Raw genomic sequence first — 72089 nt, 5'->3', positions numbered from 1 at the left:
GTGAATAGGTGCGAACCTTTTGAATCCTACCCCTGCATATCTTACATTCTGGACTGGGAGGTACTGTAATTTTCAGACTATAAGACTTTCCGGACTATAAGACTCTCCAGACTATAAGATGCACCTAGCTTTTGGGGAGGAAAACAAGAAAAATTGCCTCCCAGCAATTTGCCTTCTTGCAGCAAACAGCAAACAGTCTGGTCAGATTCAGCACAGCCTGATTTAACACAAGCAGCTGATTGGTGGTTGGATTGGCCTCCCAGAATACCACCGATCAGCTATTCCAGGCTGCAGGAATCACCACTGCCCATCGGTGCCGTTGCCATCGCTGCTGCCATCTATCGCTGCCTCCACGTGCCCCATTTTTGGCCTCCATGTATCCAGTTTTCAGCTTCCGCATGCCTGATTTTCGGCCTTCTCACATCCCATTTTCTGCCTGTTTCAGGTGGCAGGAGTCACTCCCTCTGCCACCCATCCCCACTGCCTGGGACAAGCAGAGGCCAAAAATGGGGCGCATGCGTTTTATAGTCTGAAAAATGCGGCAATTGTGTGACATCTTTTCAGATATCTGAAGAGTGCTATCATATTACCCTTCAGATGTCTTTTCTCCACAGTTCCCTCAAATGTTTAGCTCCTTGAATTGCTATTCATAGGATTTACTTGTAGATCCCAATCATCCTTGGCACCAATACAGGCTGCATTGAGTTTCTTTTTTGAAATCAAACTTTTAAAAAATCCATATCAGGAAACCATGTTGAATGTGTCATTTGCCACTGAGGTACAGATTCTAAGTTCCTTCCTTTTTTTCCTCATAGGAACCATTGATCATCACTGTTTCTCCTTCTGCCATAGTGCTTATGTTCTTCTTGCAATAGGCAGTGGCAGGAAACTAAAGCCAAAAACATGCATTCTTAGTTTATTCTAATTCCAAAAAAACCTTTGCCATAGATTTGGCAGGAGGAAGCCTGCTACCTTATAAGCAAGGGCAGATTTATAAAAATATTTTTCATTAATTAAAAGAGATGTTTTATTTAATGTATTATATAAACATTGCAATCTATTAGCAAAGACCTAACATTTAACAACAAATATTATTTCAAACATTTCCATTTCTTTCTTGAAACTTTCATTGAATTTATAAAAGCGTTTAATTCAACTACCCTAGGTCTGTTTACTCAAAAGACATATACAATGCACATGCTATTTCTTCAATTTTAGAGCTCATTTATTTTTTCAATATTTAATGTACACAACTTTAGAGGTAAGAGTCATAAAGAAAAACTATTATATTTTTACCCTTAGGATCCATTTTTTTTATTTTGTAAATAAAATGTTTATTTTATTCATAATATTTTATTTCTCAAAAGAATAGCTTCAGATGACAGTATAAAAACTGTAAGGAATAAAAACAACAATAATAATGGCACAGAGGACTCTAATTTTTATTCTTGTAATCTGAATTATTGGTTTCAAGATCAGTTTCCAATATTTCTTTACTTTTACACAGCCCTATCTTGAATTAACTCTGTTTGCATTGGCACATTTCTAATGGTGTTTCATTTTGAGCAAATTTAATTAGCATTGTATAACACTGACCCACAATTTGATTATAATTCTGTTTTAAAGATGAAACAGATTGTGTTTGTCTATATTATTCCATAAGCATGGTATAAGTAAATGAGGATATTCATATGTAAAGTTAAATTTGATATAAAGCTGTATGCTATATAGGAAATCCTTTTTATATACTAAAATCCTTTTTATATACTATACTATATCGTTATCAATCCATTCCAGCCAATTCAACCATTTTAATTATCTGTAGCAATGTTTTTTTTTACTTTACTTTACTTTGCTTGCTCAGTCAAAGGCAAGTGGCTTTGCACACACTTTAGAAACTCAACAATTTATGAAAGTGAAGGTAGATTTCTAGAATTGTAGCCTGAGTGAATACAAATCCAAAGCTTGCAATTTATAATCTAAAAATCCACTGAAATCCTTGTAAAATAGATCACTTTTTTTTTTTTTTTTGCTAAAAGGTGATCTGCTTCAGAGGTGGTATTCAGCAGGTTCTGACCAGTTCTGGAGAACCAGTAGTGGAAATTTTGAGTACTCCAGAGAACCAGCAAATAGCACTTCTGACTGGAGATTTTACAGTATCCTTCCCCTGCCATGCCCACCAAACCACGCCCACAGAACCAGTAGTAAAAAAAATTGAATCCCACCACTGGTCTGCTTTCAAATCAAAGTACAATGTAAGACTTTTGTTTTCCCAGGATTGAGTGTGCAATGGGATATTATTTGGAGAAAACCAATACTTGTGCAAATCATGTTTTATAATATACTATTATAATACAAGTAGTCCTCACTTACTGGTAATTGGAACCAGCCACTCAATCATTAAGTGGTGGGTTTGTAAAAGGCAATGCCACATGCATGCTGGATTACAATGGCTTTTACAGCAGTTCTGGTTGTCATAGTGACATAGTCATTAAGCACAATGTCCCATGATTGCAATTTGCTACCTCCTGCCAGTTTCCCCCATTGATTGTGCTTGTCAGAAGCCAGCAGTGAATGTCACAAATCCCATGAGTAGGAAATACAGCAATGGCCACCACCATCAAGACATAAGTTGCCTTATTCAGTGCCATTGTAATTTCAAATGGTCACTGAATAAGTGATTGTATAATGCCCCCATCGGAGTCTAAATCCGAGGAAGAAGATGAACAACTGCCAAGAAGCAGAAAAGTGGCTCCATTGGCTGTGGAGGAAACTGGGGAAGGGCAAAGTCAGACTGGGCAGAGCAGGGAAGAGGTAGAACAAGGGAGAGGAGGTTCTGAGAAAGACTAAGGCCCACCCCCTTTTCATCTTAGGGCATGCAGGGAAGAACGAAGAAGAGAGCAACGTGGGTTGCATGGCATATGAGGGAGGAAAGGGCCCTGATTCCCTTCACAAGGGACACCTGTGGAGGGAGAACCAGTTGGGAGGGGCGTTTGTCGGGAACGAACATTGAGTTTATCTAATATTGGCTGCTATTATCTTACTTCTCGGCATCCTCCCAACTGGTTGGATTTACTGCTGTGTTACTCCACTACTGGAACTTCCTATTTTGCCCTTCCAGATTTATGACCTTATCTTGCTTTGTTGGATTTATAGTTAAAAGTGTTCTGTTTACACCATTTTGGATTGGAATATCTGCAGCCAAAGGCAGTTGCAAGTTCCTGGAAGAGTTTTTCTCCAGACCGAAAGATAACAGGGACATTGGGGGCAAAGAACCTCTACTTATTATCTGGCTGGGTTGTCTTTGTGCTGCGCCCCGGGTCATCATAGGTTGATAAGTGAGGACTATCTTTACCACTTTCTTTCCTAACCACTATTATAAAAAAAAAACCCAAAACACTTCACTCTCTTGGTGACATCTGTATAGATTCCAAGAGATTATTTATTCTCCTTGTCTTCAATGTGCCTCTTAATGACCTCTTAGGACTATAAGGTGTTCAATCACTCTTTGCAAGGCACATCTAAAGGGAGGGTCTCCTTTCACATTCACTGTACCTCTGGCAATTGACATTATTGTACACTTTTGATGGCAGAGAGCTCAGCCAGTCTATGGTATTTCAGATGTCCTAAGAGGGTTGAAAGCAGGGTTGGGATTCTACTGATTCGGCTTGTTTCGGGCGAATTGGTAGCTCTGAGGATCAGCTGTGAGCAAATCGGTTCACTCTGACGATCAGCTGTGAGCAAATCTGTTCACTCTGACGATCAGCTGTTCAGCCCACCCGTCCACCAAGGCTCTATTCTGTGCTTTATATCCTGGTTTTCAAGCTCAGCTGATTTACGTGGCACAGCGGATTGTCATGCACATGCGGTTTAACACAGAGAGTTTGCTGGAGAAGGTCAGTAGCAAATGCTCTGCGTGCACACGAAGCATGCACTCACTGAACCGGTTGTTACATTGGTTGAATCACACCCCTGGTTGAAAATTTCTTTTGAATCCTCCATAGGAATCTCTCTCTACCTTGTTTGGGAAACACTTTTATGCTGATTTTCAGAGATAACTATTTTTTATTTTAACGCCTAAGAATTTTAGAAAAATAAAACAAGTGCTATTGCTGATCCCATCAGTGAGGAAATTTCAGCTGGTGGGATCCAGGAGAAGAGTATTTTCTGCCATGCTTTCTGCCCTTTGGAATATCTTCGGAGGTAAGTCTGCCCTTCTCTTTTAGCCTTCAGGAAATTTCTTATAACTGGGCTATGCTGGCTGCAATAGGGTTCTGAAAGAGAAGCAGCTGGCTGGAACTGGTTGGTAAGCTAACACCTCTCTCCTTTAAAGTCTTGTATTTTAGCTATTTTAATTTCTCTAATCCATTTTATATTTATAATTGTTGTAATATGCTGCTTTATCTTGATGTAAGCTATTCAGAATTGCCTGAACCGCATGATGAGGGGCAAATAAATTTGACAAATAAATAAATAACAATAGCAATAGCCCGTAGACTTATATACCACTTCACAATGCTTTACAGCCCACTCTAAGTGGTTTACAGAGTCAGGATATTGACCCCTACAATCTGGGTCCTCATTTTACCCACCTCAGAAGGATGAAAGGCTGAGTCAACCTTGAGCCAATCAGAATTGAATTCCTGGCTGTGGGCAGAGTTAGCCTGCAATACTTCATTCTAACCACTGTGCCACCTCAGCAATAAATAAATAGTTTTAAATTGGTATATTCAGACTACAATCCTATGTACTGAAAACTGTGGCCTTGGCTTCTGATAGACATGCCTACAATTGCACTGTTAGACTCATGTAAACCTGTTAACCTGTAAGTAGCACATGCACTCAAGCCTAATCTGATAGCTCTGAACCAAATGAAATTGATTTGAGATCATGAGTGATTGTTCCTCTTCCCAGATAGAGTGGAACTAAAAGGAGGGAGGGAGGGGAAACCCTCCACTTCCTAATGGATTCGAACCAACATACCAGATGAGCCATGTAACTAGGTATCTGAATTGTTTAGACACATTGGTTTGCTTCTTCATGACATGAAAGTAAACAATCTACAAACAGAGAAAAGAAACAGATCCACATTCTGCATTATATGTTAGTTGAAATGCAAAAAAAAGTGATGGGACATATGCAGTATGGCTTATTTTTAAATAAATACGTGTGCATATGTTTCGGGAGCAGGCAAGGTAGCATTGTGCCAGGAGTTTTCGCTTTCATCCTACAAATCTCTTGATGTAAGTGGAACAAGTACAAACTAATTGAGGTGTTTCTTGGGAGCCTTCAAAAATGGCAGAATTAAAAAAAAGATCTCAGAGTTGAAATGAATTTGGACTGGTGGGAATTGCCCTATCTTGTTATTTGTAAATAATCAAAACCCATTAACATTTTTAGGCTTGGTTGGTGGAAGAATTCTTAAAATGCTATTATGGAATTTGATTGGTTTCTGGTTTATAAGTGTAATGTTTAATTTCAAAGTTGACTTTAGGATTAATTTTGAGAAAGAGGGATGAGACATTTTTTAAATTATAATTTAGGCTCTATTAAATATATAGGAGAAACTGGTAAACATATACAGTAGGGAAAACCATAATGCCAAGACATTCATTGTCAGTTCTCATTTGCAACTAAAACAGTATTCCAAAATAATATGCACTCTTTAACAAACAACCGTACACCCTAACAAATCAGCATACCAAAAAAAAAATATCCCTCAGAAGCAAGAATAAAAATGCATGCAACTGGTTGTGCAATGTTTTCTGTGTTTTTCCTGAACAATATGACCAAACAGAATTTGCAGTTAATGAGATGAGATGAGCAAAAATAAAATTAACAACTGTATTGTTTTTTCAGACACAGAAGAATTTACTGATATTTCAACAGAAACATATGAATCATTTGTCATGAAATACATGGATTTTTTAAAATGAACTTCAAAAAGTTCCACAATAGATTTGAACCATTCGTATATTTCTCTCACTCTTTTTCTGTCTTTCTTTGCCAAAATATAAGCTGAGCAGATATAAAAGCTCACTTTGTGTTTGTTTAAGAAAGTTTTTCTTTAACTTTCATACTACTGCCATTAACAAGAGAAAATCCTGGCAAGCTTAAGTACATTTTTCCCATCAAATATAGATATTTTCTGTCTTTTGGTGGAATACACTAACTGATTCAATACTGAGGAAAATATTGTAACGTGTATAGAACAGGGCTTCTTAATTTCAAGGCCATGACATGGTAACAAACTTGAGCCAGTCAGGATCGAACTCCTGGCAGAAGGAATGCAGAATTAGCCTGCAATACTGCATTCTAACCACTGCACCACCATTGTTTCAAATTATATGTGAACATTCAGTGAAGGAAATGGATTCTGTTCCGATTTAATTCCAACTTTAAATCTCTTAAATAGTTATTGCAGTAAAGCAGCACCTATTTTCCTTACGAGGAAAGGTTTTGGAGATTATTAAATAGACAGGGTCAAGGAAAGGGCAAAATAGAGCTATACAAAATTTCAAGTTTCAAATGCTTTGAAATCCAAAATGTCAAAACAGCTGTTCTAGTCATACCAGGAATATTCTCACCATTCTGCAAGTGCTCCAAGCTCAAAACCATATTGGTTATCAGGAATGTTATTTCCAGTTTTTTTGCAACTGCATCAGAATTCTTGTGGGGAAGTTGGAACAAACTTAAAACAGTGCATATTTATACAAAGACTATGTGATGTGGACAGATAAATATTTTGTCCTCTCTTACAGCACTAGAACTCAAGCACATTGAAATGTGTTAGTAATAGAGTGGAAAACAGCAATGAACAGACTTTGCATTGCGTTTGTGTGTCTCTGTGTGTGATACTACCCTCATATGTGTGTATTAGAACGATTAAACCCTAGCCCTTGGAAAAGATTGCAGTAAAAGAATTTACATTAAAATCAAAGATGAAATTTAAATATGTCTGTGCACGTATGCATATATGCAGGCAAGCTGCACACAGGAATTAAAGGTATTAAGGAAAGTTATGAGCAACACATTTTTGTGGCTTTTTAGTCTAACTGTCCCCAAAAAGCAGCAATAAGCCTGCACTTCCTCAGGTTTTCTAACTTTATTAGGGAAAAGATCAATTTTATGAAGGAGGATTCAGTCATACCAAATCAATAGAACCTAGCGATTTAGAGATTAAATGTCTTTGTATACTCATTGCTAGGAAGCAGATGACCAAATTTACTTTTTATAAGCAGCACGAGACTTTCAAAAGCCATTTGTTTGTCCATGATGAAAACAGGGTACTTGACAAGGTGGATCTAGACTAGAAAAGAAACATTCTTGTGTGTCAAATAGGTGTTAGTTCTGAGTATTTCTCTTCTAGAATGAAAAGCTGGGAGCACTTAATCTTTAATTTCATCTACTTTTTATTTCAACATTTAAAACTTGTTTCTGGTGGAGTGGAAACCAGGTTCTCTTGGGTGAAAATATCATGTTTTCATTTCTCTACTGATTGTACTCCCTGCTTTACAAACCTTCGTGTATCGCTTTGCTGGTTGACAAAGTTTACCTGGAATAATAGTACCACTTGCATTCACACAATACAGCTGGATGCTTGGCAAAAGGCAAAAGGTTAAATTCTTGTACCTCAGTGAAATCTAGATAAATCTATGACCATTAATATCAGACATACCCATTTTGAAAACATTTGGTTTGAACAATGCTGAGGAAAAAAAGATATGTATTTCTCAGGTGTTGCATAGACATGAATAAGATTTGTCTGATTTTAAGAAGGAAGGAAATGGAATAATTGGTTCTGCATGTTTTACAATTCCAATTATCTTCTTTCTCTCTCTTTTTTAACTTGCTTCTACATAAACTAGATTTATGTTGTAATGTGTGGTGGATGTCCTCTACTGGAAACTATTGTTCATTGCAACAAACTGCTTTTAAGAAAAAAACTAAAAGCAATGTTTATTCCATCTGTTCCTCTATGCCATTTTTTTTAATTCAGTGAAACATGTCTATCATTTAGTGTTGACATAAACCTTTGGCCTTGGCCAGAACTGTATAAAACCTGGACACTAATATTTTTTCCATCTTTACTTTTTCCTTCTTTTCTTTCTACAAAATTTTCTATACAAATGACAAACAGAATGTTAAATTTTGTAGCTAACTATATAGAGTCATTCTCAAAAGCTAAATGTAACATTTATAAGTGGGCAGAGTAAGGGAGAGTTTATAGTATATTCTCCTTAACTGGTATCGTTCAACTGTGTCTGATTTCGTTTCGAACTTGTTTTGGAGAATCCCTGTTTTGAATTACAGAAGGTGAAACTCAACAGAGCTGGAGGAGACCATGATGGAGAATTAAGCAATGGCGTAGGCAAAAGCATTCTAATGGGTTACAAAATCTGCTTAGGAACCAAAAATTGCAAATCGCATCTCTTCTTTAGAATAGCATCTGTGTCCTGAGCTTGCCAAATAGAGCAAAAGAGCATTGGGGAGTGGATAAGAGAGCAAAATAGGCCTAGAGGCAATTTGGCACAACTGCAATATCCCAAATGATGTTGGTTTTAAATTACAGTTTTTGGAACATTGAAAAGAATATGAAAAGCTGTGCCACATTTTAAAGAGATATTAATTTTCTAAAGAAGTTACATTAATATATACTGTTTTTTACATACCTACGCAAACACATGAAGACACAGAGAAAGAATATTTGTTACCATTGCTAGAGAAAGGATAGGAAATCCTCAATTAATAGGTAAGATCCGTGACAGTACTTTAGAATCCCTACAGAAATGGATAATTGGGGCCAAAATTGCAGGTGTGCCTTCCTGGCTTTAATTCCTTATTAATCCAGAATTAATGATTCTTTAGTACATGCCTTTAGCTATAATAAAACTCTTCCATAAGTTGTTAATTAACAAGAGCACACTGAAGCTACACTGAGTATCTAATTTCTTGCACAATCTCATTATAGATTTTCAAAGAATCAAAATGTTCATTGTTATTTTCTATTGCATGAGAATTATTTGGAGAGCGACTTCTCCATTTTCCTATTATAATATCATATATTATATTAGCTCCTTACATAACCATTGTAAGGCAAAGATCTCATTGGAGTGGGAGAAAATGAACCACATATTATCTTGATCTGGTCCAGTAAGTTTCTGAAAACTAGCAATGTGAAACTAATATCTGTAACGTGGTCATAGAAGCTGCACATGTTTTGAACCAACTAATATAAACAGATTAATTTGAGGAACAATGTCTTTGCCATTAGCAATATCTAGCATTTGTAGCAACAGATTTTATGTATAACAGAATTGTGCAAATTGTCAAGAAAAAGTATACTTTGATGAATTCAGACAAAGCAATGTTCCTCAAGTCTTTCATCAAGCAGAAAAAGCTTTGCTGCTTTTAAATTCTTACTGAGACCGAGATACTTGCTCTGCATTGCTTGTTCACCTTCATAATTGCATAATCTTTGCAGTGCCAGCACTTCACTGGGTCTATTCCAAATTGACTTATGCAGGCCTAAAATATAACATGCAGCACGATTGCTAAATCTGTCCATATTGTGCCTTATCCCAGAATCTAAGCTCTTCAAAGACAGAAGTTTACACACATAAGAACAATGAGACTGTAATCCCAGATTATTTGGAAGCAGAGGTGGTATTCAGCAGGTTCTGACCAGTTCTGGAGAACCGTTAACGAAAATTTTGAGTAGTTCAGAGAACCAGCAAATGCACCTCTGACTGGAGATTTTACAATATCCTTCCCCTGCCACGCCATCAAGCCATGCCCACAGAACCGGTAGTAAAAAAAAATTGAATACTACCACTGTTTGGAAGTAATCACAAACCTGTAAAACAGATAGATAGATAGATAGATAGATAGATAGATAGATAGATAGATAGATAGATAGATAGATAGATAGATAGATAGATGATAGATAGATAGAGATAGAGATAGAGATAGAGATAGAGATAGAGATAGAGATAGAGATAGATATACATACATACATACATACATACATACATACATACATACATACATAATAACTTCATTTACAGACCCCTCACATCCCGGACATAAACTGTTTCAACTCCTTCCATCAAAATGACGCTATAGAGGACTGCATACCAGAACAAGTAGACACAAGAACAGCTTTTTCCCGAAAGCCATCACTCTGCTAAACAAATAATTCCCTCAACACTGTCCAACTATTACAAAGTCTGCACTACTATTGCTGTTAATCTTCTCAAAATTCCTTATCACTCATCCCCTCCCACTTGTGACTGTATGACTGTAACTTTGTCACTTGTATCCTTACGATTTATATTGACTGTTTCCTAGTATTATTTGATTGTTTATTGTACCCTATGGCTATCATTAAGTGTTGTATTTTATTATTCTTGACAGCTGACAAATGTAAATGTGAAACTAATTTACAGTTTCTGAAAACTAGCAATGTGAAACTAATATCTGTAACGTGGTCATAGAAGCTGCACATGTTTTGAACCAACTAATATAAACAGATTAATTTGAGGAACAATGTCTTTGCCATTAGCAATATCTAGCATTTGTAGCAACAGATTTTATGTATAACAGAATTGTGCAAATTGTCAAGAAAAAGTATACTTTGATGAATTCAGACAAAGCAATGTTCCTCAAGTCTTTCATCAAGCAGAAAAAGCTTTGCTGCTTTTAAATTCTTACTGAGACCAAGATACTTGCTCTGCATTGCTTGTTCACCTTCATAATTGCATAATCTTTGCAGTGCCAGCACTTCACTGGGTCTATTCCAAATTGACTTATGCAGGCCTAAAATATAACATGCAGCACGATTGCTAAATTGTGCCTTATCCCAGAATCTAAGCTCTTCAAAGACAGAAGTTTACACACATAAGAACAATGAGACTGTAATCCCAGATTATTTGGAAGCAGAGGTGGTATTCAGCAGGTTCTGACCAGTTCTGGAGAACCGTTAACGAAAATTTTGAGTAGTTCAGAGAACCAGCAAATGCACCTCTGACTGGAGATTTTACAATATCCTTCCCCTGCCACGCCATCAAGCCATGCCCACAGAACCGGTAGTAAAAAAATTGAATACTACCACTGTTTGGAAGTAATCACAAACCTGTAAAACAGATAGATAGATAGATAGATAGATAGATAGATAGATAGATAGATAGATAGATAGATAGATAGATAGATAGATAGATAGATAGATAGATAGATAGAGATAGATAGATAGAGATAGAGATAGAGATAGAGATAGAGATAGAGATAGATATACATACATACATACATACATACATACATACATACATACATACATACATAATAACTTCATTTACAGACCCCTCACATCCCGGACATAAACTGTTTCAACTCCTTCCATCAAAATGACGCTATAGAGGACTGCATACCAGAACAAGTAGACACAAGAACAGCTTTTTCCCGAAAGCCATCACTCTGCTAAACAAATAATTCCCTCAACACTGTCCAACTATTACAAAGTCTGCACTACTATTGCTGTTAATCTTCTCAAAATTCCTTATCACTCATCCCCTCCCACTTGTGACTGTATGACTGTAACTTTGTCACTTGTATCCTTACGATTTATATTGACTGTTTCCTAGTATTATTTGATTATTTTTATATTATTATTTATTTGATTATTATTATGATTTATTGTACCCTATGGCTATCATTAAGTGTTGTATTTTATTATTCTTGACCGCTGACAAATGTATCTTTTCTTTTATGTATACTGAGAGTATTTGCAACAAAACAAATTCCTTGTGTGTCCAATCACACTTGGCCAACAAAGAATTCTATTCTATTCTATTCTATTCTATTCTATTCTATTTCTAGTAAAATTTAGTATCATTAAAAGAACATACAATTTACACATGTAAAGGGAAGGAATTATATGAGCCTTGGGTAGAAGAGAGGGCACTTAGAGATTTTGTTAGCCTGCTGTGACAGAAAGAGAGACTCTTTGCCGAGGTTGCTGGTGCATTGAATAAAGGGAATGTTTAGTTAAAAACAGAGTGCTGGTCATATTTGGGGGCACTGTCTTAAATTAAATGATATGTTTTCCTAGTCCAATATTTGCTCTCAGTAGTCCCAGCTGATATGGAAGGTAAGAATTAATAGACTTTCTAAATATGCCTCATTTCTCTTATTTTGGTTAATGCCCTTTACCAGTTCTGAATGATTCAAAGTTTTACATTCAAAATTTATCCACATATAACTTGGCAATTCATTTCATTAGTGTATTTACATTAACTAAGTGTGTGTGTGTGTGTGTGTGTGTGTGTGTGTGATGTGTCTGTCTATCTATCTATCTATCTATCTATCTATCATCTATCTATATTATACATCAACAGATTTGGAATTAAATGAGCATTTGAATCCACTCTAATTGCAGCATGCATGAAATTTGGCAGGAAAGATGTTTTCAAAAATACACTAGCAGTATTACAAATAATTAGATATGAGGAATATTTGTATGTTAGAATAATGATATGGATAGCTGTTTTCAAATTGCTTTTGAGCTTGCATTATTGCTAACAAGATCTGAAAAATGTGTGAAAAAAATCACTGTTAAAACCTTACACACATGAATTCGGCTGGGTAAACAGCAAAATCAGTGGACCGAAGGCACTTGCTATCTGTCTAGATCAGGGGTGGCCTGTGATGTATCAGGACTTTTTCCCCTTCACTAAACTGGGCATGGCCAACATGTGACACATCTGGCCCATGGGCCAAGAACTTGACAGCCCTGATTTAGATCTTTATGTTGTGGTTTGCCGACAGCCGGTGCAGACAGCAGCGGAATTGGACAGTGAGGGAGAAAGAGGATCAGTCCAGAAGTCTGGAGAAGACTCGGATGAGGGTCCTGCATCTGATGCAGAGATGAGGCCAGAACCATCTGGGAGTGAGGTACTGCCTCTGGAGCCTTCAGAGTCTGGCAGTAGCGAGGCAGAGGATCCAGGTGAGCCTGTTTCCAGTGTGCATGTGCACATAGCTGCTAGAAGGCGAGAGCAGCTGAAATAAAAGGGGTGACTCAGGAATAAGGCTGGGAGGTGATTGCTCCTCCCATAAGGTATAAAGGACAGGCAAAGATGATGAAACCTTTGCAGGAAGCAAAGTGGTTCGTTCAGTTCAGATTCATTCTTGAAGCTCTTTGTACTTCGATTGAGTTTTTTTCTAGTTCATTTGACACTTCTGTTATTGGCAGCACTTCACAGAAAAGAAAGGTGGGTGCTTATCTCGAGGGACTGTTTGAGATTCATTACTGGCTGGGAATGAAAAAGATTCCCAGCGTTGCAATAAAGCCTTGGTCAATACACTTTAGCAATTGGATACTTGTGAATGAATGAAATTTTAGTGGCTGTTCTTAGGAATAACTTGAAGGAATGTAGTTGATCAAGAATTGGAAGCTGTACTGACACCATTCACCATGGTAAACTTTTGGACAATCTGGGAGAATTGGAGTGGGAGGGTCATGTGTATCAATGGTTCAACTACTTCCTATGGAAGACATATCCAGGGTGGCGGATCAACATCACAGTGCTCATACCTCTCTCTTATCTTTTTAAAATTATATTAATTTGCTGGATGAGGTAGCATTAAGCTGGTGATGATTTCCAGCTATACATCTACACTCCAACTAAGAGGAAATTCAATGGAAGTCACAACTGAGTGACTGAGGCCTGTATAAGGAACCGTATGGGATGGGTTTGAATTAGATTTCAGCAAGGTGGAATAGCTGTTTATCCATAACCTATCCACATTCAGGACAGTTCCAAGACACTGAATGCAATCATATATATTCCCTATCCAAAAAGAGTAGATATACAGTCTAGAATTTCAACTAGAGTCATGACTCTAGCTACATAGTTACATGTGGACACTATGTCCAGGAAAACTTTGTTACCTAACTGATGTCCTTAACATCATCATTCCTGAAGGAAGATGCACTGAAGCTGGATTAGATATCAGTAAATTTCTGGGTGCAGTTCAAAGAATTGATCATTGCTTATATAGTCCTTAATAGCTCAAGTTCTCATTAAGCAGGAGACCATCTTCTCTAATCAGCCCATCTGATGCATTCTGTTGCAGAATATATGCTTTTAGTGGCCTATTCCTAAGATGATAGGAAAATTGAATTTGTTGGTAGTTCAACCTATAGAATATTCTCCTCCCATAGCCCAGAGGTACCCTTCCCTGATACTCTTTTATGATAAGTCTATTCTAGATACTCTTTTTGGGTAAGTCTTTCCAGTCCCTGCACTTTTCCAATCCTAGTAAATTTTACTCTGGATCAATTAAAAACAACAACAAGAGGCTAAATACTTGTAAAATAAAATGGATTTGAGCTAATTTAACAGATAACAGATAATCAAAGTTGGAAGGGACTTTGTAGATCATCTAGTCCAACCCCCCCGCTGCCCAAGAGGGAGACCCTACACCATTTCTGACAAATGGCAGTCCAATCTCTTCTTGAAAGTCTCAAGTGATGGCGCTCCCACAACTTCTGAGGGCAAGCTGTTCCATTGGTTTATTGTTCTCACTATCAGAAATTTTCTCCTTATTTCCAGGTTAAATCTCTCCTTGTTCAGTTTCCATTCATTATTCCTTGTCTGGCCTACAGGCGCTTTAGAAAACAGCTTGACCCCTTCCTCCCTGTGGCAGCCCCTCAAATATTGAAGACTGCTATCATGTCTCCCTGGTCCTTCTCTTTACTAGACTAGCCAAGCCCAGTTCCTGCAACCGTTTGTTGTATGTTTTAGCCTCCAGTCCCCTAATCATACTAGTTGCTCTTCTCTGTACTTTTTATATTTATCTATATCTATAATTTATATATCCAGTAAAAGCCACCCTTAGGAAGAAAGCAAATTGGCCACTGATTTCCTGATAAAGAAAAATGGGCAGGCAGAGCAGAGAAAGTGTCCAATGGGAGGGCAAGGAACCTGCTGTCTTTTCAAAATGGAGCCAAAATCTCTTAATTCAGGCAGAATTTTCTTAAACTGGCTTAAAATCAAGTCAATATCCCTCTGGATTATTCCACCTTTTATTCTTTAGATACTATTAGATGGTTCCTGGCTATTTCAAAGCTTAAGATCATTTTCACACAATAGCTGACTTGAATTAAAATAACAAATTTGAAGCATCAGGCTAACTATACACAGATGGAGTGTTATATGGGTGACCATATAAAAATGATGGAATAAATAAATCCTGGGTGTGGCTTTGATGCCCTAAATCTCATTTCAACATTTTTTTTAAATAGAGCTTGTCCTCAGTGATAATGTTCAGTTAGTTTTATCTATGGCTCTTCCAACAGGACTGATGCCTACATGCATTCATGATGACACAGAAAGCCTAAAGGATACTTTTAACTGACAGATGGCAAGCACACAGTCCAAGGGACACTTTATATCAACATGATGCGATGAAATTCCTGTTTTTAGGTTAGCGATTGAAGTGGCATTCTGTGCAAAGCGATTTTAAGCGAGGAAAGGGAAAAGATTTTTATTCGTCTTTAATTGTTAACATGACCAATAAATTGTTGAGAGGGGAGTAATTTGTTTGTTCATTGGAAAGAATATGGATTCCTTGCTGGACCCTTCCCAAATTCAATTTTATTTAATTGACATTGTTTACCAATTTTTCTCTATTGCATTGAAATCAGGAGTGGGAAGAAAATTAATTTTCAGGCGCAAATCACAACCATGTATCATTAAGAGTAGGTTGGAGAGACAAGAATTTACAGTGAAATGAAAAAAATGAACTTGGCAAAACAAGAGCAGTATAGCGGGCGGGGTTGGAATACCATATCCTCAACCTGAAGTAAGCAAAGAAGATAGGCCAGATGTTTGAGAGAAAGTTGATTTTATGTTCTGTATCCTCTTCAGCATTAAATACTTGGACATTAAATGAAAATAGTCTTTCGGGGTTCAACTAGAAGAGATTTTCACTGTTTTAAGGTCAACCCTTTATTTGTGATTTTTTTAGAAACGACATTTTGTGTGATTGATTTTATTTCCCTGTTAGTATAAGAGGGGTGCACGGGTTTTTTTTCCTTTTTCTAGTTCTATTTTTTATAAAAATAAAACTAAACAATCAGCCCCAAAGCCAAAAGGAAGGAAAAGAACACACACACAGTCACATGAGTAAACATTACAACAGGGCAAAGAATTAAGTGAAAATACAACTATTATTAGTGAAAGTTTTAAAAGACAAAACAAAAAAGGAAAAACAAAGATACATATTTTTTTCAGTTAATAGGGTAGGTTGCACTACAACTGTTAAGTAAATGTATAAATGTAGACACACATGTGCATGAATGCAAACATGTAACATATGCACACAGACACACACTATTCCCTACATGATTATTGCAAGTGCCCACATATTAATCCTGTCTTATTCTGTTTCTCCTGCAGTGGATGACTGTTTCTTTACTCCATCTGCCTAACTTTGAATGTTCACCTGGGAAAAGTGAAAAGGATTACTAGGATGAAAAAGTCCTAAATTACAAACCTATGTAAAGAACGTGGAAACTGTAACATTTATAAGTATTTATTTGTTTTATTTCAAGTGGAAAATAATAGGAAAATTCTTGTGTTAAAGGAAACATATTAAACAAAGCAAATTCTAGCCTGTGAATGCTTACGTTATTGTAACTTTTAACTGTGCCCTACGAAACTTCCCAAGTTTTAATGCAACAGTACCAAAAAAACCAAATATCTGGGAAATGTCTTAAATAGGTAATCCTAGCTTAAGGACGATCACTTAGCAACTGTTCAAAGTTAAGACAGACCCCTGAAAAGGTAATCACCAACCAGTTCCAGAGTTTTGATGGCCATGCACACTAGTTCATGAGATTGCATTTTGGCAAGTGGCTCACGTTTACAGTTCTTTGCAGTATACCACAGACCACAATTTTCAGCATTTTATTTCTGGTGTCCAGCAAAAAGAATACCTATTGGATAAAATAGATTCATTTAATGACCACTATCTTCTCGTAACTTGCCACAAAGAAGGTTGTAAAATCAGACATGGTGACTTCCTCAACAACCACCAAAAATTATGATTGTAATTTTGGGCACAATCATGGTTAAGTCAAGGATTCTCTGTAATTAATAATATCAGTACATGTAATCTTGCACATTTACCTTCTATCTTTATTATATATAAGGTAAAGGTAAAGGTTCCCCTCGCACAAACGTGCTAGTCATTTCCGGCTCTAAGGGGTGGTGCTTATCTCCATTACAAAGCAAAGAGCCAGCATTGTCCAAAGACATCTCCGTGGTCATGTGGTTGGCATGACTAAATGCTGAAGGTGCATGGAACGCTGTTACCTTCCCACCAAAGTGGCCCCTATTTTTCTACTTGCATTTTTACATGCTTTTGAACTGCTAGGTTGGCAGAAGCTGGAACAAATAATGGGAGCTCACTCCTTTATGTGGTGCAGGGGTGGGATACGAAAGGGTTAAGTACTGGTTCGGGATTTATGAGCTTCCCTGCCCACTGTGAGCCATGCGCCTGTAAATTGTCATAAATTGTCATTAGCACATCATTAGCATGCTGCCTGTTGAGAAGCAGCCTTTGAAACAGCCCTCTTTTCTTGTTTTTTTTTTTAACTGCAGCTGTGCCTCATTTGGCAGGAAATAAAGATCAGATAAGAGCATGGGTGGGCAGGTGAGCAAAAACATCAGCAAACATAGAACTGGTTCTATGTCTGCTGCTCTTCAGAGCTACCAGTTCTACAGAGGTGGACAGAACCGGTAGAAACCCAACCCTGGTGCTAGGGATTCAAACCACCAAACTGCCGATCGTTCCAATCGACAAGCTCTTTCCCTTTTATTATATATAAAGTAGTGTGCTCATAGTAAAAAATGTCAATAAAGGTTATTTCCTCTCCTCTTCTTATCTTTTAGTACATTTTAAGTAGATTTACTCCAGGAAACAGGAAGGAAAGCTTATACTAAGACATAATCCAGCAGCCATGACTTTTTGTCATATTATGGTGGCTCTGCAAAATATTGCTCCCACAATAACTGTGGCACTTTGTAATTAATAAATAAGTTTAAGATATATGTCCAGGGGTGGGATTCAAATTTTTTAACAACTGGTTCTGTAGGCATGGCTTAGGTGATGGGCATGGCTTAGTGGTCATGTGACTGGGTGAACATGGCTTGGTGGTCATGTTATTGGCTGGGTGTGGCCAACTCAATATCACTCACATTGAGGCAAGTATCTCCTCGCCTGGCCTCTCATGACTGTGGGGATGCTGCAACAGTCATAAGTGTGAAAAATGGTCATAAGTCATTTTTTTCAGTGCCATTGTAACTTTGAATGGTCACTCCACACAAGCAAAGTACCAGCAAAGGGACGGGGGAACTCCAGAGAAGTTCCTGAGACAGGAAGTCTAGTCCTGCCAAGAATGTAATAAGGGTTAACGGAGAGGCAGTTTCTGTAAGCAACACCAGAATGTTTCCTTCCTGCCTTCCTTACAGGATTAGGCCAGTAATTTCTTTTTACAACCAGTTCTTTGAACTGCTTAAAATGTTAACAACTGGTTCTAGCGAATAGGTGCGAACTGGTAGAATCCCACCCCTGCATATGTCCACACACTGATCAATCTTGTTCCACTGAAGCAAAGGAAAGCTGGAAGCCCCAACAATAACCAAATCTAAGGGCTGCAAACCTCCAAACACATGCATATGTTACCTTCGTTTCACTTGCCTTTTCTCTCTGACCCTCATAAGGCCCAAAGCTGAATATTTTGACACAACTGCATCAAAAGTCTTTTTTAAATATGTATAATATAATCTCCATTCTTTTTTTTAGAAGTTGATGAAAAATAAATAGACAAGCAGAACACCAAGCAGAGCTACAATAGAAGAGATATCTATAGTTCAGAGGTGAACTGTGGCTTCTGAACTGCTTTCTGAGTTTGGTGGTTTTCTTGCAGATGTTTCATTACCCAACCAGGTAATATCACCACTAACCAGGTGGTACAACCAATCTCAGAATGCATCAAGAATGCTACTAAAAAAAGCCAGCAGAAAAGAACCATGGAATACTTGGAATGTTGTTCTTTAATGACGAACAACAACATTCAACCACCAACCAAATAATCAAAGGAGGAAAAAAGAAAAAGACTTCTTCCAAAAGCCTCTTAAATCTTTTGGCATAGTGGTTAAGGCACCAGGCTCAAAAGCAAAAGATTGTGAGTTCAAGTCCTGCCTTAGCCATGAAAGCTCACTGATGACCTTGGACCAGTCACTATCTCTTCATTCAACTCACCTCTTAGAGTCATTGTTGTGGGGAAAATAGGAGGAGGAAGGTGTGTTGGATATGTTTGCCACTTTGAGTTATTTTTAAAAAATAAAATAAAAGTGGGATACAAACAAGCATACAAAAATCTTTTAAAGACTCTAACAGAACTAAACAAATTGCAACATTAAACACCTAATAGATATGCTAAACTTATTAATTAAATCATTGGCTTACTAAAGTTGCCTCGTCTGCAATAGTGTTCCAAAACAAAATGCCACATAATATTCCGCAGCCACACTAAAATATTAATTGACGTAGGAGATCAATTTCTAACCAAGGGGAATGGAAGAGAAATAGAGATGGGGGTATATAAATATGCAAAATAAAAGTTTTATATCCTTGCAATATTGTAAATGAGGTCTCTGTTCCCATTGCTCATCAGTCACAATAGTAGTTCCTTCTTTGCATATGAAGCTGCATAAATTCATTGTGCTGTTTTGCAATGATTTTTAAAAGGAGAAGAAGCAACTGAAGTTAATTTCAATCGGTCATTTTATGTATTCATGTATGTACTTACTCCTTCCTTCATCTGGTATGCCATTGCAATCTATCAAGACTCTGAGGAAGTTCCATGTCCATGCATGTCCCATCTAAGAAATGGTTGTTATTTTTTTAAAAGCAAATTGAGTGGAAAATCAGGCTATGTACTTGATGATACAACAAAACCCATTCATGCTTTAATAAGATGAAATAATTGCTGAAGGATACGAGTACAGAAACCTTGTCTTTCTGCCAAGAGAATTTTCATGACCACTTACTAAAGCCCATTTTATATAGAAAGGGCAAAAGATTAAAATATCGATAATTGGGTAAAATCATTCCAGTTTTGTCATTGTAAAAAGAGATGATTTGCAGAAAAAGGATGAGTCTGCCCCACTGAGATAAGGTAGACCAGTTGCTTTTGTGGTGTGGAGACAATAACTTGATCCTCAACACCAATAAGACCAAGGAGCTTATAGTGGATTATAGAAGGAACAGATCAGACATCCAGCCCTTGCTTATCAATGGAGAGCGAGTGGAGCAAGTGGCCAGTTTTAAGTTTCTGGGTGTTACCCTAAAAGAGGACCTGACTTGGGGTGCTCACATTGCAGCACTGGTCAAAAGGGCCCAGCAGAGATTATACTATCTGAGACTTCTCAGAAAACAACAACTGAATGAGAAACTGCTGGTGACCTTCTACCGCTGCACCATAGAGAGCATTTTAACATACTGCACCTCTGTATGGTTTGCCAATTGCACAGTGGCAGATAGGAAAGCACTCCAGAGGGTTAATGTCATTGCCTAGAAGATCATTGGTTGCCCTCTCCCCTCTTTGGAAGAGCTTTATAGCTCCCGCTGCCTTAAGAAAGTTCAAAACATTCTCAAAGGTCCATCTCATCCTGGGAACCCTTTTTTTGAACTATTATCATCTGGCAGACAGTACAGAATAATAAAAACAAGGCAGAAAATAGGCAGAAAAACAGCTTCAGGTCAGTAGCTCTTTTGAATTCTGCTGTATAGTGCAGTGTTGGTGTGGTGTCGGGGGTTTCCGGTTAATGTGTGAAGGGTGAAGGATGTGTGTTCGTGTTTATTTTCATGATCATGGTCATGATGTGCACTGAAGATGGTGTTTGATTTCATTGTATGAGGTGCAATGACAATAAAGTAAACTAACTAACTAAAAAATATGTGATGCAAGAAAACTAACTGTTTTGCATTGGAAAATGTAATAGTTCTACATCTTTGTATTATTATATTTATTTATTTAGCATATGGCAAATACATGGACTTTTAGTGGTTCAAATGTTAATGTCCACTCCACCCAGCCATTCAAGGACAGGCGGTCTATGTTGAAAAAATCAGACATTGGGCCAGTGTAAGCTCTTGATGGACATTCGGACACAATGTGATAGATATTTTGTCAAGGAGCACCACAGGCACAATAAGGGATAGAGACAAGACCCCACTTAAACAGTGAGTTCTGGCAAATGCCATGTTGGGTACGGATCCTATTCAGAATTGACCAATGCTGGTGAGGAAGGTCAAACCTGCCACCTTTTGTGTAGGGTCATCTATGTAATTGGCTGTATCTGGGTGTTCAGCAGTCACATGCTTTAAAATTAAGTAGCAAGAGCACTTAGACTTATATACCGCTTCATTTTGCCCTCTAAGCAGTTTACATTGTCAACACATTACCCCCAATAATCTTGGTTCTTATTTTACCAACCTCAGGAGGATAGAAGGCTGAATCATCTTTGAGCCAGACAGGATCAAACTCCTGGCTATGGGAAGAATTAGCCTGCAATACGTACTCTATATAAATGATCTTTGCGATTACCTTATAAGTAATTGCATCCTCTTCACGGATGACGTAAAACTATTCAACACCACCGACAATGCTACTGTCCTTCAAAGCGACAATGTGTCTGAATGGTCAAACAATTGGCAACTCCAAATATCGACCAACAAACGCTCTGTCCTACACATTGGTAAAAAAAAATCAGTACACCAAATACAAACTAGGCAGATATAACCTCATTGACAATCCTCACTCTGTCAAGGACCTTGGAGTATTCATATAAAATGACCTAAGCACCAGAGCTCACTGTAACAGTATTGCCAAAAAGGCATTAAGAGTTGTAAATCTAATCTTATGAAGCTTCTCCTCTGGAAATATTGAATTGCTAACTAGAGCATACAAAACTTTTGCTAGACCAATACTCGAAAACAACACTTCAGTCTGGAATCTGCACTGTATATCAAACATTAATACAGATAACAGATAATCAGAGTTGGAAGGGACCTTGTAGGTCATCTAGTCCAACCCCCCACCCAAGTGGGAAACCCTACACCATTTCTGACAGATGGCAGTCCAATCTCTTCTTGAAAGTCTCAAATGATGGTGCTCCCACAACTTCTGAGGGCAATGAATGAATGAGTCCAGAAGTATTTAACTAGAAGAGTACTACACTCCTCTGCTTGCAACAGAATACCCTATATCACTAATTTTTGGTGTGGATAACCTTGAACTACGCCGCCTACAATTAGACTTAAGCGTAGCACACAAAATTATCTGCTACAATGTCCTGCCAGTCAATGACTACTTCAACTTCAAGCACAACAATGCAAGAGCACACAACAGATACAATCTCAATGTAAACTGCTCCAAACTTGATTGCAGAAAGTACAACTTCAGCAACGAAGTGGTCAATGCTTGGAATGCACTACCTGACTCTGTTGTTACACCCTCTAACCCAAACTCCTTTAACCTGAAACTATTCACTACTGACCTCACCCCATTCCTAAGAGGTCTGTAAAGGGCATGCATAAATGCACAATTGTGCCTCCCTATTGTCCCCATTTATTTGTACCTATTTCTTGTATTCTTACGCATGTTTATACTTATACCTATTATCTTGTAAGTGATTGACAAATCAAATCAAATAAAAATAAATAAATAAATACTGCATTCTAAGCACTGCACCAGTACAGCAATCTGTTAGGAATCGATCAATTTAGCAACTTTTACATAAAACAGCATATAAAGCAGAGATTCCTGCTATCAGAAGCTAATAAAAGCCAATCTCTTTACGTGACACCTCCACCAATGGCATTATCTCAGTGGGCAATATTAATAGGAAACTAGCATTTTTGTGCAAAACCCATAAAAAGTAATGAGGTTCCCATCACCTTCTTACCGTATTTCCCCATGTATAAGCACCCCCTTTGTATAAGCCACCCCCCCAATTTTTGGACTGTGAAGTTTTGAAAAAAATATTTTATTAGAGAAACAAGTTATGAAGAAAGAAAATTTACAAAGAAACAAAATTCAAGATTCATAATAATCACTCATACACTCATCATCACTATCTGCTCCATCACATTCCACGTCTTCTTCAATATTATTGGCATCTAATTTAGCTAACATTTCTTCTTCCTCTGTGTCATCTTCATCGTCATCTTCATATATCAAATGATCTTCTGAACCATCAAGAGAATTAGATATTCCACATTTTTAAAGGCTTTGACAATGATCTCGATCTTCACACTGTCCCAAGCCTTCTTTACCCACTTCGAAACTTCTCCAATTGATGGTTTCTTCAGTCGACCAGTTTTGGTAAGATTGTCTCCTGCTGTCGTCGTCATGTAGTGGTTCCATTCTTCTCGTAGTGCCACCTTAAAAGCTTTATTAATGGAAACATCAAGGGGCTGAAGCTGACAAGTCAGGCCACCTGGAATAACCGCAAGTTGGGTTTTCATAGTCTCGGCAATCTTCTTAACATCCTCAGTCAAGTGTCCCCTGAAGGAATCGAAGACAAGCAAAGCCGGTTTCTTAAGCAGAGCTCCTGGTCGGCATCCAAATATCTTCTTGAACCAAATTTGCATACCATCAGTATCCATCCAGCCTTTCTCATGCATGTGAAGAAGTATTCCGTTGTGAATTTTTTCTTTAGGGAAAGTCTTCCTCTTAAAAATCAACATTGGATTTAGCTTGGTTCCATCAGCAGCACAACCCAAGACGACAGTGTATCTGTTCTTCTCATTTCCAGTTGTCTTTATGGAAACTGTCTTGGCACCTTTCAGATCGACTGTTCTGTTGCTTGGACAGTCAAATGTGACTGGAGTTTCATCCATATTATAAATTTGAGAAACATCGTAATTCCAGTGCTTTCTAAGGTTGATGATGAACTTATGAAACTCCACTATTTTTGCTTCATAATCTTCAGGCATTCTTTGAGCAAGTCTGGTGCGAGTCCTCATTGACAGCTTCTCTCTCTTCATGAAGCGATAACACCAATTTGCTGAACCAGTAAAGTTTTCAACTTCTTTTTCTCTTGCTATTCTTTTGGCTTCTTGCAAAATCATCCTGGTTGTAATAACTACACCATGTTGACGTTGCTCAACTATCCATGTCTTCAATTCCTTCTCCAAATGTGGCCACTTGGCAGACTTTCCACGACATGCCTTTTGCATCCTTGGCATTTTTTGAAGTTTCTCTTCCTGATTTCTCCATCTGATGATTGCCCTCCGATCTGGTGGAGGTCCAAATTCCCGCTCAGCTGCATGATTACCAAATTCTTTGGCAAACTTAATGGCTTTTAACTTAAAGCTTGCAGTGTAGGCTTGTCTCTTCATTTTTCAGCCATTTTAGAATTTCAAAATAACACAGTAATGAATACTGTGTACAATCTTGCAAGTCGCACAAAAAAAAACGATGGTGCTGCAACACCGTCTGCCCCGCGATCGCCGGCAGGTCGACTGGACGGTCACCGCCAAGCCCGGGCGGCGTCCGTACGGGTGGCGACAGGCAAAAAAGCTTCAGATGAAAGTCGTCCGCGACGTCTAGATCTACAACTTCGGTCATGACGTTGAAAGCGGTGCGGGCGACGCTTGCAATCTACGCATCGGAACGAGAGTACGGTAGGAACGAAGCATTCAGGCCGATTCAGGCCGATCATCACTTACAATTTTTACAAAAAAGTATAGCATACTGCTGGAAAACCAGTTTATTCCTACTTTATTATTTTATGCATTTTTCATGTATAAAAAGTGTACCTGCTTTGTATATGCCACCCCCCTACTTTTTGGGCTTGAAAATTTTGGAAAAAAGGGGTGGCTTATACATGGGGAAATACGGTATGTAAAAATAGAGAGGGAAAGAGAGGGACTTTTTAAAGGGAATTTCCAGCTTTGCTTGCAGCATAAAGAGAGTTGGATGCATTTTTTTTTTTTTAAAAAGAATGTTTCATTGAATGACAGCACATGGTTAGGGGGGTGTTTCTAGGAAGCATTCATCTCTGCTGTTTTAATTCTTAACTTGTGGTTTGAACAGGAAGAATACCCAAAGTATTTGAAAATGGAAAATGCTCATTGTGCCAAAAGGAGATTATTTTTAGCGGAGCTAAACTTGCGTGCATTAGTTTTTATAGTTGCTAAGGTCCCTAATAAATGAAGTTAGAAGATCCATGCAGATTCTGTAGCCACGAGAAATGTTTTCAGTGCTAATTTTACTCCTTTCCAGCATTTAAGGTATCCTTTTAGAAGGAATCCTTTTCATGCTTCATGCTGACATTCCACCCATTTAGAAGTAGGGAGGAAATGGTAATTCTGGGGAGGCGTGTTTTCACTTCTGAGTACTTTGGCTGTGTCAGGGTTAAATATGATCCATGGAGCTGAAGGGAATTAGTTCATGGCTTCTTCTGCTTCATCCTTCCACTGCATGAATCTAAACAAATATCGGTAAAAGTAAAGGTTCCCCTCGCACATACATGCTACTCGTTTCCGGCTTTAGGGGGCGGTGCTCATCTCCCATACAAAGCCAAAGAGAGTCTGAAGACATCTCTGTGGTCATGTGGCCAGCATGACTAAATGCCGAAGGCGCATGGCACGCTGTTACCTTCCCACCAAAGTGGCCCCTATTTTTCTACTTGTATTTTTACATGCTTTCAAACTGCTAGATTCTCAGAAACTGGGACAAGTAATGGGAGCTCATTCCATTATGCAGTGCTAGGGATTCAAATCATGAACTGCCGACCTTTCTGATTGACAAGCTCAGCATTTTATCCACTGAGCCACTGCATCCTTTTAAAACAGGTATAGGTACAATTAATTGAAAGGACATGTCCATGAATTGGTGCAAGGCATGTTACTAGTGTTCTTTAGTATTACTTTAAATTAAAGGAGGTCATTTTTTAAATTTGTCAATTGCTTACAAGATAATAGGTATAAGTAAAAACATAGTTATGAATACATGGATACATATAAGAAAAAAAGTTTAAAAATATAAAAGAAACAATAGGACAGGAACGGTAGGCACGTTGGTATGCTTATGCACGCTTATGCATTGCTTATGCAATGGTATTAGGATGACTGTTGCTTCTGGCTTTTTGTAGAGATGTCTTTCTCAAACATGAAAGAAATTGTGATTTGCAACTCTGAGAAGGAATCTCTGCTTCATAAGGCATCTTTTGATGTATTGCTTTTGTATCTGCTTTTAGTAGTTTCAAACTTACATTCTACCAACATCTGAACTTTAGCTTGAAATCATGCCCCAATCTAAAAAAAATTAGTTTGGATATTACATGGAATTTTGGGTAGTTTAAAACAAAGTGGATGTTTTTTTATTTCCTTTGCTATGCAAAGGAGTGTAAAGGTCTGAGAAATACTGATTCATTCACACAGATGGAAACTGAGCCTAGCTAATGAATGTAGGATGATTTCCAGTTCTTCACAAGTATTAAGTTTATTTATTATAAATCATATAACTGGCTGATGTTATGAATGTTGTTAATATCATCATATCATGTAAGTAACATCAGTGCAAAAACAAATAAGGTTCCATTAAATTGCTTTTCAAGAAGTGCATAAAACAAGATGAAAACTACAGTTGAAGTCATTCAAACAACTAATGTGAATGATACATACCTTTAGGTCTTTTCCAAAAGCAAAGTCCGAGGTTTCCAAAGTTGTAGCTGAAACTAACTAATGAATGGATAGTACAAGAAACCACAATTATAACCTCTCGAATTCTATTGCACAAGGTGATAAAACCATGTTGAACTCTATCACATAAGTATGATGGAACCATTCAGAAGCCTTTTAGCATGAACCAAAAAAGGTCAATATTAGCAAGATGTACAATTAGACCTGTTGCTATGTGTGCAGATTATATTACAACCATTGGAACTTCATATTTATTAATATACAAATCATATGTGAGTTCAAGTCCTGCCTTAGCCATGAAAGCCAGCAGGGTGAACATAGGCCAGTGATTCTCTCTTAGCCCACCACACCTCACAGGATTGTTGTTGCAGGGAAAATAAAAGGAGAAAGATGTATTGGAATATGTTCGCTGGCTTAAGTTATTTTTTTAGAAATAATAAAGGTGGGATACAAATAAATAAATAAGTCATGCAAAAATGTCATCTTTTATCTTTTTTTAGACAGAGAATGTAATACCATTAATAAACTAAGACAGAGACATTGTTTTATGGAACTAAACTGCACATGTTGGAATGTTTTCCAGCATAGATTCGTTCTGCATTGTTTTAAGTCTACCTTCTGGTATTCTTCAAACTGTTTTGAGGATAATTCTTGAACTGAGGAAGAATGGTTAACATTATAGAATATGACCCTGCCATGGACAGCTGTTTTATAAAATAAATCTGATCATGCTTATTGTTTCAAGGCAACTGTGAGGTAAGGATAAGATTGCCGGGCTGCAGCTGTAATCTCATAGGGCTGTCTATATGAAGACTATTAAATGTTCCATAATGGAAGTTGCACTATTAATCAGCATATGAATCAACCCCTTGTTTGCATTCTTAACATATTTATCCTATAAGATGGCCTTAGTACAAAGGAAAACTCACATCCTTTCTGCTCAGGCAGAAAAATGAAGTTAAGGTTGGCGTTGTGGTATTAATTGATGTTAATGCCAAAAGAAGCCTAAATTGTGATAGGACAATATAAGTTTCTGACAGAATGGCTCGTTTTCCTTTGTGCCTTGTGAACAGTAAATCGGAATTATGATAATGATAACAATGGTGTACACTCAGTGCCTATAATTGGATACAGCCCTGTATCTTTTTTTTGTTGTTGTTAATAAAAAATGGTTGTAGTTTGCTGTTTTAAAATCAAACTCTCTGTATTTTATTTGTTCTTTTGGTGCTTTATGGAGCACTGCAAACTTTTTTCCCCTAATATAAATGGCCTTATTGTGACAACTGAGGGACACTATAGGGAATTCTGGGTAATTTATTGATCCTATCCAGAAGAAATGTCCTGACAGGGAACGTGATTTTTATAGTTTTTTCTCCTGCCTGACTAGTCTTTGGATATGTTTTCTTCTGGGTTGCCCAGTTCTGTCCCACTATATATATTATCCAGCTGTCCTCAGGTCTGGAACAATATATTAATTTTCTTTCCTTTTTAGTTGTATACATGTTCATTTTTACCTGTTTTATTTCTGACTGGCTGCCGGCCTTATGGCCATACTGAAAAATTGATTGATGGAGTAAATGGGTAAATGCACACTGAGATATTTGAGACTGATGTTTCAGGGCATATTCCCTTAAAGTTCCATCTGAATTTGTGGCCATCTGCCAAATGTTTTCTCTAGGAAGACAGATTCCAAAGTGAAAAAAAGTTGCAGCTACTTTAAAGGTTGCATGTAGTCCTTAAAAGCACCTGCAACTTTATTTTCAGGGTCACTAGAGGCTGGGAAACTGCCCAGGAGAGAAATTGATGAATGGCAAGGAGAAATATTTCCCCCCGGTCATGCTTAAAATGCACACTGCTCACCAAAATAATGTAAGCTAATTATTGCACCAAGTTAATAGAGATTTTCTGAAGATGAAAGCATAAATCATGAAAGCATCATTTAGGTGTATATCATCATATGTTTCAGTCAGTTGGTGTAATATTTGGAGGCACAAATTCTAATTTGCATTCTACCCTAAACAAAACTTGGTCTCTTGGATCCATCAATATTATTATACCAGAAAGTTTTTTGAGATGGCCATAAGAACATCTATATACAAAACATCTATACAAAATATGTGATAGAAAAAAGGAGCCAAAGAAACAAATGTCCACATTAAAAAGGACTTTAAAGGAAGACATTCTAAATGCCTTGTTCCATGTGTAAAGTCTGTGAGGAGATACAATTATGCTTGTATTGACCCAATACTGCTTCAGTAGCTTCTTTTGTTTAGAGGTCCAATCATGCAGAGAACTTCAAATGAACAAAATCTGTTCTAGTCTACCCAGCATATTTCAACAAAGTTGTTTTACAGATTGCTCTTGCTAATTATAGGATTGCTACTGAGTTTCTCCCTTTGAATGTAAATCCTGGAAAGTTTTTTGATCTTTTAAGGAAACTCAGGGATATGGAATGTTAGATAAGAAATTGGTGAAGTATGAAGAATAGAAGGAAGGAAGGAAGGAAGGAAGAAAGGAAGGAAGGAAGGAAGGAAGGAAGGAAGGAAGGAAGGAAGGAAGGAAGGAAGGAAGGAAGGAAGGAAGGAAGGATCCATTAAGGATTCCCTTATTCCCTACCTCCCTATCCCCTTGTCTCTCTGGAGCACTTGTGGGCAATCTCCCATTCTTTTTTTGTCTAGAGGTTCAAAGAACAGGTCTACTCATCAGGTCTTTGTTCTTTGCCATTGGCTCTGTTTTTCACAGAGTCATCTTCAGTCTGTCATTTCTTTCTTCAGAAATCCCTTAGTTTGAACATTTTTGAAGACAATATATTCTCATTCACTTTGCATGCTGGCCAGGCAAAATTTCACAAGAGGTATTTTGTGAGGTGATTTAATATTAGTTCAAAGATTTTTGTGTGAGATGAGCTCTGCCATCTGCATGTTTCATCTTTGTGAGTTTCAGATGGTTATAAATGATTCCTCAAAGGAAAAAGAGGTGCCACCTGCTTTAAAAGAGGAAATGATGTATCCACCCCTTCAAAAGCTGTCCCTTAACTAAGAGATTAGGGGTAGCTTGTCTCTTGAAGTGAGGATGACTCCTTCCATTTTGTCTTTTTGAAATTCAGTCAAAGTCAGTGCTCTTTCATTGAGTCTTTGGGGCACAGGTTGCAATTTAGATGAACAGCTAGGTTATGGAGAAAGTTTTTGGAGAGTTGAGTGCATAGGGTTTTTACATTTATTTTATAGCTTTGATTGGCTGTCATGCTGTTCTGTTGCATTGTGGTGGTTTTGGTGCAACTTAATTATGGGTGCCTTAGTGTTCTATGAGAAAACAGAATATAAATTAACATAATAAATAAGTAACTCTTCAGGTAGGACAGCCTGTCAGTTTTTCCCACAGAGTATCTGCAGTGCCATCCCAGAGGCTTCACCAAATGTTCTCTCTCAATGGAACTTCAAAAAAATTCGGACAGTTGCTCCTTTTTTCGTTTTCCCAATTTTGCACCAGCATTTGCACTATTATTCCTGATATATATTCAGTTTCAATGAAAAAAATGAGTGGTGCAAACATGGATGTCTTTATACCAGATCGAGTGGTATATATGAGAGTGACCGAGCATGGTCATGTACATAGTTACACTTGCTTCTAGATACCCATTCTAGATACCCATTCCACAATAATTTTTCTTATTGAAACATCTTGAAGTCTCCAGAAATGAATTTCACTCAGGAGAACACAGAAATGAACCATGCTACTTCATACTAATATTACAGTTCAGTCAAATTTTAACCTATTCCAATTTTATAAGAAGGATGGACAGGACAGTTCTCCAGCAGTAAACTTATACTTATTTATTTTTATGGACAAAGGTAGGACAGGGGATTTTTTTTAGATGATTTGAAGACCTTTGGAAGAGATTGTCTTCTCATAAAGACACTAATGTGATTTTAAATGCATGGGTGAAGTTTATGCTCTAGTGAACTGTAAAGATTCTTTCTCTTTCCAGTGTTCCAATGAACGAGCTCGTTAGAATCTAGTCCATTCTGTGCATAACAAATGACACAAGTTTACAAGTCTGTGGAATAGTATTACTGTAATCCCTCAGGTCTGTTCATGGCTAATGATGAAATAGGAAAAGCTCCGGTCTGAAGCCTTCTTTCCATAAAGAGATCAAGGAGTCTTCCAAATGAATTTTATAGCTGTCAAAAGTTCAAGTTCTTACGAGCTCTCAAGACCTTTTGAAGATGGGAGGAAGACAGAATTACCAGCCAAAATTAATTCTTCTCTCTGTTTGAGCTGTGGGGAAAGAGGTGGGGGATGCAAAAGGGAGTGGATAAAATCGTATGTGACTAATGGTGTAAAACGTGTTCCAAGCATTGTTGCTAAGTCCTTTTGGACATGAATAGAAATCACATGGAGACACCAGGACTCCTTTGAGCATTCAGCATTTCTAAATTTGTGCCAGGTGGCTATAATTTATTGAACATAGGTTTTTGTGCAATCATAGTCCTGTCAGGAAGAAGATTGGCATAAGAGAAATGGAGACGGCTAAATCTCTGGGGGTCTTTTTTGGCAAAAACCTTGTACTGCGTCCTCCTGTGACTTGTGCTCATAACTGCTGAAGAAAACAGGGCCTGCCATCTGTAAACTGTGATTCATAAACACACTGTCAATCTGCCACGTTACCCTGACATCACAAAATAACAAGAAGCAGTATTATAATAAAGAGCGGAGGCTTGCAATCAACCAATTAAGTGCATCTAATTTATTTCTGTTACAGCTGAGGCTTTATTTATTAGTAAACAGCTGCATTTATTATAGGGATTTAAAAAGAAAATCTAGGAGAGTGCAAAATGGCATTTCTGATAATTTATTAATCCTAAATAATCCCCTGGGTGTTTCATGAATTTTAGGAAAAATAAAAATAATCTCTGGTTATACAGTAGCATGGCAATCAACCTGGTGTATTTGGAGAATGGTTTATTCCTGGATTTATTCCTTGATACTCAAATGAAAACTGATTTAGGAGTCAGCTAGTCTGTATATACAGTACTGCAACTCTGGACTTCTTACACTGAAGCTGCTAAATTGTGGCATCACAGTGGAGAGTAGTGGCTTGTGTAAAAACTGTGGTTTGGCCAGATAATTTAGGGTGGACAGACTGCAGGGAGTTGAGGCTGATGAGCTGGGTCATCTGCTGAGCTGTGGCATCCCACTGGAGAGTAGCTTGTGTGAAAGCCATGTTTTGGCTTGATAACTTGGAGACAATAGACTGTAGTGGTGGGAATATGGATTTTATTTTATGTATTATTTATTTATTTATTTGTCAATCGCTTACAAAATAATAGGTATAAGTACAATCATGAGTAAGAATACAGGAAATAGGTACAAATAAATGGGGATGGTAGGCACGATTGTGCACTTATGCACATCCCTTACAGACCTCTTAGGAATGGGGTGAGGTCAATAGTGGATAGTTTGAGGTTAAAGGAGTGGGGGTTGGATGATGCAACAACAGAGTCAGGTAGTGCATTCCAGCCATTGACCACTCTGTTGCTGAAGTCGTACTTTCTGCAATCGAGTTTGGAGTGGTTTACATTGAGTTTGTATCTGTTGTGTGCTCTTGTATTGTTGTGGTTGAAGCTGAAGTAGTCATTGACTGGTAGGACATTGTAGCAGATAATTTTGTGTGCTATGCTTAAGTCTAACTGTAGGTGGCATAGTTCAAGGTTGTCCAAGCCCCAAATCTCAAGCCTGGTGATATAGGGTATTCTGTTGCAAGTAGAGAAGTGTAGTACTCTTCTAATGAAATACTTCTGAATTTGCTCAATTGTATTAACATCCAATATACAGTGCAGATTCCAGACTGAAGAGCTGTATTCAAGTATTGGTCTAGCAAAAGTTTTGTATGCTCTAGTTAGCAATTCAATATTTCCAGAGGAGAAGCTTCGTAGGATTAGATTTACAACTCTTAATGCCTTTTTGGCAATACTGTTACAGTGAGCTCTGGTGCTTAGGTCATTTGATATGAGAACTCCAAGGTCTTTGACAGAGTGAGGATTGTCAACGAAGTCATATCTGTCTAGTTTGTATTCGGTGTACTGATTTTTTTTTTTTTACCAATGTGTAGGACAGAGCATTTGTTGGTCGAGATTTGGAGTTGCCAATTGTTTGATTATTCAGACACATAATCAAGGTCATTTTGAAGGACAGTAGCATTGTCGGTGGTGTTGAATAGTTTTACATCATCCGCAAAGAGGATGCAATTGCTTATAAGGTGATCACAAAGGTCATTTATATAGAGTATAAAGAGTGTGGGTCCTAGAATGCTGCCTTGGGGGTCACCACTGTTAACTGGAGCATGCTTTGATATAGCGCTCCCTATTTTTACCATTTGCTGCCTGTTTGACAGGAACACAGTAGTCCACTTATGAAGGGATCCAGAAATGCCATAAGAGTTTAGTTTTAACAGTAGTTTGTCATGTACCACTGAATCAAAGGCTTTGCAGAAGTCTATGTAAATTGCATCAATCAGAGTAGTCCATATGTTTTTGCAGTATAGGAGTTGAACATTGCAGGACAATTTTTTCCTGAAACCAAATTGTTTTTTGAAGAGTAGGTTGTTTGACTCTAAGTGGAGGGTGATGAACTGGTTAATGATTGATTCCATGACTTTGCACGTGACACAACATAGTGAGATAGGTCTGTAATTTTCAACCAGGCTTTTTTGAAGATAGGGATGACCGTAGCTAAGGACCATAGGTTTGGTAAGGAGCTGGTTCTGAATGATATCTCATATATAATGCTTAGGGGTTCCGCTATGGCAGAGAGGAGCTTTTTTAAGAAGTATGCACATAATCCACTGGGGCCAATAGATAGGGATGGTTTTAGGTTACGTAGTGCCTTTTCTACATTATCTCCTGTAAAGTCAATATGTAGTAGATCATTACAGTTAGTTGTGATACAACTAGGAAATGTGGGACATGTACCATTGCTGTTTACAAAGACTGAACTGAAGAATGTGTTGAAGAGATTGGCCTTAATGGCATCATCATTGCAGTCTTTCACATTTGGTCCTTTTAGGGCTGGGATGGTTCTTAAGTCTTTAAGTTTGGTGTTTACAAAATTGTAGAAGGCGGGGGTGGATTTTGTATATAGGAGGTTTTCCTCTTGCTTGCAGTGGTAATTTGTGCATTCTGCCGTTATCTGTTGGCATAAGGTGTTGTATTGGTTTTTAAAGTTTGTTACGTAGCTGGTTTTGTTTTTATGCCATAGTGATCTTTTTTTTGATTGAAGTTTCCTTATTGTTATGGGTAATTTCTTTTTTTGTTTTTGGGGATTACTAATGGTACATATAGTTTAATGACTCTTTCAACTTCAAATAATAATGCATTATAATGGTCTTCTGTAGTATTACAGCTAGAGAACAGAATGTGCCAATCAAAGGATGATAGGTCAGCATCTATGAGATCATAGTTGGCTTTCTTGAAGTTGTATTTTGGGGATCTATCATTATGATCCTCATTGTGAGGGCATAAATTGAGAAAAGTTACTCATACTGTGGTCACTGTTTGAAAAAGGTTCTTGTATTTGAGGCCATATATTGAGTTTGAGCTGTTGCAGAAGATAAGGTCAAGGCAGTTATTGAATTTAGTGTTATTAGTTACTAATTGATCCAGTCCCCGTATAGTAATGGCATTGTACAGGGTTGCATGTATGGGTTAGGATGTACATTCATTTAGGGTCCAATTTATAAGAGGTAGATTGAGGTTACCAAGAAAAATAAGAGGGTGTGGGCAAGAGGCAGCCCACATTAACATTGATGTTAGCTTGTTTCAATGAACTATATCATAATCAGGGGCTCTGTAGCATAGCAAGAAGTGGATTGTGGTATTTGAGGACAGTTCACAGACGATGGTTTCTGAAAGAGCAAGTTTCTGTGTAATTTGAATCTTTTTTAGATTTAGGGATTTATTGTAGAAGATAGCAACTCCACCTCCTCTATGTATTTTGCAATGTGACGTGGTGATGGAGTCTGGAAAAGATGCATTTAACCACGTCTCACAGACAAATATAATGTTGAATGTGGTTGTGCCTAATAAGATGAGGAATTCATGCATTTTGTTTGCAAGGCTTCTTGCGTTGAGTAGTTTGCATTTTAGATATGTAGTAGTGGGTCTGGAGAAAGTAAGGGGCGTGCATGCCTAATGTTGGATGTTGGGGTGATGGTTATCGGGATGTAAGTTGAAGGTCTTGCTTTTGATACGTTCTGTGTGGTAGTCAATATATAAGTTAGTATTTCCTTGTTCATGTAGTCTTTTGAGCTCAGAGCATTGTTCACGGGATTGTACACATTGCTGTAAGGCTAGGTCAGGGCGAGAATGGAAGTTCTTATGGTTGGTGTTGCTCTTGGTGAGTGAATTTATGGTATAAATGAATTTTTGTTTGCTTGATTCATTTTTGCAAATGATCCTGCAGAAGCGTGGGGCCATCACTGTTTTTGAACTCTGGGCCGATGCGGAAAATGTTAAGTATTTCATCAGGGGAGATGCTTGATGCTTGATAGTCACTGATGATGTTGTGAACAATTGTGATGTCAACATTGTCATTGTTGTCCTCTAGACCAAATAAGATGGTGTTTAGACACTTCTGTTTGCGTTTGACAGCTTCGTTGATGAGGATTGAGATATCATTATGTGTTGGATTTGTGGTTTTTTGTGCATTGGGTTGCAGTTGTTGGGTAGAGATGTGGTTTGTAGCTATTGGATGTTCGGTTTTTTTGTGTTGTGTCATTTTAGGTCAATCTGTGGTTTATTCTGCAGAACCAACCCTTTAGCTTTGCCTCACAATATTCTGTGTTTAAGAGCATTGTGCAAACCCAACGCTTTGACCCAGGATAATGCTCAAGCATTTCATAAGAGATCTTCTCTCAACTGGGAGATTCTTATGGGCTTTTGCAACATTCCATGATTTCATGTGCCCAATAATAAAATGGGAAGTGAATATCAGCTTTAGCCATTGGCCTTTTTAAAATACATTTATTTGTACCTGCATACTTTTCTTCAAAAATGCACATTTACCAATGGGTTGTCCAAATCAATTCATATTTAGAAAAAAAAAGTTTGTGGTTTATAACTGGGAGATGCCTTCAAACAGAGGACAATCCTTCTAATGCATCCCAGCACTGCTTTGTTTCTTAAGTTTTCAAAGTGTATTTCAGAGATGGTAAAATGGGGAGGAAGTATTTCTGCATGTGTAGGATAATTTATGAAAGTAAGAAACTAGCTTGGCCAAAGAAAAGAAAGAAAGAAAAAAGGAGATGAAAAAATAAAAAAATTAAGTTATAGGGAAAAATGTCTGTGATTAGGGAGAATTTATGTGATAAAGATGAATATTCTGCCTAGAATGATGTTCTTATTTATCTTACTTGATGCCTTATTTCAGACAATATCTGTATTGACAACTAATTATACCATTTAACAATGCCAAAAAGATATATCTAAGTTTGTATGTCAAGGGAAAAAGGCATAAATTAATATAAGTCAGGTATTATAAAATGCAAAGGAAAGAGGATGATTGGATTTAACTGTTATGAATTTGTGTTTTGCAGTTTGTTTAATTGGGATGAAGAATGAGTGTTGCTGAGAAAAAAAAAACACTTAACAAGAAAAGTTATTTTATCATGCTTGGTGGATGTGTAAAAAAAAAATCTAGAAAATTTTGGATTCTGATATATACAGTGATTCAGAGGATTTTAAATATTAACATTTAATTGAAACCAGAACTTTTCCTCCTGGGACTGATGGATAAAGAAAAAAGAGCCATGGAACAGAGTTTTTATATACTGCAACTACAGCAAGACTGCACAAAAATGGAAAGATATTGCAATATCTACAAGAAGGAAGTACTTGCTAAAGATAACCAAACCTGCTGAAATTGTTAAAATAACTTGATTAGAGAAAAATCAGTATGGTATTAGCATACATTGGTGACTGGGAATCCCTTATAGATACTTTGCATCAAAAAGGGGGGAAATAATTTATGATAAAGGTGCCCAACCTTGGCAACTTTAAGATCTGTGGACTTCAACACACAGAATTCCTTAGCTAGCTATGCTGATCAGGGAATTCTGGGAGCTGAAGTCCACAAACCTTAAAATTGCCAATGTTGGACATCCTTGATTTATGGTTTTCATGATTAGACAGGATAATTTATAAAACAAAGAGACTCATGATGTAACTTTAGAAAGAGAGAGATTAAAATATAATTATACATATAACTATAGTGAAGAAGATGGGAAACGACTTATTTATATCTTTATAAAAATAAAACAATCCAATCCAATTCCTGGTCAGTAAGAGTTCTGCTACCTGAGGCTTTCTGAGCTTGTTAGTGACAAAGGCAGTATATAAAAAATACTTTGCAATTTCCAGGAGTCTATCATCTACAACATCTGTAAAAATATTAACATGTATGTATTTCTCAGCCCACAGTGAGTTAAGTGATGCCATGCCCTCTATCTCCCAGTGCCTGGAAGCTGTTAGGGCTAGATGGGGAGCAACGGGTTGAAACCAAACACTTGTAAGACCAAGTGGCTCTGAGTTTGGGGTTTGTTGGCTCAGAGAGAATCATGGGTGGGATTCAATGGGTGTTACTACTGGTTCGGTACTTACGTGTTACACGGGTTCTGTGTCTGCTGCTCTTCAGAGCCACCAGTTCTATAGAGCTGGGCAGAACCGGTAGCATCCCACCACTGGAGACAATTGCCACCTTTGGTCTTGGATGGGGTGGCACTTCCCCAAACAGACACTGTGCATAATCTGGGGGTTCTCCTGGATGAAGAGCAGGTGGCAGTCGTGACCAGGAGGGTCTTTGCGCAACTGCACATTGTGCACCAGTTATGCCCTTTCCTGCACGAACAGTAGCTACTCACAGTCACTCATACCCTAGTCACTCCCCATCTTGACTTTTGCAACGCACTCTAAATGGGGTGGCCCTTGAAGAGTATCCAGAAGCTCCAGTTGGTGCAAAATGCAGCAGCCGCATGGTCTTGTGCAGACCCCGGTGTACACATATTTCACCTCTCCTGCAGAAGCTGTATTGACTGCCAATTTGCTTCCGGGTGCAATTCAAGGTGCTGGTTGTCACTTTTAAAGTCCTTCATGGCTTGGGACCAGGTTATCTGAGGGACTGTCTCTTGCCTGTCACTTCTACCCGACTCATCAGAGTGGGGAGGCAGGGAATGTTGTGGGTCCCATCCCCAAGGAAAATACACCTGGTGGGGCTCAGAAAAAGGGCCTTCTCCATGGTGGCTCCCTCTGTCTGGAACATCTTTCCCCAGAGATTAGAACAGCCCCCACTCTAATACTCCTCGGGAAAGCATTGAAGACCTTTTTCTGCCAGTGGGCCTGGGGAACCCAGAGTGGGATGGAGCCCATTAAATGGCTTGTGTGATCAGCTGTCACTGGGGTGGGGGATGGGAGGTTGGGGTGATTTTGTTATATTGTACTACATTAATTTATTTGATTCTTTTTGTCAGTTTTATTGTTTTAAATGTGGTTTTATATTCTGTAAGCCGCCTTGAGTCGCCATGGGCAAATAGCTGGCAAAATAAATAAATAATAATAATAATAATAATAATAATAATAATAATAATAATAATAATCACAATAACCATAACCATAATCACAATCACAATAATACAATTTATTGATATCATTGTACCAAGAGATGCCAGAGTCAAAGAAAAAGAACTGGAAAAAATCATGAAATATCGCAATCTGGCCCTTGAAACTACATGGTTATGGATGAAACATGCAACAGTGATACCCATTGTCATTGGGGTATTTGGTACCATGTTCAAGAATTTTACAAAACACATCAAGAAATTGCAGATTCCTGCAATAACACTAGCAGAACTATAAAAAAATTGCGCTACTCAGAAAATCATATATTTTAAGAAGATACTTGGCTGATACCTAGGACACTGGCACCTACCCATAACAACCATTAACACCAGTCACTGGTATTTGGGATACATTTTGAAATGTTCACTTGACTGAGTTTCATGTAATACATGTAATACTAAATACTAAATACTGAATAATAATAATAATAATAATAATAATAATAATAATAATAATAATAATAAGGAACTAGGTGAAGTTGAAATTAAACAAGGCATCTTCCAGGGTGACTTCCTTTCACCCCTACAATTTATTCTGTCAATGCTACCACTGACAACCATTTTAAAGAAGGTGAACTGTGGATACAAATTTGCAAAGAAAGGATTGAAAATTTTTCATTTGTTGTACATGGATGATTTGAAGCTGTTTGGTAAAACAAAAAGTGAAGTGAATTCACTAATTGAAAGCGCAAAAGAATTCAAAGAATTCACAAGATTTTAAAATCCAAATTGACTGGTAAAAACATCATAAAAGCAATAAATACCTGGGCTATACCTGTGCTTTGATACTCTGCAGGAATAATTGACTGGACCCACATGCAGCTGGACAATTTGGACAGCAGAACAAGGAAGCTTATGACTATGAATCATGGCTTGCATCCTAAAAGTGATGTTGATCGATTATATCTACCGAGAGCAGAGGGTGGTTGAAGTCTCCTACAAGTAAAGCAAACTAAGGAGATCTTTTGAAGACAAGTGAAATACACCTGACATAACAATAGTTGAAAAGAAAAATATTTGGTTCATTGACATTGCAATACCTGGTGATGCACGAATTGTAGACACATAGCAAGAAAAATTCACAAAGTATCGGGACTTACAAATTGAAGTTGAGCGACTTTGGAAAATGAAATTGTGTGTTATCCCAATTGTAATTGGAGTCCTTGGAGCAACACCTAAAGAGCTACCTCGCTATTTGGAAATTCTGAATTTATCAGACTTGAATACCATGATTCTACAAAAAACCATCCTACTTGGAACAGCTTATATCCTCTGATGTTACCTGAACAGTTCCTAGGTCCTTGGTTAGGACTAGAGCTGTGAACCTCACTAAAGATGATGATGATGATGATGATGATGATGATGATGATGAATAATAATAATAATAATAATAATAATAATAATAATAATAATAATAATATAGCAAGAAAAAATGAAAGGATGTCCATTTGTGAAGAAAATCAGATTTTTGAATCTAAGTGGAAACCCATCCAATGAAGCATCTAAGCCAAGTGAGATGACAAAGATATAATTTAGTAAGCAAGCAAGCAAGTCTACCAATAATCACCCCTTCACTATTGGTTAGTAAATAACATAATGTAAAGAAATATCAACAAGAAAATAACTTTTCTTACAGAAAAGCAGTAAGATATGAGAATTAGCTGCCTATTACTGAATTTGTGGATTGTCATGAAAAGCTTATAAAACCAGACTTTCTGTTATCTGATGGACAGTTAGTCTTTTGGGAAAAGCTCCTGTTTCTGGTTGGATTTGTACTCTTATTTCTTACATCTGAAGGGACTTGTTAATCAAACACAGATTCCACCTTTGGGCCTAAGCTTCTAATGCTTTGCATTCTCTTTGGCTTGACTCAAACAACGGTTCAAAGCTCAGGCTGGCTCTGCTCTAACTTCCTGAGGTACAAAAAAGGAGCAAAGAAAAATGCCATCCGTTTTCAGAATTTTGTTATTATCAATAAATACAGTTTCAGTGAAACTGGTAGAGTCAGTTTCTTAATCAAACGTTGAAAGACTGACAGCTGCAGATGCTGATGGGAACAAATGTTAGGGTTTGACTCACAGAAAATTTTTGGAAAAATACTTGTTAAAAGGGGGGGAAAAAAATCTAAGTAGTTTTCTTCCAAAGGTGCTTTTCCAGAAGGCAATTGGACTTTCTCAGATTTTTTTTTTCCTTGAAAATGTTTCACTTTTCATCCAAGAAGCTTCTTGAAGAAACTTCCTAGATGAAAAATGAAACATTTTCAAGCTAAAAAACCAGGGAAGTCCAGTTGCCTTTTATAAAAGCACCTTTGGGGCAACCATGATTTGGATGACTGAGAATCTCCATAGACATCTATGTGATCTTCATCTTCCCAGAAACAAAAAAAAAAATCTGACATATTTTTAAGAAATTGTGAGTTTTCTGACCATTTTTGTTTCTATCTTGCTTCTATTTTGGCTCTTAATAGAACAGTATGGGACTCTCACCAATTAGACAACTATTTTTTCCCCAGTGCTTTCTGAGCTGACAAAACCAAAAATGAATAACTACATAGACTAAAAATGCTACAAAGAATTTGTGGACAGGGACGTGTTAAAGACTCTATGGATAGTTTCTTTTTCCCAAAAATATAGAGCATTCAGTTAAAGGGAGGAAAGTGAAAAATAGTCTTGCCATATCATATTTTTAAAAAGGACATCCATTCCGTTATGTTTTTAAATGCTCCAGTGAGTTTTTATCCAGAGCTTTAAATTAAAAATTTGGAGGAAAAACTACTGGCTGGCTCGTAAATCTGCCATGCAAAGCAGATAATAAAACATCAACATTTTACCAACTATCTTTCTGTAATCAAATACTGTCTAGGTATCTTGGCAAGGACCGCTGGACCAAAGTCAGCAATCATGGTGCTTGTTGTCACCAATAAACATGGGCAAGTATTATAAATATACGTTTTCTAGAGGTGATGTGTAAATTGCTAAATAGGATGGGGAAACCCACAAATTTCAAGACAGCTTTTGCTGAAATTCTGCCTATTTCACATGTAGTCAGCTAGATAGGTAAATGGAGTCATCTCTTCTACCACTGACAGTAAAAATGGATACGTCTGGGGTATACCTGTGTACGAAGGAAAAGAGATTTGTTTGTGAAATGGAGGAAGGAGTATAGATATACCTGCAGGTTTTTACCTTGTTGATTGCAAATCCAGGAGCCTGGAACTTTTTACTAATAATCAAGGGAGTTTTCATTGGTTCAAAGGAATGATGAAAAATTAAAAAAAATGGTTACAAGAAAGTCATTTAGGAGCCCTAGTGACACAATGGTTGAAGTGTAGTATTGCAGGCAAACTCTGCCCACAGCCTGGAGTTCAATTCCAACAGAGCTCAAGGTTGACTTAGACTTCCATCCTTCTGTAGTCAGTAAAATTAGGACCAAGATAGTTGGGGGCAATATGAAAATAACGCTCTGCAATTGTAAACCATCTAGAGAATGGTTAAAGTGCTATAGGATGGTATATAAGCCTAAAATGCTATTGTTATTTTAGAATTCTTCACCTACTCACCTATTCCAGTATCCCATTTCCAGTTCTGAGCTTGTTTTGTATCCCTATAACTTGCATTTAGACTTTTGAAAAAAAAACATTCTGTTGCCTGCTCTATATGTGGATTTTCAACCAGTTTTAGCACTGTAAGCAAAACCTCCCACAAAGCTATCTTAAAATCCCAAGTGGAGTTGCTTTCGTTGCACAGAAAAGATGCCAGTCTAATCTTTTTGCTTGATTTAATTACTTGAATGGAGAAGGTGGCTGGGGTAATGGAAAAATAAACAGAACAAGAGGAGAATCCTCAATACTATTCTACAAATATTCCTTTGACTGTTAAACAAAGACATGTCCTACCTTGGCATATGATACCAGCTAGTACAATGGGGTTTGTTCTGATAATTGTCCTGTTTCTTTTGGGCTGTATACTTTAATTGAGACTAAAGCCCTTATTAGGTTTCATTGCCTTCCATTAAAAACTAAGGTCTCTTTTGAGCTGAGCATTGCTTTGCAATAGCAGACTATAATCTTCCTATTTGCCATCTTCCAGTCTGTTTTTGACATCCCAGCTTAGCTCACAGAGACCATCAGGTAAATATGAACCAGCAGAATGCCATGGCTGCCAAAAAAGTTAACTCAATCCTAGGTTGCATTAACAGAGAGATAAAATCAAGATCATGTGAAGCATTATTACCACATAATAATGCCTTGGTTAAGACCACACTGGGATCATTGCACCCAGTTTTGGTCACCACGATATAAAAAAGATGTTGAGACTCTAGAAAGAGTGTAGAGGAGAGCAACGTTTTTAGGGGCCTGGAGGCTAAAGCATACAAAGAGTGGTTGTGGGAGTTTAATGAAGGACTAGAGGTGATTTGATAGCAGCATTCCAATATCTAAAGGTCTGCCACAAAGAAGAGAGGGTCAACTTATTCTCCAAAGCACTTGGAGGCAGGACAAGAAGCAATGGATGGAAACTAATCAAGGAGAGGACTAACCTAGAAATAATTAGAGACTTCCTGACAGTTAGAACAATTAACCAAGAGAATGGCTTGCCTTCAGAAGCTGTAGGGGCTTCATCCCTGGAGGTTTTAAAAATGAGATTGGCAACCCCTTATTTGCAATGGGGTAGGGTCTCCTGCTTGAGGAGAGGTTGGTCTAGAAGACCTCTGAGGTTCCTTCCAGTTCAGTTATTCTATTATTTGGCTCAGGTTTTTTTCAAGATCAAAGTTGGCTAGAAGGTCTCACTTATTAGTGAATTATGTACAAGCATGGTTAAATGAAGCAAAGGGAATCATAGGCAAAAAAAAGTCAGCAGCAGTGGTGGCATTCAGCCGGTTTGCACAGGATCGGGCAAACCGGTAGCAAGGATTTGGCGTGGGCTGCCGAACCGGTAGTAAGTTCTGGCTGGCCACGCCCCTGACCCAGTTGCCCAGTCGCTGCTGGCTTGCTTGCCCTGCCCGCCTGACGCTCGCCCCTTAAGGTATTTCTTTCTTTTTTTCCCCTCCTAACAATCAGCTGTTCCTACTATCAGCTGTGCCGGGATTCCCCTTGCTGAGGCCCAGGAAGGCAAAAAATGGATGGAGGGGCTCAGCCTCCCCCCTCCATTTTTGCCTTCATGAGCCTCAGAGGAGCCTTCTGGGAGCAAAAACGCCCCCCGAGCTCTTCTGAGGCCAGGAAGGCCCCAAAATGGAGCACGGAGGGGTGCTACATGCCCCTCCCCTTTTCTTCCTGAGCCCCAGAGGAGCCTTCTGGGAGCAAAAACACCCCTCCCCCACAGAGCTCTTCTGAGGCCAGGAAGGCCCCAAAATAAAGCTAGGGGGTGCTGTGCACCCCCTCCAGGATCTGTTTTTTTTTTCTTCCTGAGCCCCAGAGGAGACTTCTGGGAGCAAAAAACGCCCCTCAGAGGCTCCTCTGAACCCAAGAAGGCCCCAAAAATGGGTGGCGGGGTGGCTGCAAAAAAAGAGCACGCCCACCCAGTCACATGGCTGTGCCCACCAAGCCACGCCCACAGAACTGGTAGTAAAAAAATTTGAATCCCACCACTGGTCAGGTGGATAAAAGGACCTGATTATGGCCCATCCTGCCCATCACTACTGTGGTTTAGGGATATTAATGGTTTGGTGTGGACCACAGCAAATCCAAGAGAATCATTTTTGGCAAAAGTATTGCAATGCGCAACCTTAATAGTTTAAAGTGCTTTGCTGAGCTAACTTTTAGGGGACTTTGTCCATAGCATACGTGGTCTTCTTAATGCAATTTTTCTTTGTGTGTGTGTGTCACATACACACACACACACACACAATTCATCATGTAAACAAGACTTGGGTGGTCTCATCTCTATGCATCTCTGTGCTGAGCACATCTTTAGCAATCCATCCAAACATGCTTGTTATGACTCTGATTTCCCGCTGAGAAGAGTTGGTGCAAAGGTGCCTCTTTCATGTTAAACAGCCTGTTCTGAATAAAATAGCTTGTGCAGGAAGGAAGGAAAGCACCTTGTTCAATGCATTCTATTTGCTGCAATACACAGCTGGTGCCAAGGAAACCCACTGCCCAGGCTGAATTTGCAAGCCTCTTGCTTTCAGTAAAATGAACTGCTTGACCTTTGCAAGCCCGGATTCCTTATTCCCAACAACGATTACTGATATTTTTGTTGAGATGCTCCAAGCTGCTTTTCTTGCTTGCATTGCCTGGCACTCCCCAATCAAGCTCCCCCCTGATACAAAAATAAGCCACCCTACCCTTCGATTCCATTTTTTCCTGGCTGCCATGTATCCAGTTGCTGTTGTTTTTACCCCTCCACCCCCCTTCCTTTTTCTGAGGACATTGTTCTGTTCACCAAACCTGTAACTTTAACAGAGGGTGACAGGGTGACCTTGACGACAGATGTTCTTATGGCAACAGATGGCAGTGGTAAACCCGAGAAGCTGCTGTATGCCATTTTGTGCCACCTGTGCATGGTCAGATTGAGTACATCAATTATCCCAGCGTGCCCGTTCCCTGCTCCAGGCGTTTGGATGTTGTGGCCCAGAAGGTTTGCTACGTTTGTGACAATAGCCACAAGGCAAGGCAAGATGCATTCAGGTGAGAATTCCACCCCCCCTGCCCCCTCCCCCCTTTTAGCTTCTCCTTTCTCCGTCCCACCTGCTTTTTCAATGGATCCTTTGGAGAAAATGAAACATTAACATGACTTCTTCACAGTGCTCAGGGAACACGGAAGGTATTACAATAATGAAATGGTGGCAGAAGTCAGAAGGGGAAATCAATAACATGCCATATCAGGGCAGCAAGAGCCATGCTTTGAGGAACTCTGATATTTCAATCTAAGGCAGTGGGCCCTGCAGGATATTTGCACTGGCTTCTAAAATAATTAACATCTGATATCAGATCAATGCAGTCCAGTAGAAATCTGGCTTCTTTCCTTTCCTCTTATAGACTACAAATCTCAGCTGGCAGTGAGAGACTAGCCTTAATGTTGTTACTGCTATCCTGCTTTTGAAATTGCACTTAATGTCTCTGGGGTAGTTTTTTCCAGTCGCCGGGAGGGAGGTGGGAGTACAATATTGTCTGAAATCATTGGTAGAAGTTAATCCAGATGGTAGCGTCATTTCTAAAGAAAAGCATATGTTGGCTATTATAGTACTTAAATGTAATGGTTTTTACATACCTCAAGTGGGTAGAATAGAAGAAAAAAAAGATTCAACAAAATTTTCCTCTGTCTCCATTTTTTATATAATAACTATAGCAGAAAATAGATTTCATCCTCCCTTCCTACTGAATTTCCTAACAGATGTAGCAAGTTTAATGAATTAGAAGCTCATTAATATTATTGTCCTTCAGGAAAGAAGCACCTTTATTGCTTAAATCAATAACAGGATAAAAATCTTAATTTATAACTCACTTAGGTGTAGTTCCTTTTTACTTTTTTCATGAATGCATAATAACAGTAAAGAAGATCTCACAGACTGATTCTAAACAATTATATAACACAATAATTCACTGTCTGGAACAGCTCTAAAAATTATCACGTGGCTGTAATGAAAAATTGTTGGGGACTAGAGTTGAAACAATAGTCGAAAATGAGCAGGTTAAAATATTATGGGATTTCCAAATACAAGACTTGGCTCATAACATTCCAGATTTAACCCTGATTGAAAAGAGGAAAGTATGGATAGTTAATGTGGCAATAACAGGAGATAATAGAACTGAAGACAAAGAATTGGAGAAGATCTCAAAGTATCAAGCTTTGAAGACTGAAATTGAAAGTTTGTTACATCAACCGCCCGTAATGATCCTGTTGGTTATTGGCACACTGAGTGCCATATCAAAAATCCTTGAATGGCACTTAGAAAATCTGTATATTGACAAACTCTCCATACATCATTTGCAAAAGGCCACATTACTTGGATTTGCAAATTTATTTGAGAAGAATTTGATACGTATGAAGGTAAAACACCAAGTAAAGAACTGATAGCTGTGATTTCACATTTTTGTGTCTATAATGTCCTGCGATGATAACTTGAACATCACCAAACAATAACATCTGCCTACCAGGTTCTCTGGAAGGACTTGATAGATGAATAAAAATACCAAATCCTGTTTAACCATTTGGCTGATTGTGCAACCAACCATGATAATAGAAGGGATAACTATATCTTGCCATGCCAATCACATGATTCAGAGGTGGTATTCAGCAGGTTCTGACCAGTTCTGGAGAACCAGTAGCAGAAATTTTGAGTAGTTCGGAGAACCGGAAAATACCACCTCTGACTGGCCCCACCCCCATCTATCCTCTGCCTCCCGAGTTCCAGTTGATCGGCTGGGTCTTCTTTTATTGCCCTACACAGGAGAACGGAGCTGGAAAACAGGTTAGTGGGGTGAGAGGGAATGGGATTTTGCAGTATCCTTCCCCTGGAGTGGGAAGGGAATGGAGATTTTACGGTATTCTTCCCCTGCCATGCCCAAGCCGTGTCCACAGAACCGGTAGTAAACAATTTTGAATCCCACCACTGACGTGATTGTAACTATTGACAGGAAAACTGCCTTAGAAGATACAGGCAAGGAACAGTTCTGCCACTTCTCCAGTTGTTCTTTTCAAAAATTTCCTCCTGTACTTACTTTTCTAAAAATAAAAATAGTCTGGACACCATACCTTTTTTCCCTTCTGTCCCGGTTTCAGTTTGAAATTTATTTACCCTCTCATTGCTACCAAATAGGCACTCTAATTAATTTTATTCTTGCGATGATTAACTGCATATAACTTCCTAATAAATTAGCAAGGGGAAGAAGAACTCAGTAAATCATATAAATGGCCTCTAAGTGAGGTTAAGACCGTCATTAAATAAATCACAGACCCTAAAGCCTGGCTTCCTTCTTTTGTATGCATAAAATATATCTTCCTTCGTGTTGGCTTGTCTTTCTTCCTTAAACATTTATGGAGAGAGGGGCTGTTTACTTTCAATAGGCCTTTGGCAAAACCCAAAATTACCTAGCATTCTACTCTTATCCCTTATTTTATTATGTTTCTTTCCCTTTTTAGTCTATACCCCTCTTTTTTTTCCCTTGCAACCTTCCTCTCCATCTGTGCAATTTTTTTTTATTTCTAGAACTACCTTTCTCAACTTTGCAGTGTGATAAGAGCCTAACCTAAGCTGGACTTGTTGCAAACAGGACTATCTAGTGACTATGACGGGACTGAAAACTTTACCAAAATATTAACAGCAGAAATTAAGTTGCTACCTAAATGTGTACAAATTTTGGAGTTTCCACAGAACACACTTAATTTGGTTACTGCATTACTTCATCTTCGGTTATACACAAGAGTCTTCTTGTTCTTTGTGTTATTCCTGTTAATACCATTGGGGTTCACAGTTTTGCATTTCACCTGCCACTTCATCCAGTCTGCAGCATCGGTAGCAGGGGTGGGATTCTACCAGTTCGCACCTATTCGCTAGAACCGGTTGTTAACGTTCTAAGCAGTTCGAAGAACCGGTTGTTTGAAGAAATTACTGGCCTCATCCTGTAAGGAAGGCAGGAAGGAAATATTCTGGTGTTGCTTAAAGAAACTGCCTCTCCGTTAACCCTTATTACATTCTTGGCAGGACGAGACTTCCTGCCTCAGGAACTTCTCTGGAGGTTATTTTCCCTCCTTTGCTGGTACTTTGCTTGTGTGGAATGACCATTCAAAGTTATAATGGAACTGAAAAAAGTGAGTTATGACCGTTTTTCACACTTACGACTGTTGCAGCATCCCCACAGTCTTGAGAGGCCAGGCAAAGAGATACGTGTCTCAATGTGAGTGATATTGAGTTGGCCACGCCCAGCCAATAACATGACCACCGAGCCACATCCACCCAGTCACATGACCACCAAGCCATGCCCACCACCTAAGCCACGCCCACAGAACCGGTTGAATCCCATCCCTGACCAGTAGGACAAATCACTACAGTTTGCATGTCTTCATACAAGCGTGAAGTTATACACAATACCAGTAGTCCTCATCTTATGACCACAATTGAGCCCAAAATTTATGTGGCTAAGTGTGAAACTTGTTAAGTGAGTTTTGCCCCCATTTTATGCCTTTTCTTGCCACATTTGTTAAGTGAATCACTGCAGTTGTTAAATTAGTGATATGGTTAAGTTGTTAAATGGATCTGGCTTCCCTATTGACTTTGCTTGTCAGAAGATTTCAAAAAGTGATCACGGGACCTCAAGACACTGCAACTGTCATAAATATGAACCAGTTGCCAAGCATCCAAAGACAAATCACGTGACCATAGGGATGCTGAAACAGTCATAAGTGTGAAAAATGGTCATAAGTCACTTTTTTAATGCTGTTTTAACTTCAAATGGTCACTAAAGAAATTGGTGTAAGTTGAGGACTACCTATACATCGAACCATAAATCAACTACCGTGTTTCTCATAAAATAAGGCTGGGCCTTATTTTTTTTTTGAGCCCCGAAAAAAAAATGAAACACTTCGGGGGGGGGGGCTTAATTTCATTGCATGCCTATAAAACAGTGCTGGACCTTCCTATGGGGGGTGGGGGGGCATATTGTTGGAGAAACATGGTATCTGTGCTGATTTGTATTGCAAGTTAAATTATTTTTAAAAAACCACCTAGATTTACCATCTTGCACCAACGCAGTCTTTAAATAACCTACAATGTCGAGTGGATGCAACTTTCATTAGACTAAATAACACCAAAAGCAGGGAAGGGAAAAAGTACAAAACATACAAAGCAGCCAGGTACTGTTCCTCTTCTGTTTGCCAGTGAAAGACTGTTCCCATCTGTTTTTAATAGAATGCTTCCAACTGTATGATAAACAAAACCACCATTGTGGAACCCAAAAGCATGTTTTTAAAAGCACTCATGATATTCCCAAAGGCATTTTTTCAAGAGGCAACTGGCTTTCTTGTTTTTCTTTGAAGATGTTTCGCTTTTCATTCAAAGAAGCTTCTTCAGATCTGACTGGATGTTGGGGACTGGAAGGATTGGTCATTTGCATGCTTTTAGAAAGTTGTTGAGGCCACTTGGAGGATTGTCTGTGTCCTCGGGGTCACCTGAGTACTGCAAATGGTGTGGAGCCCTCTTGGAACTGCTGAAAGGACTGTGTTGTGCAACTGTGCTTCCTGTAGGATATTATTTTTGCCCTGTGTCTCTTCACTGTTGAACAATGGCACAGGCTGTTTGGGATGAGTTGTGTTCTCTGCATCTCAAAATGCACTGTGTCCCTGAGAACACAGACCAACCACCAAGTGGCCTCAACGACTTTCTAAAAAAAAATACAAATGGCCAACTGTCTGCAAGGAATATAAATCCTTCCATCCCCTACCATCCAGTCAGAGCTGAAGAAGCTTCTTGGATGAGAGGCAAAACGTCTTCAAAGAAAAAAGACAGAAGTCCAGTTGCCTCTTGAAAAAGTACCTTTGGGACAACCATGACCTGGATGAGTGATAATCTCCATAGACATTTACTCATGATACTGGTGTATATTCACAGCATCTGTAGGAAGGGTAAGGTGGTCAGATAGCTGAGAGCGGCCTCTTTTCTGTGTGTGGCAAGACATTGCATATATATAATTTTGTTCACTCTGACAAAAGTGGTGAACATCTGTAGCCATCAGTGGGACAAATCTGTTTGTGATAAACAGCTGGGAAACTAGAGTGGCACTACACACAAAAGAATATGCCTTGTTTTATTGGATCTGATGCTGATAGACAACAAATGAAGGAATAGTAAATTAGGCAGATAAAATGACTTTAGATTAATCTCTACAAAGATAAATAACTCTCTAAGATGTCTTGCTTTTCTTATCTGCAGGAAAGTTATTATAAATCTTAGTCAATGTCTTCTGCTTTCCTGACCAAACCGGGTTTCCACATCTCATCCTTGACCGAAGATTGATACACTCCTTCTATCTGGGATGGTCATCCTCTTCCACCGAGCATGCAGCACTGGGAGGGACACACATGGAGCAGTGAGGGAAGAACATACCCATCTAGCCAGTCAGATCAGCTGAATCAACCCTGGCAATCAATGGGGTGACAGATGTCACAGCCAAATTGCTCTCACATCCACCTAGATTTGGCTCTCAGTTTGTAAAACAAAATTATCGGATTTCAGCCTGATTTCCCTATAAATCTTATCCTTTATCTACCAAATATGAGCTGTAAAAATATATCTAGGTCAGTAGTGGGATTCAAAAATTTTTACTACCGGTTTTGTGTGTGTGGCTTGGTGGGTGTGGCAGGGAAAGGATATTGTAAAATCTCCATTCCTTCCCCATTCCTGGGGGAAGGTTATTGAAAAATCCCATTCCCTCCCCACCCCACTAACCTGATTTCCAGCTCCATTCTCCCATGCAGGGCAATAAAAGAAGACCCAGCCGATCAGCTGGGACTCAGGAGGCAGAGAATAAATGGGAGGCGGGGCCAGTCAGAGGTGGGATTTGCCGGTTCTCCGAACTACTCAAAATTTCCACTGCCAGTTCTCCAGAACTGGCCAGAACCTGCTGAATACCACCACTGATCTGGGTGCTCTTCACTCTGCTGCCTTTCTCTTTATTTCAGTAGAGCCTACCTACTATCTAAACATGGCAAGGCTATCATAGAGGTAAAAGAGAAAGTGAGAAAAGCATTTCCAGTTGATCATTCCTTTTTGTCCACTGTTCTCCGTTGAGATTAACAGCTGAGAAACTAACCAGGAAAGAGAAAAAACAAGAGCAAGGGGGGGGGAAAGGAAGGAAGGACAGAAGAAAAGAAGGAAGGAAGGAAAGGAAAGGAAAACAGAAGGAAGGAAGGAAGGAAGGAAGGAAGGAAGGAAGGAAGGAAGGAAGGAAGGAAGGAAGGAAGGAAGGTAGGTAGGTTCAGGCCATTGAAAAGAGTCTTCCAACAAATTGAAGAGCAAGAAAAGGAGAAAAGTGAGGCCAATCCATTTAGCCACCTCTCTTCTCCTTTCTCTGTCAATGTGCATTGCTTCTGCACTCCCTCCCTGAAGTTCTGAAAGTTAGGATTTTACTGACATTGAATGACACGGAGGACACCCCTGGAATTTAGGCAGTCATGAGATTTGGATAATTGAGGTTTAGATAATGGGCGGTTTTCATTATATCTGACACATCTGTTCAGTGTAAAACTTACATTCTCTCCCATTTTAAGATTAAAAATTCCAAATTGATCTCTGTTGGTAACTTGGAAGCAGCTGCTCGCATTATGTTGTCAGCTCTCAACCATTTCACTGGATCCTTTCCCGAAATGGAGGTTGAACACATGAAAGAGATTACACGTTAAGTATCTGTAGGAAAGGACACCATCTGTATGCTACTTCCATTGGATGATTTAGATACAGAGGGAGGTCACAATGGGGTGGTTGAAAAATACCACGTCAGGTTTATAAAGAGTTAAAAATGGATTAAAATATCTTTTAAGGTTTCTTTTTTAATGTGCACTCTAAATTAATTTTTACTGGTAATCCAGATTGGGTTAAATAACGCCTCATTATTCTGCTGCACAGCTGAGGCTTCTCAAAATGTTTATCTTGTTTTGTAACTGGTACCTTCTGGCATATTCCAGTGCCAATTCTTGTAGCTATATTTTGGCTATATTTCATTCTCACTATTTTTGAAATGGAGTTGCTTGGTTCCAGGTGATTTAATAAATTGCTGCTGCAGCTTTTTTTTTTTTTTTTTTTGGTGTGTTCCTTTTAACTTACCCATCTGCGCAACACATGCGTAACTAACAATCTGTTGGCAGTTTGCAGAAAGACAAACTGTCAGAGCTGTGTGCATTTGACAACTTTGTTCCCAATTAGATTAGTGGTAATTTTAACAGATTTCAGGCCAGTCGGGGAAGAGGGGGCGGAAGGAGGGAGGGTAGGGAAAAGAGAGGGAGGGAGAGGGAGAGGGAGAGAGAGAGAGAGAGAGAATGACACATTATTAAAGCATCAATTTTGACAGACCTCGAGCACTCAGGGCATCGGTGTAAAATATATTAAACGCTTTGATTAAAGCTATAAAAGTATTGCCCTTTTAAGTCATAAGTGACTACGTTGCAGATATAAAAGGGAAAATGGATAACTGTCCCCTAAATGGTGGAGGCTGACCCAAACGTGCACCAGACACTTCCTTGGCTGTAATCTGTGGTTGTAATGGTAGAGGCATCATTAATTATTCATCACCCCAGCTACACAACAGATGTGATTAAAAAACAAAAGCAGCAATCAAAGACCAAAGTGCTACCTCTTCGAAAAAAAATTAAAAAAAAGAATGGTTCCAGCTCCTGTTCAAGATGCCAACGTGATCTTTAATACGGTCTCTTTGTCTCATCAGGCAGCAGCCAGTAGCTGGCCTGGGTTCCTCTCCGATGTTAAGCATGTTCAGTCCAAGTTATGGCTTGAATGGGATGTCATCGGGGTGGGATTCAAAATTTTTAACAACCGTTTCTATGGGCGTGGCTTAGATGGTGGGTGTGGCTTAGGTGGTGGACGTGACTTGGTGGTCATATTATTGGCTGGGTGTGGCCAATTCAATATCACTCACCTCGAAGCAAGCATCTCCTCGCCTGGCCTCTCATGACTGTGGGGATGCTGCAACAGTCGTAAATGTGAAAAATGGTCATAAGTCACTTTTTTCAGTGCCATTGTAACTTTAAATGGCCACTCCACACAAGCAAAGTACCAGCAAAGGAGGGGGAAAAAACTCCAGAGATGTTCCTGAGACAGGAAGTCTAGTCCTGCCAAGAATGTAATAAGGGTTAACTGAGAGGCAGTTTCTGTAAGCAACACCAGAATGTTTCTTTCCTGCCTTCCTTACAGGATTAGGCCAGTAATTTCTTCTAACAACCGGTTCTCTGAACTGCTTAGAATGTTAACAACCGTTTCTAACAAATATGTGCAAACTGGTAGAATCCCGCCCCTGAATGTCATCCAGGCTTTGGACTGGTCTGGGAAATTGAAAACAACACAAATGAATTAAAGAGTGGTCAGTGATTTCCCTGACACTGCACAGATCAGGAAGTGAATTTGGCTTAAGCACTTGTTTCTCTTTGGCTTTTGCTAGAGGAGGTATTCAGCAGGTTCTGACCAGTTCTGGAGAATCAGTAGCAGAAATTTTGAGTAGTTCGGAGAACCGGCAAATACCATCTCTGTAAATTTTACCATTTCCTTCCCCTGCCACGCCCACCAAGCCACACCCACAGAACCGGTAGTAAAAACAAATTAATCCCACCACTGGCTTTTGCATACATTTCAACTGGCCATTCAGTATATTCTGTCTCAGTGTAATGAATTTCTCCAGATACGATAGAACGCCCAGAATTGTTTGAGAATTCCCCTGCTTGCAAGAGCTGTTTTTATACATCCCAATGCAGGCCGAAGTTCTTACCATTCAGTGTTCGATGAAGATAGATGGATGGATGGATAGATGAATGCAGGAGTAGGATTCCATCGGTTCGGTGAACATGCACTTTGCACATGCACGTGCCAAACGTGTGCTCCGTGCCCGCCCTGCAGCCCCTGTAAATAAAACAGCTGAGTCACGGTAAACTGCTCTGCCATGCAAATCAGCTGTGCTCTGAAAAAAGGAAATAAAGCTCAGGAAAGAGCAGGGGCGGGTGGGGTGGTCCACATGCTTGTTGCAGCAAACCCATTTTCTGCCTGCTGATCTTCGGAGCAAGGGGTTTGCCTAAACCAGTCCAAACCAGTAGAATCCCACCCCTGGATGAATGGATAGATAATGGGTAGATGGATGGGTAGAAAGATAAGTGGGTAGATGGGTAGGTAGATGATGATAATGAAAGGGGGAGAGTTTTTGGTTTCTCTGTTGAAATGAATGGGCCCTGCTGCTAATTATATTTCCAAATGATTGTGTGAAATGCTGGCTTCTGGGTCTTTTGAGCATCTGAGTGTTTCATTGCTCATGAGCTCCAGCTGTTCATGTTAGTTGTCTTTGGAGTTGCCCCCTCCTTGCAGGTTTTCCTGGCTTTTTCCCAAGTCCTTCCCTACCTGTTCCCCTATCCTGGCGTTTCTTTCCTCCTGCCTATCAGTTCTGTTCCAAGATTTGCTTTCCTTATAGCAAACTGGACTATTAGGTCAGAGATCTAACAATATAGTTTTTTGAGTCGTCACTTTACAGTGATTAATGAGGATCGTGGGTTAGTCTCTCAGGAGTGTTACTTCCTATTATAACTTGATATGGGACTTTATGGGTTTCATTTCTTCTCCATTCAGTGCGTTGGATAGTTAATGTCCATACTTAGAAAGTTTACCTGAGAGTAGAAATAAAATGTACTCTTCTTTAGTGGAGAACCATAAGACCAGGAATATATATAAATAAAGCATAATAAAGCAATTAGCAAGCTTTGATGCCAAATTCTAAGTCTTAAGTTTCAATCTAATTCGCCATCAATATATGCATGGTCTAAACTAAAACCACTTCAGAGCCTGGGTGGAAGGAAAAGTTGGCAATGTTGACAAAGATGTTATAGTTTTCTGAGTTGGTCTCTCTCATTAAAACATACGTTGTTTCTGAATATGTATGTACATATATGTTCTATAGGTATTTTGATTTGCATACAAAGATAGGAAGGCATCACTTACTTTAGATGGGCTTTGTTGAAGACAGGTTAAAGGCCTTAGTCAACAGTTTCTCTAGTTTGAGTTATTAAAGGGAAGTCTACATGTCTATTTAGGGACCTACACTTAACTTTTTGTATCAGTTAAGTTCCATTATTGCTGTTAATATAGAATCACAGAGCAAAAAGGGACCTTGGAGCAGTGGTGGTATTCTACTGGTTCAGCCCGGTTCCAGTGTACTGGTAGCGCCAAAGTTCAGCTGTCAGAGAACCGGTTCGCTCCAAGCATCTATGATGCTCTGCAGTTGGGCCTACCCACCCGCCCCTGCTCCTAAGTCCTTTTTAACCTCTCAGTTGTTTGGTGCAGCAGAGTGGATTGCTGTGTTAAACAGCTGAGAGGCACAGCAGCTTAGTTTTTACTGTTTAAATGTTTGTGCAAAGTGCGTGTTTGGCGTGCGTGCATGCACGATCATATGATCTCATGAATTGCGCAATCCCACCCCTGCAGCCATGCCCACCAAGCCATGCCCACAGAACCGTGGTGGGACCTTTTGTATCCCACCACTGCCTTGGAGGTTTTCTAGTTCAACCCTCTGTTCAAGGCAAGAGATATATTATCCCAGTCTATTCTTGAAAACCTCCAGTGATAGAGCACCCATAAGTCTAAGAGGCAAGATATTCCATTGATTAATTGTTGTCACTGTCAGGACATTTCTCCTTAGTTCTAGATTGGATCTCTCTTCAACAAGCTTCCACCCATTGCCCTCCAGTGCTTTGGAGAATATGTTGATCCCCTCCCAAGTGCATCCCATTTTTTGGAAAGTTAATCTACAGCAATGGGTCCTGCAACAATGATGGTGGTTACAACTGCCTTTTATAATAGCCTCCTGACAGTTATCAATATTATATTATTTGATTGTCCGCTTCATTTGGCAGAATGGTCACAACCATTCTATGATGCCATCATACATTGCCAGGCATTAGGAATTAGGCAGATAATGAATTAAAATAAAATTTGAGATATCAGGTATCAACACAGTGTATATTGCATACCATTTTGACACACAGGGACAGAAACACGCTTTAGATTAGTGTAGCAGTTAAAGGCATTGCATTAGAAACAAGGAAACAGACTTTTAATCTAGCCTTATGCACAAAGGCCAGGAGGTAACTTTGCACCAGTCACTTTCTCATCCCTAAGAAAAAGGCAATGGCAAAATGATAGAAGAACCTGAGGGTAGAGTCTAAAGAGGAATCAGCTTAGAATCTCTACATAGCCACAAATGAATTAAAACCACCCCCCTTGAATTGACCCTTTTCCAGCACCAAAATAGTGCTAACCATTAGTTGAGTCAATTCCTGTGCATAGGCATGATTAATAATCAGTCAGTTTAGTAGTCAAGGTTTTGTCACTCCTGACAAAACACTTTAGAAAAATGTTGCCAATTTAACTGCATGGATTTGTTCATGTCGTCTCCTAGAGTGAAGATTGACTCAAAGCCACAAAGTGTAATGCACCACTTCTAGACTGTGATAAGGTATATCATTTTCTAGCATCACTCCACCATCATTGAGATATAAAGCCATCACTCTTTTTCTTTTTCAGCACAACCAACATTAGAAGAAATGAAAAATCATTAATGGGGATTCTGCATCAGAAGCTAGAATTCTGAAGACATCTGTTAGAGTTTATTGTAGAAATCAAACCAGAAAGCACACACAGATGACTGGTTCAGCAGGATTCATTGACTTCTTTATATACATAATAACATATGAGTAAAATGTACAATACCAATAGTAGATTCTTCCAACGTAACAAAAGCAAAACACAAGCAGAAGCTTCAGAGCTCAAAGCAGATTCGTTTCAGTTCTCAGCACAGCACTAAGAGCTTCAGGGCAACACCTGGCTCCTTCAGTTTTAGTTTCTAATTCAGCTCTCATTGGCTAACCTTGTTACCATGTCTCTGCCAGTTCATGAATATTCTGACATCTGACTCAGCATGCTGAAGAACATGCTTCCTTTTTCTGCAAAGCAATAGCTGAAGAAATTGTGGAAATATCTTTCTTAGTATATTTCTTCAAATTCCTGATCTGCAGACATTTACATTTAATTTTGGGTAATAGTAGAACTATAACAAAGTTGTTTTTCTATCATCAACATCATCATCATCATCATCATCATCATCATCATCATCTACTATAAAAAGATTTTAGTAGAAGGCTCAATCTGATATCTTGTTCCTGTCTTGCTTCAGTTTTTCTTTCCAGTTCATGCTTCTACGCATGTTGTCAGGTGGGGAGTGCAATCATTCATGTTCATTGGTCAATAAAATGGCATATATTATTGGGGCGCTGTCAGTGTAATTTGTTTAGAGAGTTTCCAAAGCATAACTGCCAACAAGGTTAAGGAAAAGAAATGTGTGTTAAAATCAGTTGTCAAGCTGGAGATGGAACAAAATAGATAAATATAATGATTTTGCAGCAGTTTAAAATGCATGGAGACTCTAAGGGACCCACAGACAGGTGCAGAACCACAGGATTTTAAATGTCCTCTTTCTTTTGTCCAATGCCAGAAAGGTTGTTCTTTAGAAGAAGAGGTGTTTTTAGTTTAGCATCGCTGGGTGGGCTTGCAAGATCCTTTCAACAGGGGTGGGCTCATTGTTAATCCCCGGAGTGCTAAAGTTGCTGCTGACCTTTTATTATTGCAGCTATTATTCCTGCAATAAAGGAAATGAGTGACCACTGAGATAATCAAAGAGAAGTGATGTGAAATGGTCCTGATAAAAGCTGGAAGTAGATTTGCATTGAGAAGGAAGTTATGGGGGGAGGGGGTTACAAGGAGGATACATCAGGAGGATAAATTCACTAAAATAATCTTAATCTAGCTCCAAAATTGGAAACTCTATGAAATTCAGATTATTTTCCAGCAGAAACCTGGATTTAATAGTCCTATTTCTCATCACTCATAAGTTTGATCACAGACCATAAGCCAGGCTACAGTTTCCCACCGCTCTCTTTATATTTGTAGAGTTTTCTACCAAATCTTCCCCCATACATATTTTCTTAAAATTCTGTAAGGTAGCAACCTTCTGCATTCATAATATGTGATTTTAAACAACAAGAAGACATTTGTTACATGTGTTGGTCTTGAAGCCCCCTGATACTCTGGCAATGAACATCTCAAGAGCCATGTTTTGTTGGTGAACTTTAGTGATTGCCTTTTTAACTGACCTATGAAATTTAGCTCTGTCCCTTTAAACCTGCTGTTTGTTTTGAGTTACTCATTTTCTGTCCTTGTTCAGGATTGTCAGTCTGGTAAATCAGCCTCAATGGCCACCAGAGAGAGACATCTCTGGCAAAAGTTCAGAAATCAGTGTTTCGGAAAGATTGGTTTGACCAACTCTCAGGTGAATTCATGTTTTTGACCAACTGCAGTCAAATACTAAATGACATTTAACTTCTCCCTAGCTGCACCTCTCTTAATATATAAGTCAGTTTTGTGTAAGCTGTCTCTTATTGGGGTTCAAGTGCGTCTCTTTGATTTCTTAGGCTTACATCTTAAATATCTAATTTTGATGTGTTAGTCCTGGAAAAAAGCATGTGTGTTAAAATGTGCCTCTACAAATTAAAAAAATAAAATAAGCAAGATTTGTCAACACTTGCAACGCATGTAACTCAGCGAGGTTGTGCATTTTACAGTAAAGCAAATGAGTAGGTTGTTGGTTTTGGAGCATAAGGAGTTAATGATGGCATGGAACTCCTAAGTTGCATGTTTCATAAAACTCATGGCCTAGTTTAGTAGTTGTTTGTCATAAGATGTCAGACAGGAAACCATCACTTAAGGACTTCAGAATGCAGTCAGTCAAGCAACTAATTGGTTGGACAATGGCATGAAGGTCTCTGTCCCAGAAGAGGGTGCATTATCAGAACAGTTGAAGCAAGACTAGATAGATGAGCATCTCAGTGGTATAAAACAGAACACTTGGCTGAATTACACTAATGTCAACCGGGAGGGCAACTTTGCTTTTTTTTTTCTTTGGGGACTGAACATCACAACAAAAAACTGAAATATATCATTTCTCTTTCTCCAGGCTGATTTCTGATAATCAGTTGAATGCTTGAGACCATGAGGCCAAGCTGTAAAGGATTTGAAAGACCACGAGCTTAAATACCTTCTCATACTGCCTTGCCCAGGTAATAGTTAAATCTAGAAATGATAACATGATTTCTATTCCATTTCTTTTCTCAATACGATGATCGATTATCTTTGCAAGTTCTCCTTTTTACCTTCATTTTACCAACAGACAGAAAGCCAAAGTGGTTCCCAAACTTCTTTTAATGACCAGCTCAACCACCATACAAATCCTAAAAAAAAGTTGGAGATTTTCAATCCCCATCACAGTCCACAGCCTGAAAGTCACATATCATCTCTCTAGGTAAATTATTTGGAATTCAGACAGCTGCCTTTTGCACTCCATTTGTAATTCCTGAATAAGTTCAGGATTAGCCATGTATATCACACATTATAGTAATCCAATCTTAGACATTAGATGCTAAAGTTCTACATGGGATTAGCCCCGAAGAGCATTTGAAAGCTACAGCTGGTACAGAGTGTAGAAGCTTTTGGAGCCCCAAGTTACACACTGTTTTGCGAGCTGCACTGGTGTGCTTCTGGGTTTTGATTATCACATTTAAAGCCCTTCATGGCACAGGGTAGGTTACGCTAGGAATTGTCTCCTCCCATTGGGACTGGCCTATCTCACCTGTGCTGGAAGAGGAGGCATGTTGTGTGCCCCGCCAGCCAGGGAATTCCAGATGGCAGTTTCCAGGACAAGAGCCTTCTCTGCTGTTGTTCCCATCCTCTGGAATATCTTGCCTTCCATAGTGAGGTTGGGTCCAACTCTCCTGACACTCTGCAAGAGCTTGAAGACCTGGCTTTGCCAGTTGGCCTGGGACTCCAATGGGGGAACAACACGCTGGAAGTAGTTGATAAACAGATCCCAACTTTCCCCTACTGATCCTATTCCCTTCCTCCCTGTCTTTTATTTGTAACTGATAAATTGTATTTTTATAGCGTTTTATTCTTATTGTATACCTGTTCTTGTATTTTTTCATTCTTTTTAACATGGTAAGCTGCCCCAGAGTCACTATGTGGTCAGATGGGAGACAAATAAATTTAGTAAATGTAATAAATAAATAAAATTTGACACTAGAGTTCCCTCTTTAATCTACAAAGTGTAAGTTAGCATTCCCAGTCAGCTCAAAAGATTGTAGAGGGAGTCCTCACATAATGTCCACTCATTCAGCACCTGTTCAGAATTAGAATAATACCGAACAAGAGGGTCTTATGACAGATCTCGTAGGTGTGGCCATTGCAACATCCCCATGACCACATGATTCAGGCACCTGGCAATCAGCTTGCAATTATGACACTGTAGTGTCCCACAGTGACATGACCACCCTATAGAGCCATGGTGGTGCAGTGGATAGAATGCAATATTGCAGGCAAATTCTGCCCATAGCCAGGAGTTCAATTCTCACCATCTCAAGGTTCACTCAACTTTCCATCCTTCCAAGGACCTAGATTGTTGGGACAATGTGCTGACTCGGTAAACCACTTAGAGAGGGCTGTAAAGCACTATGAAGAGGTATAAGTCTAAGTGCTATTGCTATTTGCAGCCTTCACTATCAGTTTCTGAGAAGCAAATTCAATGGGAAAGCTGCCAGAAGGTTGCAGGATACTAATAATGGTAACTGGGACTGTCCATACTGCCAGCGTAAGTTGGCTTGGTCACATGACATTGTGCCTTACAATGTCATTGCTTAGCAATGGAGTTCTTGGTCCCAGTTACAGCAACAACCTATCAATGAAAGTGATCTAAATGCATTTCTTCTGTGTTGTTTGAATTCAGCGTTATCTTTTTGGCCTCTGTCCATTCCATATCTCTACTCATGGGAACCTTGTTTAAAAAGTTGGGGGAGGTTTCATCTACATACCAATTAAAAATTATTCCTCAAAACATGACCTTTTTGAAATCAGTCTTCTCTTGGTGACTCCTGAAGTTGTATCACTTTGTGTGATAGAATCACATTGTGAACTCTCTTGATTCTATCTCAGGCTGTTAGAGAATAGTTGGGAATGAAATGGCATAAATGAGAAAATTAATAAGTATCCTTTAATATCTAAAACTATCTTTGCAATAGTAATCAAGACTGGTCTGCAAAACTCAATCAGCCATGTTTGTTTTAAAACATACTGCTTATCTATGCTTCTGTATTTAATATTAATATAGCTGACTTTATTTTTTTCCAACTAGCTTCCTTTCTAGGACAGTCCAGCTATTACATGACTCATTGTTTATCTAACAATGTAATTAACATTTCCAAGCCTCTGTGTCTTAGAATATATTTGAAAAGTCACCCTGCCTTAGAACTGTCATTTTTAATATTCCAGAAATTATGATTGGGAATTAGGCAGATTAAAATAATATGAGTTTCAAAGAGTTTGAAGTCTTAAATAAATGGTTTACTGTGACTGTAAATATTGTCTGCGTGTAAATGTGTATGTATAATAACTCACTCTCCTTCTATTTCTCCTTTTCAGATCTTTTTTTTTTTTGCAAAATTTTTTTACTCAAAACTATTTAAGTTATATCACTATACAGTATGTCATAAATCCATTCACTGAAATAACTTTAGATAGCTCTGAATCTGATGCCTCAGATACAACAGGCAATATAATAGTTCCCGAGACAAATGTCAAAAGTCAGGGTCAATATTTTTTTAAAGGGGGGAAGTTTTAACAATCCATGAGAATTTACCCCTATTCTAGTGGGCTCTATTTATTAATTTTATTGAAGTTCAAGGTTTAACATTGCAGGGGAAGAAGATACATACAGTATCTAAAAGATATATAGCAAATGAAATGCTTTATCATTATTTTTATAGTGTATCTCAATAAATGAGGGTCTGTTCTATCTCCTATTCATATAGGATTTCATAAGACTTTCATAAAACTTATGCACACGTATCTTTGTCATTACTATTATGCAACAAGATGGAAGATATTCTGGCTTTTGCAGTATGTATTTCTCTGGGAAGGTTTTGAGTTTCAATTTATAGATCCTCAACAGTTCTCATCTTTCAAAATAAATCAATTGAAGAAAAAGCCAAAAACTTTACCCTCTTGATCCTTCCAACAAAAGACAAGAGTATTATAAAATGCTGACTGCAGTGGTTTTTTAGTAGGAAAAAAAATCAAACTATAGAATGCGGAGAAGTGAAGTGAGAACAAAGGTCATCAAACTAATAAGAAAAAGAAGAATTTTTCCTCATTGGTTAACCTCCACTGTGAGTATTAAATGCTACCCAGATTTATTGGAGCAAACGGCTTCTCTGCTTCTTTTTCACAATTCGTAAAGTATACATTGCATCAATTTGAACTTGTTCCATTGAATATTCATACACCAATATTCACTAGTGAATCACCTACATTTGGAAATCTGCGCAAGTCATTATAGACGTGCTTAGGAAATAATAATGTACCCATAATGTCTCAGTACACATGTGAGGGAGATGTAATTTTAAGGATGAAAGAGTTTATTGTTTTGCAGATAATATATAAGCAATGGGATAAATGTTGGTTCTCTTCAGGAGTGTTCAGATATTATGGTAAAGCACCCTTGTAGGGAATTCTCACTCAGCCCAAAGACAAGAGAGCAAGGATTTCTTTAAAATAAATTAAAAAGGAGTTAACAAAACTTTTTAAAGCATTATTGTAGATGATGTTCCCTGTCATCTGTTAATTTTCAGATGAAACATTTTTATAACAATCCTTGTTTACAGTTACTTTACATTGGTGTTTTTAACTTTTTGTTTCATGATCAGTCTTAAAATAAAGTGGTCCTATATAGAACTGACAGAAACATACTATTGTATTTGTATGAAACTTATATGCACAGGAGATAGACCAGAGCTTCATTTTTTGAAGCACACCATAAAAACAATTATGAAGCTTTTGATAGATGGATAGATAGATAGATGGATGGATAGATAGATAGACAGACAGATAGATAGATAGATAGATAGATAGATAGATAGATAGATAGATAGATAGATAGATATAGATATCGCTCTATATAATGTCTACATAATGCACATTTTCATGTTTTATGATTTGAAATCAGCTACAATGGGGTTTGAATTTCATACACATTTCAGCAAGATTTGTACATTGAGATCCTAATAAGGAGACTTTTTTAAATGGTCTTAGAATAGTTTTAATAGGTAAAGGCTTAATTTGTGTTGCTGTGTTGAGCCAGTCCATATTTGCTCTATAAGGAAAAGATAAAATTATCTATAAAGAATTTAAATTCACAATCAATGGTTTCTCACATGACATGAGAAGAAATTTGGAAAGTTCAACACAGCAGTATGATTACTCCCAAACTAATGAGACAAGCTAATTCAAAAGCTACTGAACAGCCATCATATATCCAAGGTAAATATTTAAACGGAATACTTTGACTCACATTTCATAACAATCACGTTTGTTTTTCTGTTCTGACCTTCTCAAACTGTAAGATAATCAGCAACAATCCCAGTCTGCCTAGCAATCAGAAATGGTGGAAGTTGGAGCCCAAAACATTTAGAAAGACTCAGGCTTCATATGTTCAACTGATTAATTAGTGTTAAAATATTCAGTCTAGATGATGGTATACCTGATTTATGTGAAAGAAGGCTAACAACAGGTTGAAAGGTTTCTACCATTCTGACTGCAAAGACCTTTGATCCACAACAGATACCTAAATCATCCACATGACAAGTCAAGATGCCAATTTTATCATCATCCAATAGTGACAATGCTGGTATACCATATCACACATTTACAGCAGTGTCAATGTCTTTTCCCTCATTGGAGCTGTTGGTTAATTGCTGTGCTTATACACTCTAAAGGGAATAATTAATAATTGCACACTGATTAGTATTATGATTATCAGGTCAGCATTTGTTGTAATTGTTTACACCATGATAATTGTTTCATAATTTCACTGGTTGCTGGTTTGTTTATATCTTGCTTTTCTAATACGGTCTACCACAGGTCTGAACTTCTGCTTAAAATCACCTAACATACTTTTGTCCTAAAGCGCACACTATCATTTTTAAAGCAACTGGCCATTTATTTTTATTTATTTATTTATTTTATTTTGTCAAGCGATTATTAGATAACAGGTATAAGTACAAACATAGTTATGAATATAGGAAATGGATACATATAAGAAAAATAAAGAGAAACAATAGGACAAGGACAGTAGGCACATTGGTGTGGTTATGTACGCCCCCTACAGACCTCTTAGGAAAAGAGTGAGGTCAACAGTACACAGTCTAAGCAATTCAGGAGATATTTTTTCTCTACGGCAACTAACACCCCAATCTAAGAATGGCATATTTTCCTTGCTTAGAAATGGAAAAACCAATAAGTATATGGAATGACTGGTGAATAACCTGGAAGAAAAAAAAAGAATGTTTACACGTACAGTGGTACCTTGGTACTCAACTGCTTTGAAACTCATCAAATTTTTGTACTCAGTACATTTTGACGTGAAAATGTTGTCCTGATACTCATCATTTGTTTGGTACTCAACACACAAGCAAGAAATTGTCTGTGTTGGCTGCCATGTGATGCGCTATAGTATTCCTTATGGGAAACATCTGTTTGGTATTCATTGTTTTTAGTAATTATTGTGCCTCCAGGAACACAATGAGTGTTGAGGTATCACTATATTTTAATCAGCTTTCTCTGAGTTACAGCCATTGCTACCATTTGTGGATTGCAAAATCCAATACAGGTAGTCCTCAACTTACGACCACAACTGAGCCCAAAATAAGGGCTAAGTGAGACTGTTAAATGAGTTTTCTTCCATTTTACAACCTTTCTTGCCACAATTGTTAAATGAATCGCTGCAGGTGTTAAGTTAGCAACATGGTTTTTAAGTGAATCTGGCTTCCCCATTGACTTTGCTTGTCAGAAGGTCACAAAAGGTGATCAAGTGATCCCAGGATGCTGTGACCGTCAAAAATATGAGTCGGTTGCCAAGCGTCTGAATTTAGATCATGTGATCATAAGAGATGCTGAAACGGTTATAAGTGTGAAAAACAGTCATAAGTTATTTTTTTCAATGCCGTTGTAATTTTGGACAGTCACTAAATGAATAAGTCGAGGACCATCTGAAACCACTAGATGGCAATAAAAAGTGAAATGTTGCTGACATCTATTGATCTTTTAATTATCCAATCTGGTAGCCCAATATAAATAAACGTAGGGTCAGTGAAAGATAGCACAACTTGCTCATACCAGATTTTGAAAGGAGATTTGTGATGTTCCCCATCCAAATAAAAGTGAACAGATGGGAAGGTAAGGCTGTACTGACCCAAACCTTGTTCCAAAGAAACAAACACAAAGCAGAGGTAACAGCAAAACCTTTTAATTATTCTTTATGAATTCTGTTTCTTCACAGTTAAAAGGCTGTTTCAAACTAATTGTCTCTGATAAAAAACAAGCCTTGCCAAGGGTGTGCAAGGCTGCCAAGATAAGCAGATGAAATTACTAAGAAATATTTCAAATACAAAGAGTCTCCAAACACCAACCAAGATATTCCAAACATCCACAAGGCTTGAGTGCAAAAACTTATTTGCTTCCTGCAAAGAACTCCAGTTTCTCAGCTGGCTTTTATCTCTTAAGGGAGGGGCCATTACCTTGCAGCCTTACTCCAGAGTCGCCCGTACTGCTGCAGCTGCTCTTTCCTTTGAGCAGCCCTGCACGTACACGCACTGGGCACAGGCTCCTCGGGGCCTCTTCATCACTGCTGCCAGCCTCCACAATCTCCGAAGGCAGCATTCCACTCCCTGATAGTCCTGGCCCCATTTCTGCATCACACACAGGCCCCTCATCTGAGTCCTCGCTCTCCGAGATCTCAGCCATCCACACCTGCTGCCAGCAAACCACAACAAAGGCTATGCACTGTGGGTAGGGAATCAGATGATTATGTAAAAAGAGGCTATACCACTAGATAAAAAGAATCTCAGGTTAATCGTCAGTAAAAAACTGAACATGAGGTAGCAGTTTAACATCGCAGAAAAACAAGCAAACAAACAAATGCTAGTATAGTTTTAGACTTCATTAATAGAATCATACTTGCTTTCCAATTTAATAGTAAAAAAATTGCACTTCCCTTCCAAAAATAGTTAAATCTCATATATTCCTCTGTGAAGCAAATATAAAAGAACCAAGTCTATTTAACTTAGAAAAGGGGGGTTTTCAGGGAATAAGAAATACTAGAAAGAATATCATGTAGAATGTGGGTTTTTTTCCTGCAGGATTAGAGATTGGCAGGGGGAGTTGAGCTTATTTTTCTTCTTCAGGATTTATCATGCTCCCATCATAGATAATCTCATCTGTGTACGAGAGAATCCAGTTTGGTGGCTGTTTCTATGTGGTACCATGTCCTATCGGTCTTGATTGAAATAGCTTTCCTTCCTTGATTGCTCTTTGAGCTGGTGTTTTTTTTCTGTTTAGCTAGGCCTGGTTCTTGCTTGTCTAGAATTGTTTAATAGACATGTTATGAGGAATGACGTGCTCAGGGATGCTTGTCCCTTTCCTTGGCCTTTGTTTGCTTCCTTTTTCAAATGGTCCATAGATGGCACTTATCTCGGTGTGTCTGTTAATGGCAGATTTGTCAGAGCGTCAAGACTCTTGCATTTTTGGATCAGGTTCAGGGTCTAAAATATCTGGCTCTGGCTCAATCCTACCAACACTTTGTAGCTGTGGATAGTAGGGCCAGCTGAATCTGGAAATATTCCATCTCTAATCTTGGATAGAATACCACTTTCTCATTCAAGAGTATTCTGGACTCAAAGCTCCTGCTCAATGAGAAGGTGACAACTGTAGAATGAAAAATGTTTATACAACTCCATCTAGTGCACCAGTTATGCCCTTTCCTGGACTAGGAAGCCTTTGAACTCATGCCTTAGTTGCCTTGACTACTGCAACAACACATTCTACATATGGCTGCCCTTGAAGACCACTCAGACGCTTCGGTCCAGATTCCAGTGCTTCGGACAGTGATGAGTATGCCACAGTATGCCCATGTGACAACCTGTCTACAAGCTGCACTAGTTACCAGTATACTTTCAAATGCAATTCAAGATGGTTGTTATGCTTAATAAAACCTTACATGGCCTATGCCCTGGTTATCAGGGGGACTGTCAATCTTTCATTGTATATCTCCAGCCAGTAAGAACCAACAGGTTGGCTCACTCCCTTCAATTAAACAATGGCTGTCCTCTGAAAAGAGGTTCTTCTGGAGATTCACATGTTTCCTGATCTGATAGCTTTCAGGAAAATCTTGTACAGGTTCTTCCAGGCGTTGTGCGAAAGTGGTTGTATAAATATATAAAGGCCTTTTTCTTTCTCTGAACTTGAGCAAGAATGGACAAATGACACTAATATGGCTTTATTTTAAAGAGCTGTTTAATTTTTTAAAAAAGTTCTACATTCATTGCTTATAGTGCATAAACCAAAACAACTCTGGGGTGATGTTGCTTTCCAGTTTCATATCATTCTCACTATAATGATTCCTGTCTATTGTATTCTGTGTCTGAGTGTGTGCATATGAGCGCATTCACATGCATGTATATTCTGCACTGCTTTGTGCTACAAAATCCTAATTGTACTTAAACACGTGCTTAAGTACTTTGTTGAACTGAAGCCCAGGACGGGAATAAAACTTCATCTGGATCCTACAATCCTAAAATTGCTCTTACAGCACTTAACTGATTCTGGTCAGCGGAACCAGTGCCAGCAATGTGCTTTCAAAATTGGTCTGTAAGACCCCTTCATGGTAATAGTGTATTAAAATATGAGCATAAGGAGATTGCAAAATCATCTGCTGGGTTTATATGTTGTTCCACAGAAGATGAAAGGCTCCAGGTATGGAAAAGCTCCTGCAGGGAAGGAGATGAATAACGTTAATGCAGTGATCAGATTTTAAACCCTGGACATTCTTGATATTTAGAAGCTTTCATACTCCTCTTTTTAGCCAAATTACTGCTAAAGGACTCACTGGAGAAGAGCCTAATGCTGGGAAAGATTGAGGGCAATAGAAGAAGGGGACAACAGAGAATGAGGTGGCTGGATGGAGTCACTGAAGCAGTTGGTGTGAGCTTAAATGGACTCTGGGGAATGGTAGAGGACAGGAAGGCCTGGAGGAACATTGTCCATGGGGTTGCAATGGATCGGACATGACTTCACAACTAACAACAACAGCTGCTAAAAATCTAGCAAAAATTTCTGATTTTTCTGTTCATAATTCTTTATTTAACATTTCTCTCATCAGTTCTTTTAAAAATTGAAGGAACTGGTTGGTCAAACTAATATTTTCTCTTATGAATGGATGAACATTTAGTTACAGATGAGTAACTAAATCATAAGAGTTACAACAAACTCAATACAATCTGAAAATTGCCTATTTCTGTTGTCAGATCTGAACATAGCAAGACCTTATGGCTTGGGCAAAGACATTTTATAAATTAGTAGCCACAAGCACCTATCCATGGTAGATTGTTGAAGTGTGTCACATAACAAGGGTCTGGAATGGGTGTCAAAAGCTACCTTATAGCATGCAAATGTTTATCAGAATTATGATATATGTATAGCTAAATGTTAGAGGAGGAGATGGTATTCTGAAGTTGATCTTCTTTCCCTAAATCCTTCTTCGTTATCTTCTAGGTAATTACCTAACTCTAAGTAATTACACAGTTCCTTATGTAGATGTTTTGCATATCATTTGCTGCTTATATTTAGAAACCTGTATGCCTATACTTGGTGGGGACTGCCCTATTGCTTTTTTTAAAAAGGTGGACATGATGATAGCTTTGGCCCAGTTCTCTGAAAAGCATGCAGAGGAAAAAAGCAAAAGAGAAATGCAAGAACTGGAACCTACCAATCTATATGGGTCTTAATTAGATCAGCTGGAATAAAATCATTTCCTGGGGATTTCCTTGTCTAAAGCTGCTCAATTAGTTGCTTAATTTTTGAAGTGGTGATTGGGGGCTAAGAAGGGATGCCATTATTGGTCTGGTTTAAAAGAATGTAGCAAGGATCTACTGTGGCATTAAGGTGAGGGTTGCTGCTCAATTCCAGGTGTAGTGTTAGCAAATCTTTGTTTAACACTAACACTACACCTGGAATTGAGCAGCAAAATCCACCCTCTACTTTGGGACAAGATAAAACAACTTACAACTTGGAGGGCTGAAACTGAAACCACTTACAAAAATGACAAACTCTTGAAGAAACTAAAGAAATTAGAACATGACAAGAAAGCCCCCAACAACTCACAACACCTGAAACAATTAGTATATAATGTTTCCAACAGAGAACTCACCAAAACAGAAACAGATGTCCTAACCAAAGGATTCAATTATGCTATAGCACCCAAAAATATCCCCACAGAATCAATCATATGTGCAGTAGAATCCAGCCTAACTAAATTAGATGAAGCTGACAGAATAAGACACCAAGTTACTAACATCCTATGCACAAACAAACCACCCAAAAGCAACTTGCAGAAAGAAGAAATTAAAGCCCTGCAAGCCCTAAAAAAGGATAGCAGCATAATCATACTTCCAGCAGATAAAGGTATTGCCACAGTAGTAATGGACAGAAAAGACTATGAAACAAAATTGACAGACCTACTCCAAGACCCCACATACAAACCCATAAACACAGACCCCACCACATATCTGGAAAAATTAACCAAGAAGAAAATTATAACCAGCCACATGAGCAAAGATATCCAACAGACGATCATCCCAAGAGAAAAATCTTCCAGATGCCCCAAACTATACGGCCCCCCAAAAATAAACAAAGAAGGCATACCTCTCAGACCCATAGTCAGCTGCAGAGGAGCACCACTACAAAACCTAGCTAAACAGCTACAGCCCCATGCTGAAACAGCAGCTTCACATGTACAAAACTCATACCACTTCTTGGAAATGATCAAAGATCTACATGTGGAGCAAGAAGATCTGCTTGTAAGTTTCGACGTGGTTTCACTATTCACTCAAGTCCCGATAAAAGAGACCCTTGAAATCATCAAAAATAAATACCAACAAGCTAAACACCTCATGGAACTAACAGAACACTGCTTAACCAACACATATTTCATATACAAAGGACAAAGATACAAACAGATTGAAGGAGCCCCTATGGGATCACCACTGTCACCTGTCATTGCAAACCTGTTCATGGCAGAATTCGAATCCAGAGCCCTGGCCAATGCCATCCACAAACCCAGACTATGGTTAAGATACACCGATGACACATTTGTGATTTGGCCCCATGGAAAAGAAAACCTAAACAATTTCCTAACACACCTAAACAGCACACACCCCAAAATCAAGTTCACCATGGAAACGGAAAAAAACAAACAACTACCATTCCTAGATGTACTAATCTACAAAAAAATAGATGGCACACTAGGACAAACTGTATACCAGAAGAAAACACACACTAACCACTACCTCAACGCCCAATCCCACCACCACCCAGCACAGATAAACTCCGTGGCTAAAACACTAATTATTAGAACCAAACGCCTGGCAGACAAGACACACATTAAGACTGAACTATGCACCCTGACTAAAGTACTGACAGCCAACGGCTTCCACAAAAGCAAAATCACCGGCTTGATCCACAAAAACACACTGAGACATAATAGAGACCCAGAAGATGAACAGACCTATGGAACAGCTGTCCTGCCCTACATAAGAGGCACTACAGACAAAATTAGTAAGATACTACACAGACATCACATCAAGACTGCCTTCAAAACAGATGGAAAAATAGCAGCCATCCTTAGAAACCCCAAAGATAAAATTGACCTGGAAAACCAAGGCATATACGAAGTCCCCTGTGCATCATGCCCGGCCACATACATTGGACAGACCAATAGAAGAATAAATACCCGCCTGGATGAACACAAAAATGCAGTCAAAAAGCTGGAACACACTTCCTCACTAGTCCAACATATGGAAGCCACAGGTCATAGCATCAACTTCAATGGCACCAAAACCCTAGCCACTATAGAAAACTCCAGCCACAGAATCATCAGAGAAGCCATAGAGATTGAAAAAAGACCAGAAAGCATGAATAGAAGAGATGATTCCACCAGACTGTCAATCATTTGGAAGCCTGCACTCACAAACAAAAAATCTCCACACCACAAGCCAGGCAAACACCTGGGCACAAACAGATCCCCCCTGATACCTCCAGCTCAAACACACCTCAACCAGGCACCCAGATGAAACCTAGCTTCCTAACTAATGATAGCCGTCCATTTACCTGGAGCCAAGCTGCACTAAAGGCCTCCAATAAAGTAACACAATGTTGCCAGCCAATCAAGATACAAAAAGAGCCAAAAAACAGTCAGAAGATATTAGAAACACCAATCAAGCAGAACACAGCAACCTCCAAGACCAATAAACACAGATCAAGACTCCCAACCAATCAGGATGAAGAAAAAACCATTCTGGCACAGCAATAGGCTGCCCCATATTTAAATCTGAAACCACTGTAAAAGCCTGACTCACAGATGAACACTATACAGAAGCCTGATGATGGCAGATGAGATTCTGCCGAAACGTTGCTACAGCTTTAAAAGCACAACTACAATGACGTTGGAAAATACCCGAACAAAGCTGAATGCCATACATGTAAGTATATATTGTGGTGGTCTGGCACTTGAAATGAGACGCAGGGAAACGTCTGAGCAAATGCCAGCCCTGAGCGAACTCAGGCAGCAGTATTTATTGAAGATTCAGAAAACAAATGACCTCGACAAGATAATAGCATACAGGCATAGAAGGTCCCGCTGACGAAAGTCCTTGCTGTATACCTATAATTATCACTAATTTCCCTGTTCCTTCTAAGCCTGCAGATAACAGGATAAGACACTCCTGCATAAAAGTAT

General features: G+C 38.6%; 1 long non-coding RNA gene across 1 annotated transcript; it reads left to right on the top strand.

The window, feature by feature from the left end:
• The first annotated feature begins 12886 nt into the window (after positions 1 to 12886).
• On the top strand, positions 12887 to 59420 carry LOC148126147 (uncharacterized). The gene is made up of 3 exons (XR_015742568.1): positions 12887 to 13000; positions 59154 to 59256; positions 59367 to 59420. It is a non-coding gene; the product is annotated as an uncharacterized LOC148126147 (long non-coding RNA).
• The last annotated feature ends 12669 nt before the right edge of the window (positions 59421 to 72089 follow it).

Source organism: Pseudonaja textilis, chromosome 3, assembly GCF_049901715.1.
Source record: "Pseudonaja textilis isolate UNSWEBS1 chromosome 3, rPseTex1.2, whole genome shotgun sequence".
Taxonomy (NCBI): Eukaryota; Metazoa; Chordata; class Lepidosauria; order Squamata; family Elapidae; genus Pseudonaja; species Pseudonaja textilis.
This window is presented reverse-complemented; position numbering and strand designations above follow the sequence as displayed.